We start from the raw sequence: 72,089 nt of genomic DNA on the forward strand, positions 1-72,089 counted from the left end.
ATGATCCTTTCTACATCTCAGTCTCCTACTCAATAGTGTTCAAAAGCCCATCAGAAAGGGTACTTATGAGGATAAATGAGATGACTTAAGCCAAATTTCTGTCACTCTAGATTTTCTTAGTAAGTAGTTACTAGTTTTGAATCTGAATGACAGCATTTTCAAGGTGGTAAAATAAGTCTCTACTCACAGAACAGTTTCTCACTTTAAAAACTAATTGGTTTAAGCATAGATTCAAATTTCAACATTAGCATTGTAAGTCCTATGCCCCAAACAGCTGAGATAATGGGTCTAGATCACTTTTATAATAAATAAATAAACAAAATGTTTATTTTAAAACTGTTTGCTCTAAACAACCAAAAAAAATCATTTGGCCCTGGGAGAAATAAGATTACATGTGTAGGTAACCTCTTGGCTTTGTACATGAATGCTATTATCTATTGCTCAGACTACAGCCTTAGAAAAATATCACATTCATTTGGAGCTATAAAGTTCAGTTTATATTGGAATGAGGTGTCCAGCTTCATTTATGACTCTTATCCAAAAGAAAAAGACCCCAATCCAACTGACCTCTGCCCAAACCTCATCTTCCCTGACTCTTCTCATCTCTGTCCATGGCACCACCAAGAATCCAATTACTCCGGGTAAAAATCAAGAGCTATCCTGATTACTGTCTTTCTCACACTGCCCCCTACTCCACAGAGATTTAATTCATTAGCAAATGGATTGACCATGCTATCTTAAAAAATAATAAAAATTGAGACATGATTTTGCACTTCTTCCACCCTGCTACCTTTGTTCAAACCATAATTATCTCTTGCGTCAAAGACCTCAATAGCCTCTTCATACCCTGCCCATCACCTACCTGCCCTTCTCATTTCCATGCAGATCCAAGGCAATCAGGTCACTCTTCAACCTCACTGTTTCCAAGCACACATCAGAGACTGTTACATATTTATTATTATTATTATTATTACTACTTTTAAGAGCGAGAGAGACAGAATGTGAGTAGGGTAGGGTCAGAGAGAGAGGGAGACACAGAATCCAAAGCAGGCTCCAGGCTCTGAGCTGCCAGCACAGAGCCTGATATGGGGCTTGAACTATGAAATAATGACCTGAGTTGAAGCTGGAGGTTTAACTGACTGAACCACCCAGGTGCCCTATATGTTTAAAATTCAGATTTGTCTTCTTCCTTTAATCATTTTTCTGCAGCTATGCTAGCCTTATTAATATCTTTGAATTTTGCCAGACCTTTCCCCTCTTGAGACATATGCCATCTCTCTTTCTCCCATCTGGAAAGCTGGAAAGCCTTCCCAGATTTTTGCATGGCTTGCTCCTTCACTAAATTCTGGACACCTTCCAGGGTCTTCCTATTATCCTTTGCTCTCACCCTGATTTATTAGTGTCCAAAGCTTCTCTCCCTCTCTGAAACTGTATTGTATGTTTGTTTACCTTGGTCATCTAGTTTCCTAACAGAATAGAAGTTCCATTCAGATGGAGGCTTTGTCCTATCCATTCCCTCATTTAAAAAGTATGCAGAGTGTTTCTAATAAGTATGTATTGATTGAATGACAGACTGAAGTGGGCCTGCATATGCATACAGAAACTATAGAAGGAGCTACACCGTTAATGGAAGTTTCCGGCAGACACTGGATGACAAGATGCTTTGGGCAGACATGAGATCATTGCAAAAGGCATCATCTTTGTTTATGCAGCAATTCTATCATTATGTGCAGCATGTGGCCAAAGACCTATGACGAGAACAAAAGGACAAACAACCATAGGTCAAAAACTATCTGAACACTTGCACACACAGTGTCTCACTTAGTTCTCACCCCAGTGAGACAGTTATTTCTCTCATTTAGATGAGAAAATAGAGACATCGAAATGTACCATCAGTTGACCAATTTCATACAAGAAAGGAGTAGAGGTGGGATTTGAATTACTTTAAGTCTAATGTTCTCCCTCTAGACTTGTTCCTTCTATATTGGTACTCATGTTAGAAAAGTTCAACTGAAGGGAAGATAAGATGGGTGGCTCAGTCTGATAAGTGTTCAACTTTGGCTCAGGTCATGATCTCACAATCCATGAGTTTGAGGCCTATGTTGGACTCTGTGCTAAAAGCTCAGAGCCTGAAGCCTGCTTCAGATTCTGTGTCTCCCTCTCTCTCTGCCTCTCCCCTGCTTGTGATCTCTCTATCTCCCTCTCAAAAATAAATAAACATTAAAAAATTAGAAAAAAGGAAAGATGTAAAGGAGTCTCAGCGTTAGAGGCCTCAACCAAAGCCAGTTCCGACGTAAATCTATTCCTGTTGGCTCAGCAGGTGTCATTTCCTTGAATGAACTGTCACTAACTTTCATGTAGCACATATACATGTTTCTTTCCATTCTTACTGATCATATACTTTCTGCAGTTATTAGGTTGAATGTTATGATACTGCTAATATTCTATCTGTTCTGACCTACCAACATCGCAGTTTAATATGATCGATGTGGGATTTAAGAAACAAAACAGATGCACATAGGGGAAGAGAAGGAAAAGTAAAATAAGATAAAAACAGAGAGGAAGGCAAACCATAAGAGACTGAACAATAGAGAACAAAGTGAGGGTTGCTGGAAGGGGGCAGAGTGAGGGAATGGGCTAAAAATGGGCAACAGGCATTAAAGAGGGCACTTATTGGGAATAGCACTGGGTGTTGTATGTAAGTGATGAATACTGGATTCTATTCCTGAAACCATCACTACAGTATATGTTAACTAATTAAATAAAATCTTGGGGAAAAAATATGATTGAACCTAATAGGTAAAGCATTTCTTGAAGGCAGGAATCACATCTATTGTCTCTCTGCCTCTACTAGGTTCTGACAGGGTAATATGTATGATTGATGATAGTGGATATACAATGGCCCTCATAGAAACAGATGGAGGACAGACACGATGGCCTATATTTTTCAGCACATTGAGTATATTTTATAAATGTTTCTGAGCTCCAATGCCTTTGCAAGACACCACATCAATGGTATTAACCTATTTCTTTTACTTCAGTAGAGAACCTCACCCACTGAAACTTCCAGTGTAGAGAACCTCACCCACTGAAACTTCCAGTGCCCCTCGCCTACCATAGTAGCCAGTTTAAAAAGTTAGAAGCAGGGGTGCCTGGGTGGCTCAGTCAGTTCTAAGCATCTGACTTTGGGGAGGTCATGATCCCATGGTTCATGAATTCGAGCCCCGCATTGGGCTCCGTGCTGAGGGCTTGAAGCCTGGAGCCTATTTCAGATTCTTTCTCTCCCTCTCTCGGTTTGCCTCTCCTCTGCTCACTCACTCTCTCTCTCTCTCTCTCTCTCTCTCAAGAATAAACATTAAAAAATATTTTTTAAAAGTTAAAAGCAAGAACATTTATAAAAAGAAAAAATACTAGTAATAACTCCCCATTATGCAAAGCACTTTATGTATATTATCACAATGAGCCTTTATAACAGTCTTATGAGAAGAAATAACACCCCCATATCAAAGATGAGAAGATTAAAGTATTAAATGTTTGACTGAATTGACCAATGTTACAGGGCTGGGAAGCAGAAGAGTCAGAATTAAAACTCAGGTCTGTCTGACACGGAGCCTGTGTGCTTAACCACTCTGCTCTACCACATGATCTCTGGCAAGAGGCATCAAGCACTTTGCTCCCTGTAAGAATGAGACATTCAGGGTGTCATGGAAACAAGCCTCACACAGTCACTCTGCTATCTGAAATCCATTTTCCCCACTGTGCCTAAAAGCAGAGAACTAATTTTGATTTGTTGAAGAAGCCAAAGAGAACAGGGCCACTGTTGTAAAGAGTGACTTTTCATGAATAAGTAACCTCTCTCAGCTTAACCTCTCACTGAATACAGACAGGTCAAGGGTATCACAGGACACTTTATACTTAACATGGAAGAACTAACAAAGCATCAAAAATCAAGGAAAAATAATGCAACCCCTAATTATTCTAAGCTCTGCTTTTCTTCTTCAAAGCATTTATGTGCAGGTACTCATGCCTCTGCATAAGAACTTTGGTTAAACACAAACAAACGCACATACATACAGAAGGTCTTCTGCACACTGAGGTGTCTTATTGAGCTTGTCTACAGCTTTCTCTGAAGGGCTTACAGAGAGGGTAGTTTTTCTCTCCAGGAGGATTCATTTGTGGTTTGGTCTTTTTACCTCCAAACAAGTGTATGGACTAAGTGACCTCTAAGGTTGTCTCATAAACCCTCAAGATCTGTGCTCAGATGATAAATCAAAACAAGATAGTTCAGAGCTCCACTTGCATTGTTTTTTGCTGGCAGTCGTAACAGTGCACTTCTTTCAGGTTTGGGCAGATGCCAGTGTGAGAATAGCCTTATTTTTAGAACACTGGAATCGGCTGCCCAGGAAAAGGATCTAGACAGAAAGGGAAGAACAGACAATATGAAGGGCAATGTCAAACACTTAGCAACATAAGTGTTCCTAAGTGGTTATGCAAACATAGGAATGATATAACTTCACATTTGGCAGACACTGCCACTAGCTATTTCTCCCACCTCACTGGACTCCTGTAGAGCATTTTTGAAGACAAACATTGAGGAGCACATATTAACTCCTTTATGTCCAAGAAAGTCTATTAGTATTTGCATTATTTTGTGGGGAACAGGCAGTCATACTAAAATATTATGTGTTTCAGTGCTTGCCACTAGTTAGCTCAGTTATCTTCCATTTTTTTTAAAAAAATGGCCTTTGCTTCCAGTCTTTCTTCACCTGCCTCTCAATTTTCACAAGATTCCAGTTGTTGTCAAAAGCGTACATGCACTTTCACTGATATCTCTGGCCAAACCCACACCCTGGTGATGGGAAAGTCCCATCCTGGGTATTCAGGTTGATTTCTATGACTTTTCTGTTTCTGTCAAGATATTGGAAAACATGATACTGATAATACAGTTGGCCATATCCCCAAATAACTCACCATTGCTTTGAGTGCAAACACTTCTTCTGTCCTTTAACCTATTATTACAACACTCACTTTATATATCTTCTCAAATCATATATTTTTTAAAAAATTTTTAAACGTTTTATTTACTTCTGAGAGAGAGAGAGAGAGAGAGAGAGAGAGAGAGACAGACAGGCAGACAGACACGGAATCTGGAACTGGCTCCAGGCTCTGAGCTGGCTGTCAGCACAAGACAGGCAGACAGACACGGAATCTGGAACTGGCTCCAGGCTCTGAGCTGGCTGTCAGCACAGAGCCCGACGTGGGGCTCAAACCCACGAACCGCGAGATCATGACCTGAGCCGAAGTCGGCCACCTAACCGACTGAGCCACCCAGGGGCCCCATCAAATCTTATATATTCTAACATTTGAATACTAATCTCAAGAAGGGCTCAAGATAGGTGAAAAAACAGGAAACCATTCATATCTCATCCACAGAAATAATATCTACTTAAATTATGATATTTTGGCTCAGATTACTATATAGACCTTCACTAATTTATTCAGCATTTGTTCTTTGCACCATACCCTGTGAAAATTGCTAGAGCAGAGGCAAGGAAATGATCTTGGTGAAATAGTAGATAGATAGGGAAAAGAAGCAAAGCAAAGCAAAATAACTCTAAAACCTACAGTAGTTCTACATATGGTAAATATTAAAAGAGAGGTAAGAACAGCATGCTATAAGGGATGAGGAGTGATAAATGCAGACAGAAAACTAATAATTATAGAGGTGTGTGTGACAATGGAAAAGGGCCTAATGATATAATGTAAAGTAAAAATGAATAAATAAAATCGGATTGATACTATGGACCCATATATGGATAGGCGTGAAAAGGCAGTGGAAGTTGATAGGGTAATGTGGCAGATTTCTGGTTGATTTTTCTGTTTTACTTTCTCTTAATTTTTGTAATAAAAAATTTAATGAGGAAGCATTAACTAAGCTAATAGAACCTCGTGTGAAGCATCACTTTCTAAAATAGATTTTGCCTAATTAAGACAAGGCACAAAAACCTGACAGACTTCCTGTAATAGGCACATGAAGGTGATGTCAGTCAGGATCAGTCTCAATGCCACCGAAAAGTCCACATGTGGGAATGATGGGAACTATTTTTTCCTTATATTAACTGGAATGTGTTGTCATTAGATAGGAAGCCAACCACAAAATCAATAATTCTCTGGATAAAAAGCATTAATCACTTGACCATGGATAATGCAAGAGATTTACTGATCTCTTAAATCATAAATAGGCTAAATTTATGGACATGGCTAACATTTATCTAAGTTTCTGGTCAAAGGGCTAATGTTTGAAGTATAGGTGAATTTGGAGTTCTTTTAATATTATACAATATTTTTGGTAAATTTTTTCTTCTTTTTCTTTTTAATTTCACATGTATCCCAGGTTAAGACACAGATTTTCTTTTCTTTTTTGGTAACTAGCATTTGAGACTGGATTGTGGATAATTTAAGTAATATCCTTGGTTTTTCATGAACAATATATCATTATTATCTTTGACTTCTTCCTGTTTATATCCTGTCATTAAAGGTGCATCTCAACCTTTACTCCCTCTATGTAGTTCTTTTTGTCAACAAACTCTAAATGGATGGCTTTTTTCCCTTTCTTCACTCCTGCCTCTTTAAGCATAGGTTAGTAATAAATTATTTCTTAGGGTCTAAATATTTATGTGTACTAGCCTTTACTTCTATACTTAATCGTAAATTCGTTAAAGGAAGGCAACTTGATCTTTTACCACTTACCCTTAGTAAGTAGCATGGGGCCATAAACATATAAAGAACTCAATAGATACTTATGTTTTTAAGGATTGATTTATATTATCATGGCACACACATACAAATCTATTGTTTTCTGCTTTAGTTGACTTGGGTTTCAAAAAACCTCTTGTGTAGGCATACATCAAATTGAATTTTTAATCTCCCAGAGAGGGATGTGATATTCACATACTTCTATTCAGCAAGATTCCTTGCAAAACCATCAGTTACTTCTGACACATAATGGTTCTTGCTGGTTTTCTACCAAATTTAATCAAAGCCCAGGACAACTTTCTGTAACATCTGTAACTGTGTGAACCACACAGTCTGCCCAAGGTCAGGGCTAATTGTCCACATTTACACCCACCTGGCAGATGTGAAACACTCAAGATATGCATGCACTCGTTAATTGAGGGTCAAGCTGTTCTCTGCAGAATTCAGCAAAACTCCAGCTGAAATATAATGGCATTCATTCTGAGGTAAAATTCCCAGGTCCTTAAAATCTTTGAGATGTGATTCCTTCTGTAGCAAGTGAGAGAATTTGAGTCAAGGTAAACTCTAGTCTGGATCTGTTCCTAAAACTGTGTGACCTCAGGCAGCAACACTCTCCTTGCTGCATGTCACATTCCTACCTTAAAACATAAAGTTGTTTTTCTAATGCATCACTAAGTACTGTTTCTGCTCAGACTATGATGCTCTAGTATTTAACTGAATACTTAAAGCTAATTTTTATTGTGCACTTACTATGTGCCAGGCAATATACTTTTATGAGTTTGCACTATAGACCAGGCAGAAATTAAGCTAGCTTGGGTTTAACCACAATGAAGATATCATTGGTAAAATAGGTCTGTTTGTTTTTTGTTTTTGTTTTTTTTTACCTTGTCTAAAACCTACCCATAAAGCCAGCATTTGTTCCCTAAGTTCCAATGGTTCTAAAGCAAGTTGCATACTACTTTAATGCTGTCATTTTCCAGCCACCAAGCAAGTCATTCATTCCCAAGTTGTGTTCAGTGGAGCAGCTGATACCCCTTTCAAAGTGTAGGCTTGTGAGGTATTTATTCTAAATGGATTTCAGGAAATAAATTCACATAAGCTTTTTTTCTGAAGCAGACATTAGTCTTTGATTTAAAAATTAGAATTAAAATACTGTTATTAAAATTAGAATGTGTTAGTTTTTGTTTACAATACACTTTACTTGATACCTACTCTGACAGCTTGGCTCCAAGATGACAAAGGTCTTGACATCTTTTATCCCCATACACATGGTCATTCTGCTCTTGAAAGGGAAGTCTGTTCTTCCCACTGGAATTGGAGCTGGCCAGTGATTATGCTGACCAATAGAATATAAAGAAAATGGTGCTGTGGCTTCTGAGGCTAGGTCATAGGAAGTTTTTCAGACCTGAGCATTACAGAATTCCACATTGGGGAGGCCAGCTGCCATGTCAGAAGCCTAAGTGTTCTGAGACCACCATGCTATGCAAAAGCCCACCCTAGCTGTGTGAAGAAGCTTCCTGTAGCCCTCAGCTGTTCCAGCCATCCCTCCCCAGGCCTCCTTGAGGAAGCCTTCCAATAACTTCTGTCTAAGCCATCATCTGACTGAAGGTGTTTAAGAACCCAAGCAAGTCCTGCCCAGCTGAGGTCTATAATTACCAGTACATGAAAAATAAAAACAAATTATTATTTTAAGCAACTGCATTTTAGGGGTGATTTGTTGTTACACTATATAAGTGGAAAATATGCTAAGCTCAAAAGACTGTCAGAGGTAGAAATTTATTTTTTATATACCTTAAGTACCTCAGACTCTATTAGAGGGTACAAATTAGAGGGCCAGCCCAGAGTTCCCACCTACTTTTTGTGCTGGTTAAAATCTTATAGAGAATAGAGAATTTAGGCATACTCAGGAATGCAGAATCAAGTGGGAAAAAGTCCACAGCGCCAAAACTCAAATACATCTAGAAGAATAAAGACATCTTTGGCCCTGGACCTCACATTATTCAGACATATTGATTGGGTAATTAGAAGAAAGAGGAATAAAAATCTGAAAAGAAAAAGCAAGGCCAGTGAAGGACTTCTTTGTATAGAAGAACACCTAAACCAGTATCTTACCATACCTTGGATAAAGCTCTTAATGGCCCAGACCTAGGCCTAGAGAGCCATCAGAAACAAAAGCATTCGCTCCCTTGGTGGCCACATGTTGACTGAAAATCAAACAAACAAAACAACACGCAAAAAAAACAAGACAGAAGCCAGATGGTGTATGAAGGCCAGTGTCAGAAAGCATAAACCACATCAAGAATAATGGATGAATGCCTGGCTGAGAGGCTTCGGTGGAAAGAGAAAGCAGTTATGCTTTGTGTGCAGGTTGAGTTGCAATTCATGTTTGATTTCCCTGCTTCCGCTTAATTGTGGTGCCTAACTGTGAGAGTGTGAGGGTAAGGTAGACTCTCTATGAAGGATGCCCATGAAACTTCTGTCCTCGAGGCAATATAGTTACGGTGGCTGATTATTCCTTCTAATGTCTCTCTGACAGGGACTGCCAGCTGCCTGTGGCATCTGGGATGCCATGCAGGAAGGCTTCCTTCGAAATGTTAGAGAAGTCAGTGTACATAATGGGTATCTCTAAGTCTAGTAAAATACAGACTGTCCAAAGGAATGTTATGACTCAAGAGACAGAGAGGCAGATGCTGACTTTGAGGACTTGGTAATTCTCAAGTACATGTTACTTAACATAGAATAGAAATTGTACATAAAAAGTTAGAGGGCAGAATAGATTTTAAAAGACAAAATTCTCCTCTCATTCAATATTAGATCCTCTATACATGATGTCAAATAATTGTTGTGGTACTTGAAATGAGCTTTTGAGGGGATTGAATTGTTTTCTAAAACTTCTTTCTCGGATATGCAACAATGATGTGATATTGATTTTGGATACTTACAAGGATAGCTCAATGAAGAGATCAGACATGAGTGAAAGAGAGCTTAACTACCACATGTTTACTGAAGAAGTGCTACAGAGGGGATCATATTAAAATGTGAGAAGTGGGAGCAGCACTCAAATCACGGAATGGCAAAATTCCAAAAAATCAACTTCTAAGTAAATTTTTCTAACTTGCAGTATATTTTTAACTGAAACAACATTAGAAAGGATGGATGGCTTTACTGGGCAGCCTTCAGAAGACAGACATGATAAAGCATGGAGGCAAACAATAATACGAACAGGCCTAACAGAAGAAATAGGAAAAAGGAAGAGAATGAGAAGGAAGATCTGGTATTTTCCTTCTGGCTCATTCATTGTAAGGTTAAAAAATCTGAGTTAATGGGATTTGACTGAATTTTTTAATAAAGATATTGTGGGAAGCCCTCTCTTTAGACAAAGGACACTTAGAGGTTCCATGTTTATCAGGCATCTAGCTTTACTGACTAGAACACAACCTCTGAATTCTCGACACCCTATTCAATCAGACAAGCATTTATTGAGCGCCAGCTGAATGCCCAACAGTGTGCTAAATTTTTAAAGGCCTACTTCTGACATTTTTGGATTTTAGAGATTTAAAGAATTTTAATAAGTGGAGAAACTACCATAAACTTGACAAGTCTTTTTTATTTTGCCAAGAAAGCACACATAAAAGAATATAACTCCTACCTATTCTCATAATTATGCTTCACTGTAGCCTGGTAGAAACATTAGCCAGCCTCTCAGGTGGGAGCCACTGATCGTGCGGTACCTAAAAATTTATATAAAACATATTCCCACCTGCCTAGTCTCCTTCTCCTGACACTTTAACTAATTCTTAGTTGAGCAGTGCTTAAACCTGATAAACCTTTTAAGACAATTGCAAATTAGTTTTATAAACTGTTTTAGATTAGCTGATCAGTACATAGCCTTTCGATTGTTCTTAATTCTGACATTATCTGTTTAGGATCCATAGTCACCATCAACAGATTTTTACACTATTTCAAAAAAGATTCTTAATCTAGTACAGAGATGTTCAAAACTCCTTTAAGAAAGCATAGAATCCTTTCTTCAAATGAAATCTTACTCAGGAAGACCAATATATAAAATAGATCAAAGTGAGCTGTTCTGATTGAAGCAGTCCCTTGCTTACCCGCCCCCAACCCACCACAGTAGGCCCCAAGGCACCTCCACGCAACCCCGAGGGCTCCAGAGAGCAGTCTTGAACAGCTACTGATCTAAAAGCATCATCATAGTCTTATAGAATTGCTAAATCAGAAGATACCTTAGAAATGATTACAAATGATAGACTAGCAGAGCATAAGAACTTTAGAGCTCAACTAGTTTACCTCTCTGAAATCACAGATAAGAAAACTGGGGCCCAGAAAAACTTCAAAGGAATTCCCAGAGTCACATTCATTGCTACTTAGTGGCAGACACCTGACTAAACATTATGGCTCTGTGACTCCAGCCGGATGCTTTTCTTTCCTTGATGCAACTTTCCTGGAAGCCTGCACAGGGAAAACGGCAGGGCCATTTGGAAAAGAATTAATTAAAGCAGAGACCGTATCTAGCAGAGAAGAGGAAAACCAGACAGGAAGAAAAAGAATGGACAAGAGGATTGTATCTATTGCTAATTTCTACTAAATTCACAAGTAGAAATGGAATCATTGTTACAAGAGGCTCACAGTCTAGTGAGTATAATGACAAACGTGGAGGTGTAAAAGGCATGGTAGTAACTCCTGTGATGTTCTAAGAAAACCCAACTCCAAGTGACAGTGAAGTTACCCAAACTCTTGGTAATAAATTGGAAGTTACACAGATAGATGAGGAAAACTTGCTGCCTCATAATCACAGTGGGTTAAAAATTAAAGTTTGGACTAACATGTGACAATCAAATTTCTCAGGCTTGATTGTTTCTCTACAGCAAAACTTTCATACACTTTGGGAGGGAGCTCTTATTGCTTTGCAAGATACAATGCTGCATTAGAGCACGACTAGCCTCCTCAATCAGACTGAATATTACAGTATGACCACTACCAATACAAATTCATGAACACAGATAAAGGAGTCCTGGGAGCATATGTTGTAGCAGCTTTATGTACCAGTACTGTGTCTGTCCATCTCTAACTCACACAGTCTGTGCTTGGTAGATGTAAATTCTGTCTACTTCTTCTTCCATTCCTTTTTCTTTTTCTTTCTTACATCAATTTGTTTAAACTTGTATACATCTATGTGTATCTATGTGTTTATAATTGTGAACTGAACAGAAACTATTTTTCCCTAATTTTTAATAGCAACCTGGATTCCAGTTTCTATTCACATATAAGACAATTACTATAAAACTCATCCATTAGCAAGTGGTTCTAAATTAGAAAACACTACAACTGAGAAAGCGGTCAACTTTCTAATTGTGCTAATTCATTTATTTTTTCTGTTAAAAATCACTATAATAAATGTTAAAGCTTCATAAAGGAAGAAGAACCATCCTCACCTTTGCATTACTTTCCATTTATCCACTTGATTGGTGTTAATGTTCTTATCATTAAAATAGTTGAAATCATGATGTGTTATTTATTTTTGTTTTCCATTTGGGTCACTTTCCTTACCCTAAGCATTTGTCTAGATTTTTACTTAGTCTCTTTGTAACAAAGGAAAACAGAGCCAATGCATATGGACAGATGGAAGTACAGGAAAACTAGTCATCTTGACTGGGACCTAGTCTCTCTCTTTCTCTTGAACACCACTGTGTACAAACAGTAAATGATGCTGGCTTCAAAGTATTTATTTTTTAAATTGTCAATAATTTTTAAAAATGGTTAATTTAAACTCACTGAATAGATAATTTAACTCAAAGATAACATCTTTTTTTTTAAGGACAGTGAAATAACTGAATTAGTTTTCAGCGTGAGAAATACAAACTGTAGGGTATCTGTCTTGGAATATTAGAATCATTAGCTCTTTATTAAATCTAGCTTTCTGATACTGTGCACAGTCTTCATTTACTTAATCCTCTATATGTGAAATTAATTATTTCCCCATGGTGGGCTCTTGAACTCTTTCTTTGTATCTTTCTCTTTTATCTTAAACTTAAATTACCAGGCAAAAAGTGTATAATTTAAATTTAACATACATGTGACTGGATATTACTACTATAATGTTTACAATACATGTGTAAATTTTAACATATGTGTGACTGGACAACTATTAGCTCTTTAAAGACAAGAGTTTTTGTCTGATTTATTTTTATTTGCTTCCCAACTTTCAGTACAGCATTGGACACATAATATGTGCTCAAAAAAGTTCATTAAAATGAATTGATTATAACTTCAACATAATTAGTTACCAGGGAACAGGTCTTCCTGATCAATTTACGCCAGTTCATAACCCAAGTTCTGACACTTATTAGATAAGACATTTAGGGCAATGACCATTTAACTGTGTTAGTGGAATGCACACACTAGAATCTGAATACCTATTACCTTGAGTAATTTTGCCATTTCAGTCATGGATTAAATCAATTAACTGATTTTTGACTCTGGAGGGTTTAGACCACATGGTCTTGTATATTCCTGTCACTTTATTTAAATTCTGTTGAGTTTATGTACATGTATTTACAGTGCGAAGCGCATACATTATAGGATACTGAGGTCAGAAGAGAATTCCAAGTAGATCAGGTGTCCCTGACACATTCTTCCTTGATAACACCCATCCCAGTTTGTAATCACATATATGTGCAGTTATCTGGTTAATGTGTATCTCTCTTGGAGTCTGTGATGATCAGCAGAGTAGAAGCTACGTCTGTTTCTGTACTAGTTTATCCTCAGAGTCTTGGGGATATCCACAGTCTTAGGCCCATAGTGGCTATTCAGAAAAGGCAGCCAACAAATTAATGAAATCCAAAAGAAAGCAAAATTTGAGCAGAGTTTTAGAGACAGGTGAGAGAACTGGTCTAGTAGGATGAGAAAGGGACACCAAATAGGTTAATGATTTGAAGTGGGTTGTGGGTAGAAGTAGAAATATTGGGGAATGTCCCTAAGGAACTATACTTCATGCAGCAGGGACAGCTGTGTCTTGGTAGCAGGTATGTACACAGCAGGAGTTCCAGAAAGAGGTTTGTGTTTTCATCTCACATAATTTATAAAATTATCAACAAATCCAGTAATACTTAATAGTGATTGATATGAAAGACATTTATTTATTTACTAAAAATTGCTTTCAATGTTTATTTTTGAGAGAGAGAGAAAGACACAGAGCACAAGCAGGGGAAGGGCAGAGAAGAGAGGGAGACACAGAATTTGAGGCAAGATCCAGGCTCTGAGCTGTCAACAAAGAGCTTGATGCAGGACTCAAACCCATGAACTGTGAGATCATGACTTGTGGCAAAGTTGGAAGCTTAAATGACTGAGCCACCCAGGAGCCCCTGAAAAGCATTTATTTAGACACCTGCAGTTAGGCTGCCTTTGTTATACAAGAAGAGGAATTTTCCATTATGCACTTAAGTAGGCAGGGATTTTGAAAGTGGAAGGCTACTGTGGTTTCCTTAACCTGGAAAAAGGAAAGATTTAACCACTTTTTTCCAATAGCATGTGACTCTCATGTAACTGGGTTTTTACTTTAAAAATGGTATGATTAGCTGAGAGTATGATTAGCTGAGATCATACCAATTCAGTGGTCCTCCTTTATAATCATGTCAGAACTTTTCTGTTTTTCTGGAATGTTCTATGCCCACCATGGACATTTTTGAAATTTAGAACATGAGCAGCCATTTTATTTTATTTTTAAAAATGTTTTATTTATTTCTGTGTGTGTGTGTGAGAGAGAGAGAGAGAGAGCGAGCGAGCGAGTGCATGATCAGGGCAGGGTCAAAGAGACAGGGAGACAAAGAATCTGAAACAGGCTCCAGGCTCTGAGCTGTCAGCACAAAGCCTGATGCGGGGCTCGAACCCACAAACCGTGAGATCATGACCTGAGCCTAAGTCAGACACTTAACCGACTGAGCCACCCAGGTGCCCCAATAGCAGCTATTTTAATCTTAGGTGATTTGGCTACCATGCCTCTTATCTTGATCTGGTGTGGGCATAAGTTTATCTGTGCTTCCCAGATCCTCTGAGAGGATGTGAGAACAAATGAGATTAGATTCCAAAATTTTTCTCAGGTCTTCTTTTTTCCCCTCTTTCTTTCTTTCTCTATTTTATTTTCTTGCTAGATCTATTTCCCTACCCCTCTCTTCCCCATAGTATATAAACTATGATAGATCTAATTCTCTACATATCCTAAGACCTTCAGAGTTCAATGTCTCAAACTGGCATATTTATTTTATATGTGGAAAGTTCAATCTTTACTTTTTCCCCCAAGTTTTATTCAAAGATTGTGGTGGCTCCCAAGTGTCTTGCTGGGCTGTAGGCCCGTCTACTTTGAGTGTGTTATGTTTGGGTGATTTCTAAGATTCCTTTTTCAGCCGCTGAGCAAAGTAAAAATGGCAGTGAGTTTGGATATATTTTTTCATATATAATCTTTTATTTTGATTGTAGCTTTGACAGGAACGCATTTTGCAAATCCTCACCTCTCTAGGGCAGCCAATTCAGAGCAGAGGCAAAAAAAAAGCTTCATGAGAAAGCATCCAAAAATGCATAGATGGTCTTATCATTTTGAGATAGTCAACTTGGGCCAGTATCCCTTCTTTGTCTGGTTTCTATTAAGGCTATTAAGAATGGATTTAGCGGACTGCACTTCCTGTCTATCTTCCTGGAGATGTAAACCCCCATGGCATCACAGTCATATGAATAGGCCTGTATGTACTGATAAGCAATTATCACTGGGGTAGAAGAAGAATGATAAGGTCTAGTCCTATCACAGGGCAAAGACATTAAGATTTATTTCCAGTGTTATCAGGAGAGCTTTGCTACCCATGCAAAGCTCCTTCTGGGAGGAAGAAAAGGAAGAGAAAAGCATAAGAGGAGATTATATTTCTTGCAAACATTTATCAATCAAAACAAGTAACTCTGAATGCAAAACTGAAACACAATCACAAAGTCAATTTTAAATGGGGGGAAAAGCCACAGAAAACATGGGTCTTCTGAGGATTAAAAGGAAGAAATCCTTACCGAAGATTAAAACACACACATACACACACATACATAAAACCTTACCAGAGATCAAAATAGAGAAAGGCTATGAGAGGGAGGAATCATCAAGAGATTGCTTTTACAAATGATTTGGGATTGAAATAATTTATACAGCTCATATTCTGCCATTGAGAGCAAGATGAAAAATTTATGGAACTGTATAAAATGGCTTGCATTAGATCAGAACTATAAAAAATAGAACACAAGCTCAACTCCAGAGACTCAGCAAGACTTTCTTTTATTAGGAAATCCAAGTTGTCCATGGGATGCAATTTTAATCAGAACCTTGATGATAATGCATATTAATTCCAACAAACCCTTCTAACAGAGTATCTTTAGCCCCAATAGGTCTACAATGAATTCTTAAGGAAAGATGAAAACACTATTAGGGAACACTTCCTACTGTGTGTTCTTTCTTAAGGGCATCCTGTCTGAAATGAAAATTTCAAGGAACCAGCCAGTTCAGGAGCTAACTAGTAGATCAAGGAATACTAAAATGGTTTATCACAATCAACTCCATGGTTCCATGTCTTAGCAACGCCTTCCACTAACAGTGAACAGCAATGCCTGATGAATATTTATGACTGAACAAACTGAGGGAGCAGCTAATCCACATATAATGAGCTAGTATTACTCATTTCATTCACTCATTCATTCACACAACAATTTTTTATGGAACACCTAATATGTGTTAGGCACCAGACTAAATGCTGGAGATGATGAAGTCAACAGACAAGACATCTGTCCTTTTGTGACTCATACAAACTTGTATTTCACTAGACTGTTAGTTTGTATTTAAATCCTTTTTAAAAACCAAAACTACTTTTTCCAACAAAATCACTTATCAAGCATAGAATAACAGGCTTTTACACATAGAAAAGGTTTTAGATAGGGTAAAAGCTCAGAGGCATGTCATCTAAAACAATTCCTTAATTTAAGAAATGAAAAACCTAGAATAATTTGTCCAGTGCCTTACATTCTGTATCAAAAGGAAGTCTAAAACCCAGCAAATGGTGATATGCACAATAATAGCTAAAACCCGAGAGAATGCTTTATAGGAGAATTGAAAACAATTGCATTGGTAGAAGAGGTAGGCAAGGAGAGGCAAAAAGAGCTATGCGTGACAATAGCAAAGAAATTGTCCTTGTCAAATAGAGCCTTCAGATTCCTACTCCAAAAATGAGCAGTAAACCTGACTATGAAAATGTCCTTTTAATTATTTTCTTTCCAAAAGGATAACCCCACTTGTTTTTACTTCTGGAGTACTGAAATTACTCTATTGAGACTTAAAATGAAATGCCTTTGGTGGAACCTCTTTCGGTCACTAGATGCCCTTATGAACAGAAAAAAATTTTTGGAAAAAATAGAAAGGAAATAATTTTTTATTGCTGTTATAATTAACTTCCAACAGATTAATTCATACTATTAAGAGTCTGTATAACTGAAATAGCCATTCCTAACAGTTGGAGAGCAATGTACAGTTTCCTAAGGATTATCACATTGTATGTGCATAACAACTCTTTGATTATTAGATGAACAACTACACCAATTTCTAATCAATTAATGAGAATACTTAAGTGACCTGGTCAAAACCAAAAGAAATCAAGATTATAGACCAGGTTTTCTGGCTTCCAGTTTGGTCTTCTTTCTATTGTAACATGATGCCACTCATGAACAGCCTAATGTCCAAAAGGTTTTGCAGGTGAAATCATTCTCTACTTATGATAACATTCCTGTAGCATTTTCCACAGAGCTTAGTGTAGATTCTCCATGCATGTTTACTGAATGAGCATTTTTGTTGAAATCAGGGGCTTTTATTATATGTCCTAACATTGCTCCCAGATTATAACATCTGTCAGAATTACTCCAATCCACTCTCAAGAAAGGTGGGCAGGCTTTCTGTGACAAGTAATAAAGTAGGGGGAAAATCAAAGATTCTTTCATTGATGTGAAAACTAATGGAAAACAATAAAGTTTCACTTAATTCCCTTAAGATTTTTCTCAGTATTCTAGTATTTATCCATCCAGCGGCCATAACATGTCTGCTCTTACAAAATATACATTTATCTATCAGTCTTATATATAAAATTATACAATAAATAATGTATATAATATATAATGTGACCTATGCAAATATAATTAGGAAGGCACAGCTATACTCCTCCCAAATCACAATGAACACATCAAAGTTAAGTATAATTCTACTCTTGCTATATCAATGCAACATTATACTGGCATTTTTTACCCAGGGCAATTAAGCAAGAAAAAGAAATAAAAGACATACAGATTATAAAGAAAGAAGTAAAACTATCTTTTTTTGTTGTCAATATGATTTTGCATATAGGGAATTCAAAGGAATTTGTTCATAAACAATTAGAATAAATGACTCCATCAGTGATTCAGGATATGCTATCAACATAAATATTTAAACATATGTTGCATTTTTATGTATTAGCAATGAACAACCTGGAAATGAAATTTTCAGTTAAATTCCATTTATAGTAACATCAAGAATAAAATAGTTAGGACTTTATTTATTTATATTTTAAGTGTATTGAGAGAGAGAGAGAGAGAGAGAGACAGAGAGAGGCCTGAAGAGAGAGAGTGCATGAGCAGGGAATGGGGAGAGGGAAGGAGTTCAGAGAGAGAGAGTGACAGAGAGACAGAGAGAGACAGAGAATCCCAAGCAGGCTCCAAGCTGTCAGCACAGAGCCTGATGTGGGGCTTGATCCCATGAACTGTGAGATCATGATCTGAGCCGAAATCAAGAATCGGATGTTTAACCAACTGAGCCACTCAGGTGCCCCAGGACTATATTTAACAAAACAAATGCAAAGACACAAAGCATTGATTAAAAAATCTTAAAAGACCTAAATAAATGGAAAGACACCCTACATTCATGGATTGGAAGATTTAATATTGTTAAGATGGCAATACTCTCCAAAGTAATTTACAGGGTCAGTGTAATCCTTATCAAAAACTCAATTACCTGTTTTGGAGAAATGTAAAAGCTGATCTTAAAATTTATATACAATTATAAAGGACACAAGTAGCCAAAACAATTTTAAAAAAGAAAAATAAAGTCAGAAGACTTCCACTTCTTGATTTTAAAACTTACTACTAACAATGTAACAACTACACTTATCATGGTGAGCACTTCATAAAAGATCGTCATTTCACTATGTTGTATACCTAAACTAATACAACAGTGTAAGTCAACTATACTTCAATAAAAAAAAATTTATAAAGTAACAGCAGTTAAAATACTGTGGCAATAACATAAGGATAGATATATAGACCAATGGAATAGAATGGAGAATCCCAAAGTTAATCCTTACATTTACAGTTACCAATTTTTGATAAGGTGCCAAGAAAATTCAAAGGAGAAACAATCATTTTTCCCATAAATAATCCTGGGGTAACTGGATAGCCATACGCAAAAGAGTGTGGTAGGACCCCTACTTCCCAGTATAGTCAGAATGGATCATAGGCCTCAGTATAAGTGGGAAAACCATAAAATCTGAGAAAAAAAATGTATGTGCAAACTTTTATGACTGAGCATTAGGTAAAGCCTTATTAGATACAACACTAAAAGCAGAAGTGAAAAAAAAAAGATGAATTGGATCTCATCAAGATGACTTTCATGCTACAAATAATACCATGAAGAAAGTACATAGGTAACCTTCAGAGGGGGAGAAAATATTTGTAAGTCATACATATCAAGTAAAGGGGCTTTAATCTAGACTATATAAAGAATGCTTCTAACCCAATAATAAAAAGATAAATTATTAAATTAAAAATGGGCAAAGGATTTGAACAGATGCTTCTTCAAAGAAGATATAAGTATGACCACTAAGTATATAAAAGGATGTTCAACATCATTAAGCCTCGAGAAAGGCAAATCAAAATCACAATGAAATGTTACTCACCCAGTAGGATAACTGTAACAAGAAAAGACAAAAAAATAAGAGTGTTAGCAGTTATGTGTAGACGTGGGAACACGCATACATTCATTGTTGGTGGGAATAAAAAACAGTGTAGTCTCTATGGGAAACAGTTTGGCAGTTCCTCAAAAAGTTGCTATGGTAACAATGATTTATAATATGACCCAGCAATTCCATTCCTGGGTATATACCCAGGAGAAATGACAATATATATTCACAAAATACCCCTGTATGTGAACATTCATAGTATCATTATTCATAATAGTAAAAAGTGGAAACTACTCAAATGTCCATCAACTGATGAATGAAAAAATAAAATGTGATATATATGTACAAAGAATTATTTTTTGGCAATAAAAAGAGATGAAATCATGATACATGTTACAATATGGGTAAACTTCATAAACATTATGACAAGCAAAAGAAATCAGTCACCGAAGACCACATATTGCATGTTTCCATTCTTATCTAATGTTCAAAGTGGAGGAAAGTAAATTTGTATTTTTCAGGGACCGAGGCATGGTGGTGGACGTTGTGGATAGAAAGATCACTGCCAAAAGGTACAGGGTTTTTCTTGGTGGAAGGGACAGGTAATAGAAATGTTTTAAAATCGATTGTGAAGATGACTGTACATCTCTCTGAATATTCTAAAAATGGAATTATACACTTACAAATATGTAGAGTCAACAAATTTTGGCCATAAAACCATTCTAATTGAGGAAGAGTTAAATATAACTAATTTATAGGGAGGTACTTTGAGTTGTGAGAACACTGACTCAGCAAGATTCTGCCCTAACATAGTTTGCAATCTGGTCACTGAGTTTCATTTTCCTCACCAATATTATTCCAGGTGATTAGTTTTCAAGCATTATAAAGGTTTTTTTTTTTTAATTTGTTTATTTTTTTGAGATAAAGAGACAGAGTGCAAGCGGGGGAGGGGAAGAGAGAGAGAGAGAAAGAGAGAGAGAGAGACAGACAGACAGACAGAATCTAAAGCAGGCTCCAGGCTTGAACTCACAAACTACAAGATCATGACCTGAGCTGAAGTTCGATGCTTAATCAACTGAGCTACCCAGGCACTCCTAAAGGTGTTTGTTTGTTTGTTTTTAATTAACTCTTACATGAAAACTCAGTGTATAAAGCAGAAAAGAGTCCAGGTTCCCTGGTTCATAGGGGAGTTGTGTTTCTCTGTCCTGCTCATGCAGGTTTACTTCTCAGGTGGCTCCTACAGCATCCTCAGGCAGTCAGAAACACTGTGGGCTCCATGGTGTTCCATACAACACTGTTCAAAAAGCAATCTAAACATGCTCAAGGATGCCTTCCAACCTTAACATTATAGTGTTCACTGCATACTGCCTACCACCATGGGTGTGACCCATGCTTCCAGGAAGAGCTGGGTGAAGATCAAGGACATTAAATCAGTCAGCTGGTCTGGGGAGAGGGACTGTGAGTAAGGAGGGATGCAAGAGAATAAAGAATAACATCAAAAGCATGGGACCAGGTCAAACTGATTTTCAAATCAGTACTGAGAAACAAAGGCTAGATTTTTTGTGACATTAAAAAAAAATAAATAGCTGCTGGTACCAGACTTCTCCTGATGGAAAGAAATATATTTATTTAGGAAAATTCCTTTAAAGGCCCTTTGGGAGTAGAAGATGAGTCTCTCAAGTTCTGGGTATTTGGAGCAAAGGAACCAAACCAAATACTGTGCAAATTGTTCCATATTGGAGAATAGCAGGAATTTGGGAGTTCAGGGGTACAGGGAAAATAAGAATCCCTAAATTGTGAACATGAATGGATAGGTGAAAAGGTTTTTAAGGACAGGAAGAAATAGGCATTTCTGTGATGTTAACTCCTCTCTACCTTCCCCTGCCCCTCGGCCCCCACCTTGACTTAAGTTTGCTGCACACATAAATGTCTGGTGATTCAACAGTAGAAAGTGAGGCAGATGCGCAAGGTTATAAAGATCTTTGTTCCATTCTTTTGTATTAAAAGTGATGGAATTTGATTTCCTGTATATGTGGGTTAGAAGCTTCATCACTCTAGAGATTGTTGAGGTCTGTGCATTGGGATTCTTCAAGTAGAGATTAAATACTCTAGTTGTAGTCACAAACTGTGAGGAAGCCTCAGGCTAAGCATTTGTGATAGTGTTTCCAGCAAGAGAAGTGGCCTGATGAAGATGCATTTTATGGAAAAGAGAAGACAGACAGAACTTGAACCTGGATCCCAGGAACAACTCTTATGTGCTAACACCTGCCCTGCATGTTCAGGGAAATGTGTGTCGCACCTGGGAACCCCATGTTTCTTTAAGATAGTCACACTGTCACTCTTACAATGAGAGGATTATGAAATATAATTCTTCTAGATCCCAGTAAAACTCGATTATTTTCTTTTACCCCAGCAACCCTACCCCACTTTTTTCCTACATGAGTTGAGAACTTCACTAAAGGGAATTAGACTCCTCATCACGGTGCAAAATAAAGCACATTTCCCTCACTGTCTTTGGGGTACAGGTGTGGGTAGGAGTGAAAGGGAAGGGTAATTTTAAGATGAATGTGTGAGTTCACATGTATGTGAGTTCATTAATAGGGAGTGTGTGAAGGGGGGTAGGAGTTACTCTCATGTTGACTTTATGCCCTTCCTACTTCTGAAAGGATGGAGAATTTGTAAAATGCTGGCTTACCTTGATTTCTAGGTGTGACCAAAAGGGTTATAGATTTCTCATAATTTGCCCTTCAAGGGTAAAAATAATGGAGGATTTGTTAGTGAAAGTCAAGGTCTTCTAGTTTTTACCCTCTGTCCTGCCTTTACCAAGGTCCATTTAAGGGCAGTGAATGGAAAGTAATGCTGATCATATAATCTGACATGCTTACTCATTCTGATCTCATGCTCATGAAAGAATCCCTCTAGGGCAATAGCCAGTTTGTCTCTTGATGACCCCTTTAGAAAGCCTGTCTAAGCCACTTTACTCTATAGGTTATATTCAATTGAGAGAGGGAAACTAAAAGACTCCATAAAAATTTGCTTTTTACACCTGTTCCTGCTTCTATTCTTGATAAGATCTGTACCTCCACCTTTTCCATGCCTCAGGATGCAAATAGTGTATATCCTCCTTGTAAGGGACAAGGAATTAATTATTTCTTTAGACTAGACAGCATCTAAGGAAGGACCAGCCAAGAATGACCGAAGCTATCATATACATATTCCAGACCACCAGCGCTAGATATCTCCATGCTAAACTCCCTGGCTCAAAGCAATATCACCTGAGCCTTCATCTTTGTTCTAATCCGTTCCTGGATGCCTGAGAGGACATGTACACCAGACCACAATCCTCAGGAAAGATGCCCAGATCCCAAGTAAGGACAAGACTCTGTCTTTTCATGAGTCTCCCAGGCACTCTGTCTGTACCTGCACTCTCTCTCTATAGTTTCAATAAACTCTGCTTGACCAGTCTAGAGTTTATATTAACTAGGGTGCACAGCTTCCCAAAATGATCTTTTTCTCGTAGCTGTCACTTACTTGGACAACATTCAGTAATACCCCAGGGAGACTACTTTCTTTTCTTGCCATTAACAGTACTCCCATTCAAAAACTGTCAATCTAAAATTACTATTAAAAGAAACACCATTTCTTTAAGGTTCTATTGCTTTTCTGTGACTCTCAGTCTTTGGAAAGCATTAGAATCACCTACAAGGCTTGTTAAAACAGTTTGCTGGGCTCCACCCTGATTCTGATTGTGTAGGTATACAGTGGGGCTCGCCTGAGAAATTAGCTTTTCTAAAAAGTTCTCTGGTAGGCTTGGCTGCTGGTTCAGGGTTAGCAAGTTGATAACCATTGTTTTAGAAGCTTTAAAGCTATAAAATGTTGCAATTCTATTTTAGCATAGGATATCTTGGGTGTTCTTTGTGGGCACGGGATTGCTAATCACAATCATGTTTTTAAAAGGGTGGTTATAGACTAGACACTTGATATATAGTTTTTCCTATTTCTGCTTTCTATTTATTTTTTTATTTTATTTTTTATTTAAAAAATTTTTAACATTTATTTATTGTTGAGAAACAGAAACAGAGACAGAGCATAAGCATGGGAAATGCAGAGAGTGAGGGAGACACAGAATCCAAAGTAGGCTCCAGGCTCTGAGCCCAATGCGAGGCTCGAACCCACGAGCATTGAGATCGTGACCTGAGCCGAAGTGGGATGCTTCCCTGACTAAGCCACCCAGACACCCCGATTTCTTATTTTTTTAATTAATATTTATTCTTGAGAGAGGAGACAGAATACAAGTGGGGGATGGCAGAGAGAGAGGGAGACATAGAATCAAAGGCTCCAGCCTCTGAGCTGTCAGCACAGAGCCTGACACAGGGCTCAAACCCACTAACTGCGACATCATGACCTCAGCCGAAGTTGGACGTTTAATTGACTGAGCTACCCAGGCACCCTTCTGCTTTCTATTTCTGATCTTCCTCCTCCTTTGTGTTTGTTGTTGTTGTTCTTGCTTTATGGCTGTTTGGTTTTGTTCTCTTTCTTTCTGCCCTAAGCCTGAGTCAGGAGAATGGCTTCCCACATTCTGATGATTGGAATTTATAATAGGAGTAGTGTGAGAAAGAAGCACCAAGGTAAAGGTAATATGCTCATCTGCTATACTTAAGGAAAGCTCTGTTGTTAAACTGGTACAGTCAATCCTTCTGCCTAATCAGTTAGGAATCCATCCATCCATCCATCCATCCATCAATCATCCTGATATCTGACTTGATCCTATTTTTATAGAAGCTTATTTATTTATTTTTGAAAGAGAGAGCAGGAGCAGGGGAGGAGCAGAGAGAGAGAGAGAGAGAGAATCCCAAGCAGTGTCATTTTGTCAGCATAGACCCTGATGTGGGGCTCTATCTCTCAAACCATGAGATCATGACCTGAGCTGAAATCAAGAACAGGGCACTCAAACAACTGAGCCACCTAGGTACCCCTTGACTTGACAAGTATTTATAAATATTTATAAAAGTATTTATAAATATTAAATACATCTGTCCAGAGGTGGAAAAGATGGGTACAAGTTTAAGAGGCTGACTTAATTAACTCTACCATTAGTTTCCTAATGTCTACAATGACTTTCCATTTTGAAGGCTTTGCCTTGCTTTATGGAAGGGTTCTAGCTTGATAATAGGAAGTAAAGTGTTGCCACAAAGTTTAATAAACTTGAGATTCTTCCTTTCTGTACACAGATTTTTACTTGGAATCAAGTAAATCAATTTTAAGGTCATTTATTGCCATAATTCTCTTAGCAAGGCTAATTGGTTGATGACAGGGTTTTAACTAATCTTCTGAGTGTTAGATATAAGGATATTTTTAGCTAAAGAAAGGGGCATTCATTGCCCTTATTTTCTTTCCAGTTATTTCTTTGATTCCTAGAAAGTACCAAAACTATTACATCGCTAAGGTGAAGAGGTACATGATCTGATATTCTGCTCTGGTGTTTCTGCAGTGACGTTCTTCATGCCTTGGTCTTGCGAGCCCACATATCAATAGTCATTTCTAGCATGTACAGCCTTCCCTGAAGGATGTGGTTACCACCCAGAAATTATAGCAAGTTAATTTAAAGGTTTTATTAAATTACTCTTAGAAACACATGAACACAGTTGGTGTTCTTGAGCATTTGGAAAATTAAATTATTCTTTAGAATTAGCCAACTGAGCTAAAAGAAAATAAAGAGCATCCACCAAGGGGGGGGAAATGAGAAAAATTCCAATGACTAATGGTTTTTAATTATAATTACATAATAGTCACTTGGTAGAAGTGCTACTTAGGATTTTGATAATTCCTGCCACTGATCCATTAGGCTGCTTCATACATGTGCAGGCACCTAGACTAGAGCAAAGAAGAAGATCAGAATATTATCTAACTGCACTCAAGTGCCTTGAATTAGATCAATTTGATGGCACTTTCATCCATCCTATTAGCAAGTGCTGAGAGTATGAGAAATGATAAGCAGCTTCCAACTGATATAGTAGTTAATGGTTTTATGCTGGGGCAGAAAAAAATAGAATGTAGCAAAGGTAGTATTTAGGTTATGGTAAGATTTTATTTTTAAGTCTCTGATGATCATGAATACTGTTACAAACATTCATATGCTAGTTTTTATGTGGCCACAGTTTTCATTTCTCTAGAATAAATTCCCAGAAATTGGATTGCTGTGTCATATGGTAATTGTATGTGTAGAGGGTCTGACTATGAAGGATCCCATGAGACAATTCTGTCTGTGATTGTGGTTATAAATCTAAGTGTTTGTTCTATGTGTTAGTACACAGAGAACGATATGCGGAATTGGAGTTCAAAATTTTAATGGACATTAAGATTTTTAGTTATAAAAATGCATAGGAGAAACACCTAACAGGACCATCCTGTATTGAAAATTTCAAACTAACATGGATGTTTTAGAGCCAAGTCCATTAACAGCAAATCACTAATGAACGAATTTTGAGGTTTGATGTTTAACTAAGAAGAGGAGACCACTATTCTTTCTTCTATGTCTAAACTTCTAAGTGTTTAAGGCCATCTGGCAAATTTTAACAATAAATGTTTGGCAATTTTCAAAACCCTCATTATATTAGGAAAACAGGTCTTAGAATCAAAGATCATTTCCATGAAGGGGCAGAGTTACCAGAGTAATCCTGCTTTGATGAACATACTAAGTCAGAATATACATTTTGGTAAAGAGCGATAATCACAAAGCTGGAGGTGCTTCTGTCCTTTTTCAATGCTCAGGAGGAGCACCAATTAGATCATCATTCCAACTTCTCTTAGGGCTCAGATGAGATGAGATGTAAAGAAATCTTGAGCTCTCAGTTATTCATTCATTGATATGTTCATTTTACAAGTATATTTTGGATACGACTACATACCATGTACTGTGCTAAATGTTTAGGATTCAGTGATGAGCAAACTGGACTCTGACTTTACAAAAGAAGAGGGCAAATAATCATACAAACATTTAATAGAGACTGTGTAAATTTAAAAAGACCTCTGAAAAGATACCTTAGGGGTACTTTAGGGAAATGTATCATTTCTGAAGTTCAAAGAAAGAGTCCCTGGGGAAGCGGAACTTGATCTTAATTTTGTGACCAACTACCTGCATTTCCAGATTCTGTTTGCTTCTGCCTTTGCATTCTGGCTAATAACTATGAATGGTTATCTAGGTTATTTGCTTTAGGTCCAAACAGGACCTAAAATTACATTAACCTTGGTAGTAGATGCCATGGCAGGGGCTTAGGCAGCACTCCGAACAGAGGCCTCACGTTATCCCCAAGGTTTCTGATCAAATTTCCACTGACGAAATCATTTACACCTGATCATCTGAGGCACCGCATTAAGGCGCAAGCCCTCTCAGCCCCTAATTTACTTCAATGATCTTTGATGATGAAGGATTTAATTCTTAGGTGTGTTACTGGAACGTGAAGGTAAAATGATCTCTGTCTGACAAACAGGACATTTCCAATCAGAGGCAAAAGCCATTATATTGAAAAATAGCCATTTTCAACTTAAGGGAACTAGAATTCTTTTTTCCATTATTTAACAATGGATTAGCAAACATACACTAAAAACTCACTATGATTAGGGAGCACTGGGTAAAGTACTTTGAGAGGAAACAAAAGAAAAACAGAACCTTGATCTGGTCCTTCATGTTACTCTGGTTGGAGAAATACCAATTAAATGAACTAAACACAATAACAAGGAATATTATAAGTGAGAAATAACTGGACATACTTAATCTATGAATGCAAAACAAATACCAAATAAAACATACATAAAAATCTAACAGGGTTTATCTCAAAGTGGTAGATTTATGGCAGACTCCTAATTCATTCTTTTTTAAAAAATTTTTTTATCTTATTTATTTTATCTTGTGCAGATTAGCCATCTAAAGCTGGAAAGCAGAGCTTTTGGAGAATAAAATATTTTAATGCCTGCAGTTCAACTTATCTTTATAGATGATACCTAATTCCTATACAGAATTTCCCTCCAAACACTTTTTTCTCTAAGAATACAAAAACAATAAAAGTTGTATTAAAAATTATATTACTATGGACTTTGTTTCNCATCAAAGGATTTATTTTATTTTTAAATAAATATTTTAAATAATATAAATATTTTCCTTTTGATTTTTTCCCTTCAGTTTCTACTTCTCTGATTACATTATCAATTTCTGCAGTTTTCTACATTGTCCACTAGAGCCTTTAAGATATTTATTTTAAATTCTCTAATTCCAAAATCTGTATCATGTCAATCTGATTTGGATGCTTACTTTGTTTCTTCAGATTTTGTTTGTTTGTTTTTTGAGTTTCAACAGGCTTTGTATGTTTTGTTGAGAGATGGACATGATTTATCAGCTAACAGGAGCTGAGGTAAATAAGCATTTACCTAGGAGTTTGATTTTTCTCTGGCTAGGAGTTGTATTGTTTTTAATGTTTGCTGGATCTGCAGGTACCAGAGGCTTAAAATTCCTCAAGTAACTTTGCTTTTGCCTTCTCCTAAAATAGTCTATGCCCTGCAGTTCTTTTAGCTGTGATCCACTACAATTATACCAGAATACTTAGTGTGGTGATGAGGTGTGAGGAGGAGAAATGTTTTACAATCTTATGAACAAATCTCAGCCTTTTAGTGGACCTACGCTTCCTGGCTTTGACCTTCACATGTATTTCTTAACCACCCTAACCCTCAGGTCAACAGGAAAGCGAGAGGGTGCCAGAGTCAGAGAAATGTCCTTTCCCCTGGAGGGATAAAGCTCTGGTAGGTTGTTTTGTTTTGTTTTCCTGAGTTGACATTTGCTATGGTAAATGCTCTGGGCACAGTTCACAATAGTTACTCTTTCTCTTCATTGTGAGAACCTGGTAAGTTTTCTGGAGGTAAAATCCACAAAATATGGAGGTCCTCTTAAGACTGTGGCCTCTAAGAATTTCTCACTCTTCAGCTAGCTCCCACTTTGCCTCTAACAATTTACCATAATTACCAGTTAAGTTTTCCTACCAGCTTCTGTCTCCAGAAGCTTCAGTCCAGGTAAGCAAATCTCAGCTATGACTGAATGGACTGAATGTTTGCATCCTTATAGAAAGGACAACAGAAAGAGGAAGACATTAGAGTGTGTTCTCTCCACCATGTGAGGATAAGCAAGAAGGCGGCCATCTGTAAGCCAGAAAGTGGGTCCTCACAGACACCAAATCTGCAGCACCTTGATCTTAGACTTTCCAGCCTCCAGAAGTGTGAGAAATAAACGTCTTGTAAGCCACTCAGTCTATGGGATTTTGTTATAGCAGTCTGAACTACGATTTCTCTCTAGGTTTCAGGGGAAGTTTGTCTTGCCTCCTCAATTCTCTGCTAGGTCCAAGAAAAGTCATTGATTTTCATTCTGTTTAGCTCTTTCTAGTTGTAAGAACAGGAGTGGCCACTTCCAAGTTCTCTAAATATCAGAACTAGAACCAGAAGTGGCCTCTTCTTTTTTTATAATTAGCCATATCTGGTGATACCTTTCAGCAAAACTACACAATTTTAAACATATAAGTATTTTCAGGGTCTATTCTTTAAGTTGTGAAGGCTGTGCTCTACTCAGGGGTGCCTAGCCTGGGAGGCAAGAAGAGACGGCATTTAACTCCTACAAAAGTGCCCCGAAGGCTGACTGGTGACCCTCCTTTGCAGGCTGGGGCAAGGGAGATCCAAGCCTGAATTCTTCCACCACAGCCATTCTACGAAGCTATCAGTGGCCCTTCCCAGCCCAGTTTGTGGACTATATTCTGACCCCTCACTCATTCCCAACCTCACTCTCTCTGGGAAGATCAGAGTTTTCCTTGGTAATTCCTTCACCTCTATTTTGTTTCTTGCTGCCTCTTGCCTGCCTGGAGCCCGGCTAACAATAAACATTTGTATGCAACAAGTGCATCCCCATGTTCCACCATAGACACTCTCCTTTTTTTCTGGGGAGCAAAGGGGTGAATGTGAACTTGAGTTCAGCAGAGCAGGCTTGGACAAGGCAGCCAACTTCCACAATATGGAGCCAAAGGCTGCCTCTACAGGGGCAATTTGACCAGCATTTTCCCAGCCCTGACAAGGAAAGCAGGCCCTTACTGGAGGGGAGGGGCTGGTGGCTATCGAATCTGGTAATGATTCTGGCACTGCACCAGCAGCAGGCAGCCCTCATTTGTTTTGCTGCCTAGCATTCGGGCAAGATCATTGTTTATTATGGCTCCAAGGCAGTCATCATTTCACATAATGTGAAGATTTTTTTCACTCAATTTACTTTCATGCTTTGGGCTGATGAGAATAATAATCACATGTTGATTACTGGTACCTTGACAGATGATGCTCAGAAAAATGCAGGTCACTGCTCATTCTAACCCTGCTTTCCCCTCAAACACTGAAGGTTGTGATTTGGAATCTCACTCAGTTGCTACTTTTCATGTCCCCAAGTTTCTGATGTCAAGAAGACCAAGACAAAATATTTCTTTCATGGGCCCCCAATTCCTGTAGTCTGTGCTATGGGATAATTTATGCTGATTTGTTTTAAAGAGACAGGCATACATAATTCATGTCCTGTGCATTGCGGCTTTTGGCCATTGAAAATACTATCTCTCTTTTGGCAGTGCTTGCAGGAACTAGCTACAATAAACATTTCATACCTCAGTGGACACTCTTTTCTCAGCTAATAGGAGCTCGACTTTAAATGTAGAGACTCCATCATGAGAGGAGTGTATTTAATGGTGAATTCAGGTGAGTATTTTTTTTTCTTCCAAAGCATAAAATGAGCGTATTATCAGTATCAATACTTGGTTTTTCTCCAAAGGAGTCAAGGTGTGAACGGGCTTGAAAGGGAAATTAAATTGAAAGTCTTGGTGGTTTCATGGTTGGAGGCCAGTTTATAACTGAAACTTACTAACTGCTTTTGAACTAACCAGGAGAATTGTAGGGTCAAAAAGTGTGCAGATGTGAAGGGAGGCATTGGGGCCGGGCTTCCCACTTGGAAGGCAGAGGGCCAAACTGGAGACTTCCGCGGCTAACAGGGAGTCCTGCTAATGATGGCTGAATTTATACCTGTGTAGACTACAATGGTATTAAGTATAATCTACACAAATAGAGCCAAAGTGTTCTTTAAAAATGCAAATCTCATCAAGCTGGTCCTCTCCAGAAACCCCTTCAGTGGCTTTTCCATTTCAAATGGGATGAAGGCTAAGGAGCTTGCATGATCAGGGCTTTGCTTATGCTTCATACTCACCATGTCTGCTGCCCTCTTCTTTACTGTGCTCTAGCAAAGAAGGCTACTTTTCACTTGTCCACAACTGTGTACTTTCACCTGAGAAACTTGTCTTACCACAAAATTCATCCGAAGTGCCACTTCTTCATGGAATTTTTCCTGTTTTATCTTTTTTGGCAAGTTTAAGTCCTCCTGATAGATGTGCTCATGTACTTTTTTGCTTCTGTAATTTTTTGGTTATTTGTAATATTTGATTTTTCTGTCACTGCACTAAATGGTAGTAAGCTCCTTAAGGGCACCTGGGCTCAATTCACAGATACATCATTTTAGGGCATAATAATAAGCCTTCTTATAAGTAGTTGCTATCAGAGTGAATCAATTCGAACAGTGGTTCTCAAGCATTTTGAGCAGCTGGTTAAGGGACGCACTGCCGAGTTTCAAACATTCTGATTCATGGGGGAGGCATTCCAAAATATGTAATGAGTTCTCAGACGGTGCTGGACCTATGCTTTGAGAACCACACAGTATTGGGAAGCCTTTCTACAACGGCACTCTTACTTACCATAGGGACCCCAAGTTGGAAGATTTGCACTGGGCTCCATCTCTGCAACTAACCAGCTGGAAGTCCTTAAGCAATCCTTTCTATTTTCTTCCCAGTCAGTTAATAAATCCTTTTTTGTTTCTTCCTTTGTGGTATTCCCTATACCTCCCTGGTCTTCCCTTTCTGTGATATTTCTGGGTGGGGACATTATAACCTTACACCTCAACTACTGTAACCACATCCTAATCATTTTCTTGGTCCCACACTGTCTCCCCCTGGAATCCCTCTTTTACTTTATTGTCAGTTTTTTTTTTTTTTANGACTAAGCCACCCAGGCGCCCCCTTTATTGTCAGTTTTAAAGGCCTTGAAGGCCAGTGTGGCCATGCTCTACCTTTATCTAACATCTTTTTGGTGACATCAGCATTCAAGGCTTCTTACAACCTGGACTTCCTGCTATGAGTGTCGCTTCCCTGGCTCTAATTGAGCATGAGACTCCTCGTAGCCTACTAAACTTACCTATTTACCCATCTTTCCTGACAACCTGTCACCTGCAAAGGGGCAAGCACCATTCCAGTCTTGACTAACATAACCTTAACCTATAGGTGTTGAAACATAAAACATTACTTATATTTTTAAGTAGGCTTCACATCCAAATGGGGCTTGAGTCACATCCCTACCAACTGAGCCAGCCAGGTGCCACAGAACATTACTTAACAGAAAAGTCACTGAGTAATAGTGAGTCTTCTCTTCTGCACAGTAGTAATAATCTTAGTAGGCACTTAACTGGGGTTAATCTATGCCAGATTTTTCTCATTATGTTACACATATCAATTTACTTAATCCTTATAAGTTCCCTCATCTTACAGATAAGCAAACAGACAGAGAAATTAAGTGACACTTTTGAGGTCTTCCTCGAGGATTCAAACCCAGGAATTTGGCTGTAGGAGTTCATGATCTTACTTACCATGCTATACTGACTGAGAAATAGAACTCAAATCATGCCTAAAATTATCTAGAGTACCAAGAATTTGTTCCAGTTTATTGAACATCACAAAAATCACATGAAAAACAAATTTTTGAGTACCTATTATGTGCTGGGACCTAAGACACATATTGGGGAATTAAGCATGGGTAGGATAGAGCAGTCTAACGAGGCAGTCTAGTACTATCGATGGAATCCTTGGTTTACTGTGTCTTGTTTCTCACCTTTAAATGGAGAAAATAAATTCTATTTCACAAAGTTTCTACCAGGATTAAATGTGTAGGCTGTATGTAAAGCACTTATCACAATAACAGACACACTATGCCTCTTTAGTAATTGAGAGCTATCATCATATCCCTGTTCTTGAGCAGTTTTCTATATATTTAGGAGACAGGAAGTGGTAGTGGTCCTCTTGAATTAAAAATTCAGTTACTGTAAATAGTAGCCTCAACATATCCAAGAAAGAACACCAATTACATCCAGGGTAGCCCCCAAAAGCATAATGCATATGCGTGTGTGTATAGACACACATACTCAACACATATTTGTAATAATCTAAAATTTACCTCTTTTGAGCCTGTGGGATCAGTTTAATTTTGGTGCAGCAGGCCCCAAGGCAACCATAAAACACTGCAGACAAGCAATTATTAGATACTTACTTGGAAGGCTCACAGAAGCTTTCAGAAATAGGACTGGCAGGCATAGATGAGAGTAAGTATATAAAAAGCCTTCTGTGTAAAGAAACTTCAGCATTGTGTCTTTCTCTCTATGAAGAAATCTGTTTAAGTCTTACTTTGTTAGGTGATTTTTAGATGTCCGAAAAACAAGACCCCTTTAAAAGTAAAGACAATTTGCCATCTCAAACAGTGGTTTTCAAATTTTATTGCATATTATTATCACTAGAGACTATCAGACAAATGCAAGGTTAGACCCACTAACTCATCATTTCTTGAGGGGTGGAATCCAGGAATCTGAATTTTAACAAGTGTCCCAACTGTTCTGCTTTTCATCTGCAGCCAACACACTGAAAATCGCTAAGGTGTAAGTTAAAAACAGGCAAGGTACTACTCCCCCAAGCTGCTCAGAAGACAGAAAGAAAATGCAAGGCTTGTTGATCTGTTTGGCAGGAGAAATGGCTAAGCCACTTCGAAATTGAGAGGCAGGTGGGGAAGTTTAGCACTCAGATTATCAGCAGCCAGAGCAGGTAGGATCGAAACCACACTGACAGTGCAAAGAACACTCAAAAATAAGATACAGTGGATGTTGTCAGGAGATATGCAAAGTGTCCTAAAATAGGCAATAATAAAAGACACCTTTAAAAGCATATATTGAGATATTAAAAGTTTATGGGGGTGCCTGGGTGGCTTAGTTGGTTAAGTGTCCAACTTTGGCTTAGGTCATGATCTCATGGTTCATGAGTTTGAGCCCCGCACGGGGCTCTGTGCTGACAGCTCAGAGCCTGGAGCCTACTTTGGAGTCTGTGTCTCCCTCTGTCTCTGCCCCTCCTCTCTCTTCCTCTCTCTCCATGTCTCCCTCCCTTTCTCCCTCCCTTTTATTTTAAAAGTTTATAATGCTTAGTATATATGTATTAGATTGCTTTTATATTTTTATTTCTTTTAAAACTTCTCTGTGTGGTTATTTTCCTACTTAAAAATAGAAATGCATTTTTCCTGTTGTCTAAATAAACCTTTTCTTTTCACTCATATACATATGCATATGCTGATATAGGTTTCACATCAATTTCATCCCTGGCTAACAGGAACTGTTAACTGTTTTAGAGAGTAAGGATAAATTTCATGAAATGCTGTGAAGATTAAATGCGACAATGTGTAGAGAGCTGTTAGAATAGTTCTTGGCAACTAGTCATTGTCTGGCAAATTATATTTATTATTATAAATTATTAATGTGCAATTACATGACTTCAAAAGCATTTCCTTTTGGTTCGATCAAGGTCGTCAGTCAGAGAGCAAAGCTTTAAAGGTGAAATCATTCCAAGTCCCTAAGTAAGTAGCCAGGCTCCTACTGAAGGAGGGCACAGATCTCGAGTGATGAATGTGGAATCCCAGATGTCAGAGTGGAAGATGCAAGGCTCCAAAGATCAGAAGACTCAGCCTGATTTCTAAGGGGAAGCTATTCTGACCTGGAAAATCCTCCTGATACTTTAGGCCATACTTGGCTGTCACTGAAACTTCAGGGAAAGCCAAAGTTTGGGGAAGGAGCAGTAGTAGCAGGTGTGCACTTAGGCCTGAATAACTTGTGCTCAGCACAGAGGCCTGAGAAAACACCTTCCTTGAGTGAAGCCATTTCTGAGATTCTGAGGTAGAAAAGTATAAAACCAAGTGCATATTTACTTTTACATTTTAAAAAAGTTTTATTTATTTTGAGAGAGAGAGCACAAGCAGGGGATGGGCAGGGAGAGAGGGACAAAGGGAATCAGAACACAGAGCCTGACGTGGGGCTTGAACTCACAAACCATGAGATCAAGACCTGAGGTGAAGTTGGATGCTTAACCAAATGAGCCACCCAAGTATTCCACTTTTTAATCTTAATCTCCTTTTATCAAAAATGTTGAATTTTATTGAATTGATATACTTGCTATTTACCCATGGGGTAATAAGAACAGTACCCTAAACTAATAGACCCACTGGTATTTAATGAAATTAGAAAAAAAATCTTATAAAACTCTTGAGAAATATAAAAAGTTTACTATTGCACCCAAGATGAGACACAGAGGCCCAGAGACACTTGCCTCATTTTTGAGCTAAATATCTGGCAATCACAAATACATAAAATGGTTTGGAAATGTCAAACAAAGGAAGCCCTGATTAGCCAATGTGCTTTAAGTAACAGCAAACATTAAGTGCTATGCAGGGTCCTCTTACCACTGACCTTGCAGTAATGCACCATCATTGAAGTTTGAGGGAGTGACTCAGTCACATATTCTTCTCTGAATTAGTGAATATTATTAGAGGCAAAATTCTAATATATTGTGGCCCTATCATACATTATAAACAGCAGACCAGAATGTACTTTGAGAAGGCGGTACTGGCAAGAGCAGAAAATGAGAGGCACCGGTCTGTTTATGACAGAAGAAATAGAAATCTGTAAAAGGTAGACATGGATCCCAAATGACACTGTGGAGTCCTTTGGTTACTATTTCTGAAACATTATAAAGTCATATTGTCTTTTAAAAAAGGAAACAAATTGAAACAACGGGACATAGCATTATTTTGTTTGCAAACTACACATGCTTCTGTCACACCTTCAAAGACTCTGATATGTACATCTTGGCATGAAGGTAAGGTCTTAGGAGGAGGTAAGAAAATACCCCTTAATTCAAAGTGTAGTTAATTACATAGGCTTTTAGTAAGTGCCTATGTGCTAGGCCCTCTTCTAGGGCTGGGATGAGAGCAGCGAAGCAGAGACACAAATCCCTGGCCTCATTTTGCTTACATTCTGGTGTGTGTGTGAGATCCAAACAATGAAGATGCACCTACAGTCTGTCAGTGCTAAGTGCCATGGAAAGAAAACTGGTAAAGAGGAAAGACACCATCAGGTAGGGAGACGATAATTTTAAACAGGAAGCCAAGGAGGGCCTCATGGCAAAATGACATTTGAATAAAGACTTGAAGGGAGTGAGGCAGCAGGTGTGGTGATACCTGGAGGAAGAGCATTCCCAACAAATGGAACAGCAGATGCAAAGGCCTCAAGATGGAAGCATGCGTGGCATGTTTGAGCAACAACAAGGAGGTAGACAGAATAAAAGGGTGAATGCGGGTGGGGGCACTGGGGTGGAGAAACAGGTAAGTAACATGAGCCAACTTGTGGAGGTCTCTGTAGACCACAGGACCTGTGTCAGATGCAAAATCACTGCAGGGTTTGACATGTCTTACAATTAAAATTTTTTTAATGTTTATTTCTTTTTGAGAAACACACCATGAGTGCGGGGGGGGCAGAGAGAGAGAGAGAGAGAGGGAGACACAGAATCTGAAGCAGGCTCTGATCTGTCAGCACAGAACCTGATGCAGAGCTCGAACCCACAAAGTGCAAGATCATGATCTAAGACGAAGTTTGACGCTTAGCCAACTGAGCTACCCAGGCGCCCTATGTCTTACAATGTTGAAGGGCAACAAAAGCTTCCAAGAAGGCAAGGGCAGAAACAGAGGGCTTTAGAAAACTGCGGGATCAATCTTGCTGAAAGATGTGGCTTGCTCCAGCACGTGAGGGGAAGTTAAGAAGCCATCAGATTCTGGGCATCTATTGAGGGAGACCTGATATGCAGTGTGAGAAAAAGAACTCAAGATTGATGCCCAGGCTTTTGGGCTGAACAACCAAAGGATAAAGAAGTCAGTCAACAGTGTGTGCAAATGTACTTGGCCCATTGAAAAATATTTGGATTCAGAATGGATATCGCAAAACTATGTTTGGTGTTTAAAAGACGATGGATGCAGAGAGTTGGAAAATTCTCACATGATCCTGTCAGTCTCCAAAGATGCTGACAGGAGTAATTGCTGCCCCTTAGAATCAGGTTCTTCCTTTTCCTTTAAAAGAAACCCAGTACTTCCACTTCTCATTGAATTACAATATGAATCATGGAAATAAAATTTCAATTTCTTAATATGTGCTAATACTAACATTTATATGGCAGCTAACACAGTACAGATCAATCCAGAGTCATGTTATTCAGAGGACAGTAGATAGCATTGGTCATTCTTGAATATCTTCTACCCCAGTGCTGCCCATGTGGTTTAAACACTTAAGAATGGAAAACTTACGACCTCCCGAGAACACACCACAGAATTAAACTTCTGTTGGCCTTTTCTAAACAGGAATCCTATCTTACCTGCTTCTGGATTGCCAGTGCTTAACAGTACCTGGCATATAGTATGCACTCAATATGTTTCTTTAATTTTAGTTTGGGGCTAGTAAGGCCAGATACCTATCTAATCCAATGAAAGATCAGAATTAAAATAGTTTGTTTTCCTAAGATAGACATGTTGTTCTATATATTCAGGAATGGTGACTTAAAGTTGTACCTGATATAGGTCCTTAGGGAGCAGGCTTTAATGAAGAGATAAGAATGACTTATAATTAGTGTATCAATCATTTGCATGTGAATGGATGCTTGAAAGCAATTTATTCTCTTAAGTAGCTTAAATATTCCATGCTAAGTGTGTTTACCCTATTAATTTGCTAGGCAAACATCATCTTCTGAGTCAGAACAAGGCTAAACTTCAGCCCACCCTCCTGTCCTCATCAGCAGAAATTCTGAATCCTATGTTTGACTTGTACACCTTTGACCAACTGCTGTTCTTGCCAGGGCCACAATGCACTGAGTGGGAGTCCGAGGTTCCAAGGGAGCAGGAGGGTAGAGGGGGGAGCGGGGAGATATTTTCCTGAGATTACTTCCCTCCTTTTCTAGTTCTGCGGTTTCATTCTATAATAATTGATGGAGACTTAATAATGTTAGGTCACATTCTCTCTGTATCCAAATTCCTTTTTGGCTCTGAATAGATTAAAATTCAGGAAGTAGTAACTCTTTCCTGGAGACAGCTTGTACAGAGGATACGATTTCTCCATTACATTCAAAATATCAGTGGTGGGTTTTGTTAAGTTTTGGAGACTCTCATTAGGCAAACTGGAACCACCCCACCATGTATTTATTTTGTTTGGCTTTGAATAAATTGAGCAGTCTATGCCTCTATCCACTTCAATAGAAGTAGATAGATTTTGACAGATTGTTTTCCCTGGAACTTGGGGTCGGCCATGGTCTTGTGCTGCGACCTTACTTAACCTCTCGAAAACTCAGTTTCCTCATCTATAAAATGGGGACAATGAGCTGTCACACAGTGGTGCTGGAGTGGGATTGCCTGAGATAATTACGACCCACTCTGTAAGTTGTCGACCATGATTACTGTTTGCTCAGGGCTGGTTGGACACATCCAGGAGACGTTGCTAGCTCCTTTTCAGCTCTGTACTGTAGTGCAGTAAACTGTCCAGAACACACTCTTCTATCAAAGGAAAACAAATCATTGTAGGGAGATGTTAGTGATTCTATTCTTAAACTGTGGGGCAAAATGACACTTCATCATAATCCTCAGGATCCTCCTTAAAACACCTGCAATCTGGTATGTTGTTGTGGTAGCCAACTGTGAACAAGGCAGGCAATCCCTATTAAAAGTTGTTTGGAGATTAGAACTCAGAGAACAGCTGGGTACCTTTGTTATCAGCAGGCTGCTGACTCAAAATGATGGGCGAAGAAAAAAAAATCCTCACTGGGATGAAGAGAGGAGAGAAAAACCGCAGAGCTGGGGGGCAAAAAAACCAGCTTTGGCCTTTGAAAACAGATTGCTCTGCTGTCCTGTTATGAGGTAGGTGTATGGGCACTCACAATTCCACACAGGGCCTAATCCAATTCGTAAAAAAAATAACAACAAAAAAACACAACATGATAAAAACCCAGGGCCAGGTGCAGGCTATTTTCTCTTGGTACTTCATTTGAGGAGGCATTTGTTGCTCTATTTATATCATGAAAGTGCACACACTGCCCTCTCTCTCACTGCCCCTGCTCCCCTCAGCCTCCAGAACTGCAGAAAAATGCTGACCATAGAAAGGATCCCCCCCGGAGGAAACAGAGGGAGATGCTGCCCTTGTCAACAATTTAATATGATTCACATAACTAACTGCTCACTCCTCAGAATTCCAGGCAGGCAACTGTTTGTGGATTTAGTTGCAGAGAGTCAGGTAAGAGGAATATATTCCATCTCTCGAGTACTTCAGGCACTCCCACTCAAGCCTTCATGTAGCTTACCGAGATGGCCAGAATGGATTTTCTTAGCCCCTTTTCCAGATGAAAACACTGAGATCCAGAGTGGTCAAACAACCTGCCAAGGTCACAGAACTAGGTCACCAGAACTAAATGACAGACCTGGAATCATGGCACGAGGACTCATGACCACTGTTGAACATACATGGACATAGGCAGATCCCGTGGCATTCAAAGTACTTGGCTTAGCAGTGCCAGTGACATTGAGCAAACAGTGGACAGCCAGTGGGATACAATGTGAAGATGAGGGTTTCTACCCAGCTTTGCCTTCTCTTTCTCAAGCGAAAGAGATCTCAACGTGAAAATTTTAGAAGACCAGAGTTTTTAGCTTCATCCTTTCTCTGGTTATTTATCCAAATGAAATGCCTTCAGCTCTCAACTGAAATCAGCAATATGCCAAAAAACTAGAATACACAGCACAAGCAGAAGCCAGTACTACTGCAACGAAGAATTCAAAGTCTGTACCATTCTCAATTTGCTTCCACAATCTCATTAGTTATTTAGATTGTGTCAATGGTCTATGTGAGGATAGAGGTGACTTCTGTTCCCTTTGCCCACATCCGCTGGGCCCAGTGGCATGTGTTACACTAAATAGGTACTGAATTATTTTGCCAAATGCTCACTGAATTAGTAGCGTGTCTTCAGAACAATATTAATTACATTAAGAAATAGTTGAAAGGATGCCAGTGATGATGGAGAGTTGGGTTTGGGGAAAGACTCAGTGCCCTCTGAAATGGGAGACTGTTGGAGATACTGTGGAAGTTCTGGTGGGATGGGGTGGGAAGTTATCAAAGGTTCTTGCCCCTCTGCACAGGCTTACTGCTCTGCCATACTAAAAGACAGCTTTAATAGGTGGTAGGGAGAGGGATAGCAGAAGGGGTGGAAGTGGCTATGTTACAGTTTTTTTAATGTTAATTTATTTATTTTGAGAGATAATGTGCATACATGCACATGTGTGAGTAGGGGAGGAGCAGAGAGAGGAGGAGAGAGAGGATCCCAAGCAGGCTCCACACTGTCAGCACAGAACCCGACGTGAGGCTCGATCTCAGGAACTGTGAGATCAATAACCTAAACTGAAATCAAGAGTTGGGTGCTCAACCAACTGTTCCCTGGTTAAATACATCAAAATTTCAATTAGATAACTTCATCATGAACTGATTTTCTTTCTCCTCTCTTTTGCATATTTTCAGGATGGGATTTACATTCATGTTGGCAAAATCCCAATAATTACCTTAATTTTTTTGAGCTATTTCCATTATGCCTAGGATTAATACTGTTCATAATGAGCTCATGTCATCTATGAAATATTAATAAGCATGAAGAAATAACCAGGATCATCTAGAAAATTTATTAAAAAGAGTGAAGATTTTGCTGAGTTCAGTTAGTTAGAGCTTGGCATGTATACAGCCCAGGTCATGTGTTTAGTCTCCTTGAAGGGCATTTATTTGGCAGATAAGGATTTCACCCCTGCCCCCAGTCCATCCCTATCCCCTGGGCCCTTGTGAGTTCTATTCTTGTAATCACAACTTCAAATATCACTTTCTTGAAGAAGAAGAAGAAGGGGCAGTTTATTTTTATGAACTTTGGCAGGTCCTCCTTACAAGAGATGCCTTTGCAAAGCTTCACTTTCTCTGGAGGTCTTCAGCCCTCCCTGTAGCCTAGCAGTCTCCTCCTAAGTGAACCAGCTTCATCTCCCCTTCTGCTCTACCTTAAACCTGGGAGGTGTTGTTTCCTGGGGCCAGGGCTTGCTAGGGCGTTCAGCTGCCTGCACACCAGCTGCTGCTCTGCTCCCCAGTGCACATCTTGTAACAACACAGCTCCTTTGCCAGTTGTTGAATAGGGAGAGGGGCAGCTGTGAAGGGCAGAAGAAAGCTGATTATTCATTTTCTTTCCTTTGGAAATTCTGCTTTGGGATCCTGGTCCTACTTAGAATGTTTCCCCAGAAGCCCATTCCATTTAGCGCTTTTGCTGGGGAGCATTTTTTGTTCATTTTCCAAAATGTATCTATTCCAAGCAGTTAGTTAGTTGGGAGTTTTATATATATATATATATCCTAGTTAGGAAAGCTCAGCCTGGTTTTCTTTGTGTCCCAGAAGCCTAGAATTTTAGCAACACACAGAGAACTCAAGTATCCTTATGTGTGATGCTTGCATGATAGGGATTCACAACTCAGTCTATAAAACAATGATAATATGTCTAGCCTGCAGAGCAAGTTGAAAATTCATCCTGTTCTGGTTTGGAGAACAAGGGTTTATTCCCAAAACGAGTTCTCAGGGATGACAACCAGTGACCTATCATTTTTCTCCTATGCATTCAAAAACACTATTTAAGCTAATAATTGCTGTCTTGTCTTCAGAGACCCTTTGTTTCCTTATACTTGTGTGGCTCTAGTCTTTAGAAGCTGAATCAAGCTGCCTCTTCAGGTGGGTCAGTTAGGAAATGCTAAGAAGTATTAGTTGTGAATTTTTGAATGCACAGGAGTCTGGGGCTAGCTATGAGCACTGGGCAGATTACATCTATCGCTGGAGCTCCTTTCCATTCCACAGCTGTTGCAAACCACAGAACATCGATGCAACTCATTAACTAATGTGCCTGCTTTGATATTCAAATACTTCCTAAAGAAGCAAAAATTATTTATTAGCTTGCAGCACCTGCACTCTAGAAAATTCAGCCCTCAGGGTCTTTTGGTACAATGGTCTGAAGTTGCTTTTATTTTCCTAGTTCTTGTCAGCACAGTACTGCTCAGTTGATACGTGTTCTTCCTCTGTTTTATGATTTATGCTTCAGGGGGATTTGTATAGGCAAAATGGATAAAGCCATAAATTTCCTTACAGGACATATTTTAAATGACATTACTTTGAATTTGGAACCTGTGTTCTCACTGTGGATATCAATGTCTTTCTCAAAACAACTCAATAAATAATTTCAAGGGCAAAGTCTTATTTGTGAAGGCCCTTCACAGTTAATAGGACTAACTTCAGACCATTATAATAGTGTTTCTGTATGCTACAATGTAAAATAGAATCCAGTATTAGTAACCAGGAACTAGAATAGTGGAATATGTTAAATTCATAATGTGATAATTAGCCACATATGCTATTATCCACCACATAGTCTCATAATTAATAAATCTTATACATGTTTGTCTTCAGTTGAAACATACAAGTATCTTGTTGATTCTTTTCCCTTAATAATTACATGCATTTCAGGGGCAACATTATTATTAAAATATGAAGACTGTCTTTGGGCATTAAAATGGAAGTTAAATCAATCTTTCAAACATACAGGGCTAACATCACAGTAGGGATATGTATACTGAAAAATATATTGTTACTCATTAGTGAGAAAGGTCTATGACTGTAAAAGCTTATTAGCTTTCATAGATCCTCTTGCTTTCAATCTTTCATTATTCAAACAAGGAAGAAATGGAAAGAGCAGAATAACACATGCATTATAATACTCATACTCATCAGGTTATTGATCTGATGTAGTCATTCAATTCTCATCCTTCAGTTTTGAAAATTAATTCTAGTTGGAACAGTGCCAAAGAAGGATGTAGTTCATTTATTTAGTAACGTGCTTTGAGACTTAGGAAATCTTCCTGCAGAATGTCAGAAAAGGGTTAAATTTAAATGAGCCCTACAGGGGATTCTGTGTTGGTGAGGCAGCAACTATAGAAGAAGCCAGAGCATCACATATTAAGCAGGATTATTTTGTTTTGCAGGCAAAAAGTGAAGTTTTGGAAAAAGAAAATCTAGATCATGCAGAAGTTATGTGCTGTTCTGAGGCAATCTTCTTACCAGCAATTACTGGATTAGTTATTTCTTTGTACCAAAAGCAAAAGGACACAGGGGTACTCCAGATCATGGGTAAGGAGAGGGGCCATCAAGACAGGGTGGAGGCATCTGACATCCAGGGTAGGGCAAGCTTTAGCTGAAGAGCCAGATACTGTATTGGGGCTCCTGGTTAGCTAAACCATGGTTGTCAGGAAAACAAGAAAGACTGTCGTTGACAATCTAGCTTTAGTACACCTATGGCTGAGGGTATTTCTCTGTCTAGAGGGCACAGTTTGTAATCGATGAAGGCAATAATCTCTTGGCAAAAAATGGCTTTCATTTGAGAAGTGTCCAAAGAAAAAGTGCTGCTTTGGGCAAGTTGCAAAGAGTGACAATCAAAGGAAAAATATGTTAGCCCAAAGATTGATACAGACTAAATAAAACAAGATGCCTCCTGAGTACTTATTTAGATTGACGAAAAGGTTCTCTCTCAGCAGGATACTGGGATATCATGAACAGAAAAATGCAAATAGGTGTGTGTCAGATTAAAGATGAGTAGGGGAAAAGGCTCTTTAGCAACTTAGTTAAAAAAAATTCAGAGGAAGTGTTGAGAGTCAAGACTATTTCTAGAAACAGGAAATGATGGTTAGCTTAGTCTAGATAAGAGGTTCTAAACAAAACTTGGGTCTGGAAAATAGTAAACTATCAGTCTCTCCAAATGAGGAACTAGTGTTTAAATAAGAAAGGTGTCATGCTGGTTGCAATTTGTTATATCAGGGCTTCTGCACACATCTTGGTTTTTTTTGTTTTTTTTTTTTAAGGTTTTTATTTATTTATTTATTTCTAGGAGAGAGAGAGAGAGAGAGACAGCATGAGCAGGGGAGGGTCAGAGAGAGAGGGAGTCACACACTGAAACAGGCTCCAGGCTCTGAGCTGGCAGTCAGCACAGAGCCCGACGCGGGGCTCGAACCCACGAACCGCGAGATCATGACCTAAGTGAAAGTCGGACGCTTAACCGACTAAGCCACCCAGGCGCCCCTGCACACATCTTGCTGTATCTGTGTGTAATTCATCCACACTCCTGCTTTGCTTATTCTGGATGAGTTCTTGCTTCCAAAATTCCAAACTTTAGCACTCCATTCAAGTGGTGCTAATGTAGGAAAACATGAGTCTTGGTGGAATGAAATAAGTGGTCATAACCCATGTCTGCTCAGGGTATGGAGGCAACTCTGAGTAGGACCCATGGTTACACAAACACTAGTTTTGCAACCAACAGCAGCCCCCTCTGACTTCAGTCTACCTTCTTAGCAAGGCCCACAAGGTCTTTTCATGTCTCCTGTCCACTGCTCTAGCACCATCTATTGCCATTCATTGACTCAAACTATGTGCTCCAGTCAGACTAAATTGCTTGCTGTTTCATAAATTTGAGCACTATTTACTTTGACTGGAATTGATTTCTTCTGCGTGTTTGCTTGGTAGGTGGCTATTCACCCTTCAACAGCTCAGATAATCTTTTATCTCATTCAGGAAGTATTCCCAAGCTCTTGGATAGTTTTATTTACTTCTTTCTTTGCACTGGCCTTGTACCTTATAGGCTTTTTATTCCTTACACTTCTCCACTGCATTTCAGTTTTTTTGTTAGATGCTTATTTTCTGTTGTCTATGAACACTTTTGGGGGCAGTGGCTGTGTCTTATTCATTTTTGTGCCATGACTGCTGGCCTACTTCCAGAACTTCCATGATAGGGGTCCAGTGATAGTGAATCATCACTGAATGAGTGAATAGATAAAATCAGAATTCAGGAACTCAAATAGGGATCACTATATATGGTCGCCTTCAATTCTACCTACTTTTGATGCAGTATTTACAGGTTGGCTTCTTAAACTACCTCCTCTTACAAGGAAGTTATATTAGGTGCCAGCTACTCTTGAGTTTTTTATAAGAAATAACTCATTTATAATGTCACCACAGCCCTGTGAGGTTAGCATTAGGAATATTCTATTAGGTAAGGAAATTGAGTCAAAGCAAGATCAAGTGACTTTTCCAAGATTACACAGATATCAGTACCTGGACTATCACTGAAACAGGAGAATGAATTGTAGAGCTGAGCTCTTAACCACCAGGCTACAGGACCTTAACAATGAATGAATTTATGAGTATAGGACTCTTCTTAGCTACTTCTGAAAAATGAGCTTGCAATTTCATTTTCTGGGATGATAAGAGCATTTTACCCTAAGCAACCCTACATTTATAATGAATTTAATTTGAGACCATGCCAGGATAGACATTTATCATGGTTCATTTAAGTAACTATTCATTAAGTGGTTGGGGAAAAGAAAACCACTATGAGACCAGAAGAGGCCTCTAATAAGAAAAAGAAAAGGATGTGGGAAACCAAGAATCTGAGGTATTGGGAACATGTATTACAGAAATTTATGTAGATGTGCACATGCTCATCTTCATAAATTTTAAAAACATTGCTTATAAAACTATTATACATGTAGTTTTCCACAGCCATGTGGAGATCACAGAAAAACACTCCAACAACATATTTTAAAAAAACACAGGGTTTTTACCTGTCGTTTTCAAACATTCATGAAATACATTCACAAACCATAGCAATATATTAAAATATATTAAAATTCCTATTTGTTTTGACAACACCATGGTTGCTTACTTCCTAGGATACTTTTCTAAATATTTTCTGAGTGAACCGTCTGAATTTCCTTCTCCTGGGCCACAATTCTTTTTGATTCCCTACTACAAAATGCCAAAGAGCAAGCTTGTCATGGAAAGATCATCCTGAGAAAACAGGGCAGGAAAAGAAGTTTAGGGCAAAGCCATATCTCTTTTAGTAGGAAAGGAGAAGGGGGCCTCTATATATTCACAGTTTTTCCTGCAACTCACAGAATTGAAAAACAAATACAAATTGCCTGGGGGGCTCCATTACCTGAATGTTCAAGAAGTATACTTTTCTATAAATGCTTCTCAATGAACTAAGGTTGTGTCCTTATTTTAAAAAATTAGGCTAACAAAGGTAAATATCAATAGATTTGACTATATAATGTAAAAAGTTTTTAAAGTTTCACATAAAGAATTTAACTGCAAAGAGAAGTAGATTTTCACATAGGCAAAATGCAAGAAAACACATTACTGTCTATACATTCTAACTTATACAGGAAGCACAATTCATGGTTGGGAAGAGGAGAAGAAATATAAGGAAGCTTAAGAAGAAATGCCAGCTGGGCCACCTTGAAGCATAGGAGGTGTGCATGTATGAGTGAGTGTGTGTGTGTGTGTGTGTGTGTGTGTGTGTGTGTGCGCGCGCGCGCACAAAACAAGTAGGATCTCTTATGATTCCACTGAGTACATATAAGACTTTAGGACCTTCAGTGTAAATAGGCTTTATATCTGGGCAGACCTGCTATTCACCCCAGAAGAGAAAGGGAGAAAAAATATTTGTGACGTTATGACATATACTTTCTGAGTGAGGGCTAACTCAAACATGGCAAATCTCAAATCCCTGAGGTCATTTGACCTGACAGAACTATTTAGTCTCTTAATAGTCTCCTAGTTAAAATTTTGTTCCTTAATAGACAAAAATACCAATGCCCCACTAATTTGATGTTGGGGCTCCTGAGAAGGTCAATTTCTGTTATATTTCCTCTAGGGAAGTTTCCCTCTCTGACCTACTGCTCCATGGGTCACACATGGGCTGAATTTGCTCCTCGTCACATATTTGCCACACTCCCCGAAAATGGAAAGTCTGTTAAAACACATGCCAAGCTTGAGCCCATGTGTTAATCATCAGGAGATAAGCTAAGCTATTTTATTTTGGTCCTAGGAAAATTTTCAAAACCATTTTGCTACATTTGCTCCATCCAGAGTATAAATCAAATGTTGAATGATTAGAACTGCCTTCCTTATACACTATACTTTGCCTTATTATTTTTCTGACGGTAGCAAAACAGATTGCTTCATTAAATTGAGTTGTGGTCTCTTGGATTCCCCCAAAAGGATTTATGCAATTGAAGCAAAGGCAAATTACCAATAGTTCATCTTCAACAATATGGCTTGGTATTTGGGAAGTCTTCACTACCAAACATGAACCCAGATTTCAAAACCTGCTAAATTGGCAGTTTCCTAGCAATGTTGCAGCATGCCTGTCTTCCCAACTTTAAGTGCTTGTTCAGAGTGCTTAAAGTCTTTTTTATGCTTTATGCTTAAAGCATAAGACAGATCACTCCATTGTTAAAATGCTTTTCTTTCTATTTTAAATGAGAAAATTCTTGATAGGTTCATGAAAATTCCTCTATTATGACACATTGGTTTATAATCCAACTTTTTATAATGATTCTACTGTTCCAACATTGATTTAGTGCTGCCTACCTCAAATAATGCTGCTGTTGTCTATCACCCCTTGAATGCCTACCGTTCAAGAAGTACTTTGCCCACATTGTCTCCAAACCTTAAACACATTCCAAAGAAGTTTTTTATTAATCCTAATTTACTGACAAAGCACCTGAGGCTCAGAGAATTTAGCCACCATCTCTCACAATACACAAACTAATTAGAAGAACCAGAACTTTGAACCCGGGGAAGTCTGGTTCCAAAATTAATGCACTTTTTTTTCCTGCTACAAAATACATGCTATTTTCCTGATGTACTCTCTGCTACTTATCAGGCACTGAACTGGGTGCTAGAGCAATAATTCTGCCCTTGAGAAGTTATCAGTCTGGAAGGAGGACACTCACTTGCTGACAGCATCTATGATAGGAAGGCTTCATCAAGTGGAGTTTCATTCATGTCTGCTGCAAACATTTTCTCCATGGAACCCAGGGTCTAAATACAGTGAGATACCAGAAAGCTACCACTGTGGAAAGCTGAAAAATGTCCTTTCAAAAGATATCTAAGACCTGCTTTGTCTAAATCTAACACGTATCTCTTCATATAATACTTAGCTGTTTTCCCAGAATTTGGAAGTAGAAGAGACTCACAATAAAGGAGCCAAACTCTAGACTTAGGTCCTGATCAACCACCCTCTATGAGTTCATAACAGCTGGTGGAGAATAGTATGATGGACACTTACACTGCTGTCTTTATATTCAAACTGTGTGGAATAACTGAACTGCCTGAAACCACTTCTTATGTGTGTGCTTTATGTATAGAACTACTCTGAATTGCCCTTCCTCGAGTAAAAATTGTAATACCAATTGTGTAGGGTGTAAGGTGTGCTGGGCGTCTTTGTGCACAGATGTGAGGTGTACGCATGAGAAAGAGTATGCAAGATAGCATGACAAATATTGGCTAAAATGGGAGGTTATTTTAAGAAGGGGATTTTTAAAATCCAATCCAACTGAGCATTCTGATTTTTTAAAATCTCAGTTCTGATTTACCAAGGCTTACAGTCTATCAACAACAAAAAAAGAGAATTACAGAAGAAAAGGATAATCTGGGCTTGATCTTATCAAGTCACTTCATATTTGACAGCAACGATTTGGGCTTTTGACCATTTCTCATTCTTAAGGGATAGGGGTAATGACAGCACTAGGTACTTCCTACTGAAAGGGGCATAGATAAGGATTTGAGGACTGACACTTCCATGAACCCAGTTGCAGACATTCATAGTACTAGGTTGAGCCTCCATCCTTCATAGAGCCATTATTTTAGAACCCTTGTGTATAGTCTTACCAGGGTGGTATTGGCCCAGAAGGACCCAATAGCTACCATTTTGTTGCTAAATATTTGTTACATTTATTGTCTGTAAAACATCTGTTTTGTCACTATTGCCTTGGATTGCTGATGTTCTATCCCACTGCATCAGTAAACATCTTCTTGTCAGGGGAATAGCTATTTTTGAAAGACTGAGAATAGAAAATTCACTCCATTAATACCTGTTAATCCACCATAATCATCACCTACAACTTGCTCCCTTTTGCTCTACTCTGCAAAAATCAATGTGTTCCAAGTTGAACTGTCAACACCAACAATAGGGTTCTGGGAGGAAAAATATTAAAAAGTCACTTTTATACTCTGAGAGTTTGATGATGAGATAGGTCTTGGACTGTCATGTGAATATTTTTAATGACATACTCTGGTTTCTTTACATTTTGCATAGATGCTATAGCAAAGAAGGTGACCTAACCAAAGGTCATCATTTTTCATCCTGAATCCTGGTATTATCTTGTACAGGATATGGAAGGGAACTATAAAATTTAAAGGATTTTTTCCCTACACATTAAATTTCATTGTGTGCCTTACGGAAAAATTCAAACATTTAATCTATTTTTCAGGGTTTTGTATTCATCTCAGAATCCCACTAGAATCTCAAGATATTAATGTGCTTGTTTCATTCCTATTCTGTAAGGAACAATACCTTATGTTCTTTACTCTTCTTCCCCTTCTCCTCCTTGTATATTGTGCTTGACCCCTTTACTCCTTCTTCCCTTTAACAAATATTAATAATTATATAAATGACAATTCAAAATAGCGTTGAGAAAAAGTAATTAATGTTGGATCTAGAATTGTCAGATGCCTGGTTCAGTAGTATGGGGGAGGGGTGAGGAGCAGAAATAGTGTAAACATTTCCACAGAAAACAAGCACACTTTGGTCTAGTGTAAGGTAATTTTAGTACATTTCATGGATCAAATACAAACTGTGCCCAGAAGCATCCATGCTCAAATAGGGGCACCCTGCCTGATCTAGCCCCTCGTGTTAATGAGACACTCTGTGGGACATGGTTGGCTTCACCAACCAGACAAGTAGAAGATGTCAGTGTGTACCTCTTAGGCATTTGAAGCTGGCACTTTTCAAATTTCCTTGCTGCCTGGCAAGGGGAACACTTCCTCAGACACATGATAAAACTGTAGTAAGAGTGGGATAATGAGGCTCTGGCAACTCCTATTTCAGAGAACCATCCTACTTACCAACTGTGTTGATCATGTATCCTCACTTAAGAGTATTGACTTCTTTTTATACTCCTTATGGAGGAAGAATTTTCATTTGAGAAGGCTCACCCAAAAGGAATCTGTTGAGTGATACACAGTATGTAAAAGAAATGTGGTTGAGGGTGAGGAGTCGGAGAATTGAAGCTGGGAACCAAAAATCATGGAAATGCATATCTGCGTAATAATTTAAAAAAAGAACACTTCCTTCTTCAAAGCTTAGAAAGCATCAGGAATGCTATTCTGGATATTGTTATTTTTAAATTTTTAAAAATTTTATTTATTTCTGAGAGAGAGAGAGTGCAAGCAAGAGAGCGAGAGAGTGAGCATGACCAGGGGAGGGTCAGAAAGAGAGGGAGTCACAGAATCTGAAATGGGCTCCAGGCTCTGAGCTAGCTGTCAGCACAGAGGCCAATGCGGGCCTCGAACCCACGAACCATGAGATCATGACCTGAGCCGAAGTTGGATGTTTAACTGACTGAGCCACCCAGGTGCCCCACTATTGCTATATTTTTAATAACATTTCATTATGAAAAGTTTCAAACATATACAAAAGCATGAGATAATGAATTCCCATGTACCCATCACTAAACTTCAGTAATGATTAAATTATGGCCAATTTTGTTTCATCTACCTTCCCCATCTTCACCCAATCTTCCACCCTTGTATTAGATTGAAACAATCCTGAACTGATTTCATTTTTAATAATTTCATATACATCTCTAAAAACTGTTTAAAAGTCCATGAAAACTATAAACTAAAAAATTCGCTATTATCATCAAATATCCATTTAGTCAATGATCAAATTTCCCAATTGATTCATTTTTTAAAAAATTTTATTTTTTTACATTGTGTTTGGATCAAGTCTCAACTGAGGTCATTAAATTGCAATTGGTAGATGATATATCTTTTACTTATCTTTTAATCTACAAGTTTTCAATCACAGGATTTCAAGTAATCTTTGAATTCTAAACTCTTGTTCCTTGTACTAGAGGTTGTAAATATGCCATTAAAACAACCTGAGCCAACATAAATGTCCAAATATGGAGAAGCAGTTAAATAAACAGTGGTGTGTGCTTTTGGTTAGACACTGTGGAGAGTGTAGTTGAAAGAATACCCTCTCTGAGGAACCTAGGGAAAGCTATTTTTGAGCCTTATTTTATCATTTGTAAAATGAGAATAAAGGAATACATTAAACTCAAAGACTAAATAAATTGATATACATACATCTTCTATCACAGTGATCAGTGTTTAACATCAGGACATGCTGGGTGTTTTTGATACAAATTTAACATGTTTAATATTCAGACATTTTAAATGGACATACTGTATTTCCCTCTCAATTAAAAATGCTAGGTTGTAGCTGAGCAACGAGGTTACTGCCCCAGGGAAAAAGAAATGGGCACTGCCTCAGATATCATTGGTCAGCTTTAATTCTCAAAACAGACTTTCCTAAGAAACTATCTGAAAGCCACATTTGTGAAGTAACAGCAGGAATTTCCAAATTTCAAAGTTGCCCTTTTTTCATATCAAGAGTTTGGCAGTATAAAGTTTACACCACGACATATAGCAATTAAAGAGAATTTCAAAAGCAGCAAGAAAAAAGAAGACAGCTACATACAAGGGAAACCCTATAAAGCTATAAGTGGATTTTATAGCAAAAAGTTTGCAGGCCTTCAGGGAGTGCCATGATGTATTCAAAGTGCTGAAAGGGAAAAAAAATCTTCAGCCAAGAATATTCCATCCAGCAAGGCTAGATCATTCAGAATAGAGGAAGAGATAAAGAGTTTCTCTGACAAACAACGTTAAGGAATTCATGTCCACTAAACCAACCCTACAAGAAATGTTAAAGGAAACTCTCTGAGAGGAAAGGAAAAACCATAAGTAAGAATAAGAAAAGTAGGAAGCATAAATGCAGTAAAAATAAGTTTATCTATAAAAATCAGCCAAGGGACTCACAAAATAAAAGGATGTAAAGTATGATACCATATACCTAAAACATGGGAAGATGAGGAGTAAAGAATGGGTTCAACCTTAAACCACCATCAACTTAATATAGATTGCAATATGCAGAGGAAGCTATTTACAAACCTAATGGTAACCACAAATCAGAAGCCAGCAATAGATATATAAAAATAAAAAGAACAGAATCCAAGTATATTACTAGAGAAAGACAAGTTATGGTGAGAGAAGAAAGCAAGACAAGAAAGTAGTAGAGATAAACTACAAAAACAACCATAAAACAAGTAAAGAAAAATGGCAATAAATACTTATCAATAATTACTTTGAATGTAAATGGACTAAACATTGCAATCAAAAGATGTAGGGTGACTGAATAAATAAACAAATAATAAGACCCATCTATACGCTGCCTACAAGAGACTCATTTCAGATCTAAAGACACCTGCAGATTGAAAGTGAAGGGATGGAAAAATATTTATCATTCAAATGGCTGTGGAAAGAAAGCTGGGATAGCAGTAGTTTTATTTGAAAAAAAAAAAAAACTTTAACACTGTAACAAGAGTTAAAGAAAGGCACTATATAATCATTAAGTGAAGATTCCAACAAGAAGATATTTTTGCACCCAAATACATAAAGCAGTAAATAATGAACATAAAAGAAATAATTAATAGTAATATGATAATTGTAGGGTGCTTTTAATACCCCACTTATATCAATGGAGAGATCATCCACAAAAAAATAATAAACAAGGAAACAATGACTACAAATGACATATTGGACCAGATGGATTTAACAGATACATTCAAAATATTCAACCCTACAACAGAATATACATTCTTTTGAAGTATACATGGGATATTTTCCAGCATGGATCACTTACTAGGATACAAAACAATTCTCGACAAATTCAAAAAGACTGAAGTCATACTATGGGATGGAAAAATACTATGTATCTTTTCTTACCACAAAACTATGAAACTAGAAGTCAACCACAAGAAAAATTCTGGAAAGACCACAAATATATGGAGGTTAAGTAACATGCTACTCAACAATGAAGAGGTCAAGCAGGAATCAAAGAAGAAATCAATAAATACATGGAAACAAATGGAAATGAAAACACAATAGTTCAAAATCTTTGGGATGCCATAAAAGCAGTTCTAAGAGGGAAGGATATAGCAATACAGGCCTACCTCAAGAATTAAGAAATATATCAAATAAACAACCTAACCTTACACTTAAAAGAGCTAGAAAAAGAACAAACAAAACCTAAAAGTATCAAAAGGCAGGAAATAATAAAGATTAGAGCAGAAATACATTATATAGGACCTTCCCTCCAAATAGGACAGATCAATGAAATTAGAAAATTGTTCTTTGAAAAAAAAATCAACAAAATTGACACACCCTTAGCCTGACTCAACAAAAAAAGAGAGGGGATCCAAGCAAAATCAGAAATATAGGAGAAATAATAACCAGCACTACAAAAATACAAAGGATTGTAAAAGAATATTATGAAAAATTGTATGCCAACATATTGAACACTCTAGATAAAATGGATAAATTCCTAAAAACATGTAATCTCCCAAAACTGGATCAAGGAGAAAGAGAAAAATTTAACAGACTGAATCAGCGATAAAATTGAATCAGTAAAAAAATAAACACACACACACACACACACACACAAAAACTTCCAACAAACAAAAGTCCAAGACTAGATGGCTCGCAAGCGAATTCTTCCAGTTACAGAAGAGTTAATACCTACTCCTCTCAAACTATTAAAAAAAAAAAAAAGATAAGAGGCGCCTGGGTGGCTCAGTCGGTTGAGCAACTGGTTTCTGCTCAGGTCATGATCCCATGGTTCGTGAGTTCGAGCCCCACGTCAGGCTCTGTGCTGATAGCTAGCTCAGAGCCTGGAGCCTGTCTTCAGATTCTGTGACTCCCTCTCTCTTTGACTCTCCCCTGCTCACTCTATCTCTCTCTCTCTCTCTCTCTCTCAAAAATAAATAAAACATTAAAAAAAAAAAGATGAGGAAGGAAAACTTCCAGATTCATTCTATAAGTTGACAACGTCACCCTGATAACAAAACCAGATAGACAGCACTAACAAAGAGAAGTACAGGCTCATATATCTGATAAGAATATATGCAAAAATCCTCAACAAAATACTCACAAACAGAATCCAACAATACATTAAAGAAATCATGATTACAATGATCAAGTAGGAATTATTCCTGGATACAAGATTGGTTTAATATTCACAAATCAGTCAATGTGGTACATCACATCAATATGATCATTTCAATAAATCCAAGGAAAAAAATTTGACAAAGTACCACATGCATTCATGATTAAAAACCCTGAACAAAGTAGGTTTAACAGACACATACCTCTATATAATAAAGGCCATATGTCAAAAAACTAAAGCTAACATTATACTAAATGCTGAGAAACAAGAGTTCTTCCTTAAGGTCAATAGCAAGACAAGGATGTCTACTCTTACCACTTTTATTCACTATAGTACTTACAGTCTTGGCCACACCAACCTGACAAGAAATGAAAAGCATCTTATTTGGTAAAGAAGAGGTAAAACTTTCACTATTTGCAGATGACTTGATACTATATACAGAAAACCTGAAAGACTCCACCAAAAACCACTATAGCTGAAAAATGAATTCAGTAAAGTCACAAGATACAAAATCCATCTACAGAAATCTGTTGCATTTCTATACACTAATAATGAAGCAGAAGAGAAATTTAGAAAACAATCCCATTTACCATTGTACCAAAAATAATAAAATACCTAGGAATAAGCTTAACCAAGGGAGTAAAAGACCTGTATTCTGAAAACTATAAAACACTGATGAAAGAAATTGAAGGAGACACAAACAAATGAAAGACATTCCCTTATGGATTATAAAAACAAATATTGTCAAAACGTCTATACTACCCAAAGTAATTTACATATTTAATGCAATCTCTATCAAAATACCAACAGTATTTTTCACAGAACTAGAACAAACAACCTTAAAACTGTATGGAACCATAAGGACCCTGAAGAGCTATAGCAATTTCTTGAAAAAGAAAAATAAACTTGGAGGTATACCAATTCCAGACTTCAAGTTTTACTACAAAGCGATAGTAATCAAAATAGTATGGTACATGTATAAAAGCAGATACATGGATCAATGGAACAGAATAGCAAGCCCAAAAACAAATCCACAATTATAAGGTCAATTAATATTCACCAAAAGAGGCAAGAATATGTACTGGGGAAAAGACAGTCTCTTCAACAAACTAGACAGCTGCATGCAAAGGAATGAAACTGGACCACTTTCTTGCACCATGCATGAAAGTAAACTCAAAAAGGATTAAGGACCTAAATGCATGACCAGAAACCATAAACATCAAAAAAGAAGAAAGAATAGGCAGTAATATCTCTGACATCAGCCATAGCAAGATTTTTTTTTTCTACATATGTCTCTTGAGGCAAGGGAAACAAAAACAAAAATAAACTATTAGGACTACATTAAAATAAAATGTTTCTGCACAGCAAAGGAAAGAACCAACAAAACTAAAAGATAATCTACAGGATTGGGAAAAAATATTTGCAAATTACGTATCTGATAAAGAGTTAGTACCCAAAATAAAAAACTTCTATAATTCAGAACCAAAAAGGAAATAAACCAATTTAAAAATGGGCAGAAGACAGAACAGACATTTCTTCAAATAAGACACAGATGGCCAACAGACACACGAAAAGATGCTCAACTTCACTCATTATCAAGGAAATGCAAATCAAAAGCAATGAGATATCACTTCACACCTATCAGAATGGCTAAAATCAAAACTCAAGAAATAACAAGCGTTGGTGAGGATGTGGAGAAAAAGAAACGCTTGTGCACTGCTGGTGGGAATGCAAATTGATGCAGTCACTGCTGAAGACAATATGGAGGTTCCTCAAAAAATTAAAAATAGGACAAGCCTACAATCCAGTAATCTCACTACAAGGTATTTACTCAAATACAAAAACACTAATTCAAAAGGATATATGTGCTCTTATGTTTATTGCAGCACTATTTACAATAGCCAACTTATGGAAGCAGTCCAAGTGTCTAATCATAGATTAGTGGTTAAAGAAGATGTGGTATACACACCAGAATATTATTCAGACATCAAAAAATAACAAACCCCAAACCAGACTCTTACCTATATGAAACAGATAGTTACCTATATGTTAACAGATAGTTAACAGAGGGGAGAGGGATGGGGTGATGGGTAAAACAGGTAAGAGGATTAAGAGTACACTTATTTTGATAATACTGGGAGAAAAAAAGAGTTTAACCTCATAAAAATGTTTTTAGATTTGTTTGGTTTCATTTTTTTATGTACACAGAAAACACAGCATCAACAATATGGTAGTTCTAATCTGGCAAGAGGAGAGAACCATTTTATGTATGCTGACACAGGGCAGAATACAAAAAAGAAGAGAGAATTAGGGGAGGTAGGTGAGAAGCTTATGTGTCTTGATTTCTATGAAACAGATGTTTTAAGGTGTGGAGAGACTTTTCCAAATGTTTAAGACAAAGCTGAAGTCACAGGGTTGTTACCTATTCTCCATTTGGAAGAATCTCACCTTCACCTCAAGATGATCTCCAAAGTAATGTAGGAGAGATGGTGTAAAACTGGTTGATAAAGAAGGCTCAATAGAGGAGTATAAAAACAGTTCCCCTGACTCCCTCCAAATCCTGCATGTGTATTCCAATCTGGGGCCCCTAGTGTCTCAGTAAGCTCTGGAAAGCGGATATGAGGGATCTGAGAAGATCACTGAGGTGGCAAAAGTAGGCATTGGAAGAAAAGAAAAACCTGAGAACTCTTTTCCCCATTAACATGCTCTCATATAAGCCATTAACTATCCACTGCTACCTGACCTCCCTCAACCCCCAAAATAAATCCACCCAGATGCCACCTTGTAAAGAAGCAGAAGGAGGGATGGAAATCAGAAATATGTTTATATTTAACCCAACCCTGAGGAAGTGGGTTGAACTTTATTGACTCTTTCACAGACACAGACTGTTTAGCTGGAAAAAACTAAGACATCAATTGTCAAGTTTAAGTGTTCTAACTACTTACCAGGTTGATGAGAAAGATTAAATCAGCTCTAGCAATTTAAAAAGCTGTGTTCTTGGCAAACCATGAAAGACTCTTGAATACTGAGAACAAACTGAGGGCTGATGGTGGGGGGGAGTGGGGGAAGGGGGTGATGGGCATGGAGGAGGGCACTTGATGGGATGAGCACTGGGTGATATATGGAATCCAACTTGACAGTAAACTATAAAAGAAAAAAATATAAAAATAAAACGCTGTATTCTCTTGGCACATGAGGTTGTATCATTTAATTTGATTCCTTAATACACAATGATAAGGGGGAAAATGAATTAAAAATTTTATGCCAAGTTAGATTATATAGCCATGTAAAACAAAGCTTTAGAAAGTGGAAGAAAAGATCAAGAACACTCACTATAAAATGTAAATAACAGTTGTCTTTAGTTTGGGGATCCAAGGGTTCTATGCTTCTCTGTTTTATTCAATAATAATTTCATTTTATATGCTGCTGATGCATAGGAGCACATGTACCCTAATGTTCATAGCAGCACNTAATAATAATAATTTCATTTTATTTGGAAAACGTATTTATTTTTATTTATTTATTTCAAATAGTTTATTGCCAAGTTGGTTTCCATATAACGTATTTTTAAACCTGGGGAATTCACCACATGGAATGCATTACATTTAATAAGCAATGATTGAGCACTGATGTTTCACAAGCACTGCACTAAGCACCATGGTAGATACAAAGATAGATGAGACATTGTCCCAATGCCAAAGGAATTCACAGCATGGTGGGAGAAACAGATGGGTAAGTGGCAAGGGGAATTCAATATCTACTGTGTAATTAAAGTTTGCCATCTACTTCAATCCACCTCCAGAGGACTTAGTTTGATAATGAAAAAGAAAGAGGACAGGAGGATGATTCCTCAGTGTTTTCCTCTTATATACATCTGTGCTTTGAAAAAAATAGGTATACAATGAGGATGCTCCATGCTTTCACTAATGGACAAAGCTTGGTGTTTATGTATGGGAGATCTCCATGCATTTATTGGGCTATCTGATGTTCAGCTGAACCACTTTCTTAGGGATGACATCATGAAGCCATTGACTGGATGAACCACTTTATAATGAGGACTCTTTGTTATTTCAAAAATTAACTTCTTTTGGATAGAGTACACAATTCATCTATTCACAAACATAGACGTTTACTTTTGCATAACAAATAATTAGAAAAGTCACACTTTAGAGTTGCAAAGGACATTAGAGGTCATCTAGGTTAGTAGTTCTCAAACTTGAGCATGCATCAGTATCACCTGGGAGGCTTGTTAAAACATGGATTATGGGGTGCCTGGATGACTCAGTTGACTGGACATCCAGCTCTTGATTTCAGCTCGGGTCATTATCTTGCAGTTTGTGAGTTGAAACCCCATATTGGGCTCCATGCTGACACTGAAGAGTCTGGTTAGGATTCTCTCTCTCTCTCTGCCCCTTGCTGCACTCTCTCTCTCTCTCAAAAATAAATAATCAACTTAAAAAACAAACAAACATAGATTGCTACCTGATACAGTTCTGGGGTGGGCTCCACTCGTTTGCAGGTCTAACAACTGTGGTTTCTGGCTGATGTTAGTGGTCCTCAACCTGCACTTCAGAAATCATTCATCTACTCTCTCTCTTTCCCTCTCTCTCTCTCCCTCCCTTTCTCTCATAAATGAATGAATGAATGAATGAATGAAGCACCTGGAATCTCAGTCAGTTAAGTGTCTAACTCTTGATTTTGGCTTAGGCCATGATCTCACAGTCAGTCATGAGACTGAGCCCTACTTAAGATTCTCTCTTTCCCTCTCTCTATCCCTCTCCCACTCACTGTCTTTCATATAAATAAAATAAAATAAAATAAAATAAAATAAAATAGAAATTGCTAATCGAGATCAACTTCCTTTGTAATTTAGCAATCCTTTTCCTATAACCTTTGGTCTCTCTCTTTTGTAAAATACAAAAATATACCTATACCCACAAAATAAGCCTTGATATGAACACAAAAATACATAGTGAAATATCAATAATAAAGAAACACAGGGGAGACCGTCCTTGATGAAGCCTGGAAATGATAAAATTTACCTTTAGTAAATTAGTCTCCTATTAAAGTAGCTAATAAATTAGAAGCATTGTTCCTATTCCTAGTGAAAGTCTAGGAAATCTGTTATTTTCATTTATTTAGAGTGACCATTTAATTTGATATACCACTTTTGGAAAGCAATATTGAAGAATAAGAAAGATGAATATAATCTTATCCAGTAATTTTAGTCTTTAGAATTTCTTCTAATGACATAATTCAACAGAAACAAAAATATATTCACAGAACAGCTATGATTCCAAAAGACTAAAAAAAGCATAAATCTCTAAGATTTGAGGAATAGATTCAATAAAATCAACTCACTGATATATTATGCAGTAATTAAAATAATTATGAATATATGAAAATGTTTAAAATACCATAATCAATGAAAATAATGACATACATGTACTTTTCTTTTTGCATTTTATATCTTTATAGGATGTATGCTATTCTGACTGTAAAAGGGTAAATGCATGTGTACATTAAATACAAAATGCGGAAGTGCTAATAGAGGAGGATCATGTTTTTATTAAATTATTTAACATTTACTAAATTATTTAAACACTATTATTTGAAAGTTTTATACTCTGTTACCATTATAAATTAAAAATAATTTTGAATTCTAGTTCTGTCATGTACTTAGTTATCTCTTAACTGAAAATTTGTGTATGAAAATATAATAAATGTATATAGTTTTTATCTATATCAGCAATGTACAACATGGCAGCATTAAGAGCTCTGTGGCATTATCATTATCCATGCACTCACCTAGCACATGTTTTTTTTTTTTTAAGTAATTAATTTATTTTGAGAGAGAGGAAGAGGGTGAGAGCACATAAGCAGGGGAGGGGAAAAGAGAGAGAGAAAGAATCTCAAGTAGGCTCCATGCTGTCAGTGTGGAACCTGACATAGGACTCGATCCCACGAACTGGGAGAGCATGAGCTGGGCCCAAACCAAGGGTTGGATGCTCAACTGACTGAGCTACCCAGGCACTACTTAATGCTAATACTCCCTACTCTGGGACAATAGTTAAAGGAATATCATTATGATAATTAAGGAAGTTTGAGTATGGATCATAAGTAATGTTATCCTATCACTGTCAAATGCCTAATGTGTTATAATGCTATCATGGTTACATAGAAGAGAATTGTAGGTACTCACACACACATGCTGAAGTAGTTAAATAGTTGAAGCAACATGACATTGTCATTTATTTACCAATATTTATGCTATTTAAAATGTTTATGTATTTCATATTTATATCTATGAATATATATTGAGACAGCACTTGTGTACAAGTGGGAAAATGTTCAAATTTGGTGATTTTAGATGAAGCATATTGTATTTTCACTGTTACCCTCTTCATTCAGGTAAAATCACCAAATTTGAACATTTGTATGCTATTCTATCAGAAACATGTCTATAAGAAATAGAAGAAAGGATGAAACACAGTTCTGTTTTTAGCTAACCCCTTTCTCCAAGATATTCTCCATGCTTTTATTTACCTATATATAATGCTGTGTAACAACCATCATTTCAGGAGGACTTCTAGCTGTAACAGCTAGGTGAGACACGGTTGATGGTATCAGTAAAGCAGACATCATCCTAACTCTGGCATCCTCGGTCAGTATAAATTTTGTTTACTCCAATGGAAAGACCAAGCCCAAAAGAAAGGATATACTCAGACATTATTGGAATAAATTCATAATAAATATGACATATTCTCAGTCTCCTGCAGAAAAGTTAATCTATTCTCAAAGTGTCTCTCTATAGCATTCTGCATTCTTACATCTTTCCTAGCTCTCATTAATTCTGGGACTACTCCTAGCAACTTCCAATTATTGAATAGCTATCTGCAACAAGTCTTTTGGCTAATATTTTGCATAGATGATACTCACTTATCCAAAATGTATTTATTAAATGAATTTACATACAAGGCACTGTTCTAGGCATTGGTGATAAAGCAGGGAGCAACAGATATAAATATCTACCTCTTAGATCTGATTATATCCTGATGATCTCACTCAAACCTCATTTGTGATCTCCTTTAATCTTCACAATAAACCCAAAAGGGAGTTTCAGTAAAATTTCAGACCTTGCCTAGTGTAACAGTTGTATTCCAATCACACCCTGTCAAATTCCAAGGGACCAGTTTTCTTCTATGGCAGCCTCCTTATTTCCAATAAAACAGCATCACTGGAATTTGAGGAATTTGCAAGGTGATGTGGTTAAACAGAATTCTAATGAAGAATAAGGGTGTGCCTGTCATAGAACCATGCCACCCCCTGGGTCCCCCAAAACGATACACAGTTGAAGAATATTCAAAAGTCTGGGATGCAAAGTTTGCACAGTGAAATGTTGAAATTTTTGTATTTAACAATAAAACTGAGTATAGAATATTCAAAGTCACAATTGCCCTGGGCACTGTAGGCATTGCCTCCAATTCCATGTGTCCTGTCTCTCATTATACAGTTTGGGTTGTCTCTTGCACTGTGCTCTCATCACTTTGATATGCTAAGGAGCTTTGAATCAGCAGTGGGTGAATTGGGCCCAGCCAGTGTTCCAAATTTAAATTTTAATTCATTAAAGAAGCACGCAGTTCTCTGCAGTGAATTGAACAACAAAATTATGAATTCTGAAAAAGACAGACCAAATATATTCCTATGGCAACTTGATCTTTGACAAAATAGGAAATTGCTGCAAGTTTGAGAGCTGCTTAATAATGAATACAACAATAATCCTCAAGAATAGAAATTTAAAATACTAATACCAGCAATTAGAAGTAATGACTAGTTTATTAGGCTATCATTTGAACAACATTATTTCTGCTTCAACACAAAGCACACCGCTCACACCTCATGCATAGGAGGCAGTATCTACTGTGGGGAATTTCAGGGCTTCCACAAAATCAGAGACCATAGTTCTGGGATTTTGGTTGTTACTACTGAGCACACCATTTCAAAGAGATGGGCCAGGACTGGCTCTAGCACCATCTGCCAGAGAGGGCACAATGCAGCCAGGAGGTCCTTCATCACAAGCACTCGACACCTAATTTTATAGCATGAATATTTTATGTGAATTTGTGGCACAGGTCCTCAAGGATGGGACTGAGAAATCCTAGCTCTCACAGCAAGAAAGAACCTCTGCTATCCACTTCCAAGTTTTCTGACAGAAAGGGTCTCACAATGACAGATGATGAATTAAAGCCCCAAGGAGGTCAAAGGTAAGTGGGAGAGATGGGACATCTATTAGTTCTTAAATGCAATAAATTTGGTGTGAAACAGGAAAATGCCAATTATTAGGAAATTTTATGTGAAAGTTATTTGGGCTTGTAGGAACTAGATAATTCATACTGTAGTTCATTTATTGTATATATGCATAAATGAAAATCTGCATTCAAATAAATGTAATTCAACAGGTATTTATCAAGCATATACTATATGTGTGGCACTATGTAGAAAATGGGGATAAAACGGTGACTAATACAGGTATATTTCTTGTTCTCATGAAACTTCTAGTCTAGAGAGGAATAGAGAGCAATTAATAGGCAAGATCATGTGATAAGGCCTAGAGAGGGGAATTTGAAGGTGTAATAGGAATCATAGGAAGACTCACTACCCTTTTTGTGGGGTCAAGAAAGATTTAGCAGAGCAAAGTATACCTATACTGAGTCTTGAAGAATGGGGAAGAATTAGATGCCAGTGAGGTGGAGAGAGTGGTTCAGGCAGCAGTAACAAGAGAGGAAAGGGCTAGAGAAAGAATATGGAACTCCGGGAAGCTGCTGGCAGTTTAGTATGGCTGTATCTCAGGGTGTAAGGAGAGAGTCAAAAGAAACAGCAATGTTAAGGAGAAACAAGATGGTAAATGACTGCAGAGAAAAAATTTCATGAACATATATTTTCTAAACTTTTAATTAAGTTTAATTTCATGAATGACATTTATCTATATTTTTATAAAATACAGATTTTAGAAAGACTATAAAATTACATGATTTATAATTTTATAAAAATTAATAGTTTGGAAACTGAATTTGCTAAAACTTTTTTTCATGTTTATTTTTGATAGAGTGCAAGTGGGGGAAGGGCAGAGTAAAAGAAGGACAGAGGATCTGAAGCAAGTCCTGTGTTAGCATCAGCAAGCCCGATGTGGGGCTCTAACTCACCAGACGTGAGATCACGACCTGAGCTAAAGGTGGATGCTCAACTGACTGAGCCACCCAGGCTCCCCTGAATCTGCTAAAATTTTTAAAGAAGTATTATTCCAAACTTTAAAGAGTCTAACATTTCATCTGATGATGCTAGGTTCTGAGTCTTTTTCTGGAATACTGCAGTTTGTTGCAGGTTCAGGTAGTGTTTAGTGTTTACAATCAAGGCATTATGGCCAGTGTCAGGGGTTCCAAACTAAGCCTGGTGGTTCTCAACTTTTGCTGTGAATTAGGATCACCCAGAGAATTTTAAAATAAAGTTACGTCCAGACTTCACCCAGGATTCTGATATTATAGGTCTATATTGGTTACTGGTATTTTTTTAAAAAGCAGGGATATAAATGCTGAAGACAGGGAATAATCTAAGTTACTTTTGCTTCTGAAAGCTGATTTTGTCTTCCCAGCTAGACCGTAAGTTGCTTGCAAACGGGATCATGACTCCTGCTTTATTATTAACAGTAATAATATTATTAGTATTATCATTATTATCAGTAATAATATACAATAATAATATTATCAGTGATAATAACAGCGGTAATAACAGTAGCAGCAGTATTTTCAATAGCTGGCGTCAGGACAGATATTCAATAAAATACGAACTATTAGTTAACAATAGCCATGAGCGGGGGAAGGAAGACCAAATACTATATAGTCAATGCTTAATATCAGTTACCAGTTGTTGAGAGTCCATTATATACACTTCTGTATCTCTAGTACTTTGTATAGTATATGTCACAATGTAAGTGTTTAATATAATAATTACATGCTGAATGAATGACTTAATCCTTATTGTAGAGAAGAAAATGAAGCTCAATGTTCTTTATCTGGGGTCACATAATTATGTGATACAAGATAAAGCTAATTACACTAAAAAAGCAAACTATTTCCAATATGCCATGCTCACGAGATTTGTCCAATGACCTTCACAGATGTCTTGCCTTTTAGGGCTGGGGGAGATGTCTGATCTATTTGCAACTTTGGTGAAAATTATATCCCTCTCCACTAGCCAATGCTACTACTCAAAAATGTAAACTCATTAACAGACACTTTTACATAGGGCGACCTTAGCCCACCTTGTGTCACTGAACCAGCACACTCTGCAGAGGAGAAACAAGTGGTAGGCCAGCTGGTAGAAACACAATCCGTAGAGTAGAACTGATAATATTATAGAGCTACACAGAAGTGTGATGTGGGGGTGGGGCTCTGATGGGAGAAGGGAGGAGTCTGTATTAGAACTCAAGGTGTCCATGCTCAGAGATACACTGGTGACCTTTGCCTTTCATGTACTTACCAGGCTGGTAAGAGAAATGCCAACCACAAGAAAAGAATGACAGACAAATTCATGGAGGATCTAGGATCTTCTCTCACCTTCCTTTCCTTTCTCTCAGTTGAGCTAGAAGAGCTGTGGTTGCATTTTAGTCTTTCTTTGTGACTTTGCATTTTTGTTGGTTTGGCTATTTTTAGCATTTTTCTTTAGAGACACCAGAAGGTGTCAGAGGTCATTAGTAGTTAATCAGGAGACAGACATTTGGTAAGACCTGCTTTGATCTCCTTGTGCTACTGCCATACCCACATGCATATACACAAGTCTATACCTTAACTGAGTAGCAATATGTCATGAATTTTAGAGAATTAATATATGCTATACTTATTGGATGAAGTATGAAATTCTACAGTCAATATTTATCAAACTTTTAGAAACAGAAAACTTAAAATTTTTATTATTGCTTCTTTTTACTCCCACCTCTAAAGTAAAGAAGGATTAGCACTGATATGAGTTTGTCTTTCTCTTGGTGAACAGTGTCTCTCCTAATAAATAGAAAATTATAGTAAATAGATTTACAAGTAAAAACCAAAACATTATATTGATATTATCCATGGAATCAAATCATAAATAGAGATGATAATATTATAAATTGTAATTTCCAAGGATTTAAAATTGTAAGTGTTATGTTTCTATATTATATCTAACCCTTTGGTTTTTACAGTTATTTTATAAATATAGCCTTTCAACTATCTGAACACTACTTTCACACATTACGCAGTCTTTTCCACTTGCCTAATGTTACAATATTATATAAATGAGAGATTCCTTTCTTTATTTTCCTAAAATGTCAACAACTTTCACAAAGGCTTTATCAAAACTTAATTTGCTTTCTGATTAAAACAAATCCTCCCTCCCCCTTCCTGAAATAAATCTTAACAATTAAATATGTAGCCTTCCTAGAGGGAAGGTAGATTCTAATTAAGAATTTCTAGAAACCATAGTATGCTCTACTTAAAGAATGCATTCCAAAGCAAAATCTTGAAAACTCTTTTCTTGTTTTCTTTATGATTTATCCTCTTGTATGAATTGGCTTTATTTCTTACATTCTTGCAGATTTAATTCCTTATGAATGAAAAGATGGTCTCAAATTCTCTTCCTTTTCCCTGTAGTCACATGGTCTTTTCCTCTGTTTTTAAGTGGCTTGGTAGTATCCTGATAGAGAAGGGATAGGTGGTGGAGAAGGGCTGCTCAGAGGAACAAGTCCCAGATGTGACTCTGAAAGGACAAGCTATTGTACGCCTTTCCCATTGCTGTCACACTCAATACTGCATCTCTGTTGGGTTTATAGGCATTTATGGCAAGTCTATTTGCATAAAGCTTAAGGACTTAGGAAAGAAAAGGATGAAGGCCCACTGTACTAAAGGGTGAAGTACTTTTGTGGCTTCCACACTGAATTCGACTCTTCACTAGAACGTGAAGGACTTCAATGCATTTTCTCGTAATTTTTCATTACTATCATGGACTCGCATAAAAAAAGTAGGCTTGCTTTTAAGTTAGGTTTTCATGGAAGGAAAAATTGAATTCTTCTTTGTTAACCATCTGCTATGTTACTTTAAAAATTTATCTTTTTTTAAGAGATATATTCTTAAAATTCTATATCTTTTAAAATTGTAAATAGCTTTCGTTAGTCCTATTTGAAGCCTCTGGTCATAATTTGAGTAAGTCCTGCTTCGTCTATGTGGTCACAGCTTGTATTGGTTTCAGAGTAGGATATGGCAAAATGTGAGGAGTATACGTGTTCATCCTAAGCACTCTTTCCATGGGAAAATTACCCTTCCCACATCCTTTAATAAATATGCAGAGTTCATGTGGTTCATCTGATCTTGCTCCCATCCAGTGATGCCTCAGTGATTTGCATATAACCTAGACCTGACTGAAAAAAATCTGTTCCTGGCAAAGTGATCAGCCTAAGACAATCTGCCAATGTCAGGATTTATCAAGGAAAAAGTACTTTGGGATCTGCTCCTCAGAATGATCTTGAAGTTGACGGCAGCCATTCTGTTGGTGTAGGAGAAGAACCAGGGCCCATGGCTTAAGCTTTTTTGAGATGTATTTTTGTCACTTGCAACTCCAAAGATTTATACAGAGAGAAGTTGATATGCTGGCATTTCTTTTGCAGTGAAGTGTCATAGTATCTTTGGCATGGTCACACTCAGTCCATTATTTTTTTTTATAGAATGACAGAAATGGATATGACCTTACACTAAAATGCTACATCGTTTTTACAAAAATACTATGTTATAGTAGATTTTAAGAGACTATCTTAATTTAGGTTAATCTCAGAAGCACTTTCCATAGAGAACCCAATATAAAATGACTGCAGAGCACCATGAAATGCAATTAAAACCCACATGTTGATATGTTATTCTAGTTTTGAAGTTTTAAGTGCTACACTTACAAATGGGGTAACTGATAATCTACTACCAAAAAAGTGTACTTTAAATCAACTTGTTCTCGTTGTCTGTCCTGATAAGGTATTGGTTACACTAATTTTTTCCAAAGTATTTATTCCAAAGGAAATATATTCCAAAGGAAATATATTCTATGCCTAACTCATTTCAGAATCACCAAGCTAAGCAAGGTTAAACTTTCCTTAATTGTTAATTGTAGGATTTATCAAAAATCTGTTTATGTTAATGTGTACTGTCCATCTACAAGGAGATGACAGTATTCAACCTTTCTTAATATTATTTAACCATGGAATCATTTGCCACTAAGTACTGTCAGGAACTAGTATTCTACAAGATACAGTTTGGGAAATTCCAATCCATATTTTTATTTCTATTTTAAAAAATTTTTAATGCTTTATTTATTTCTGAGAGACAGAGAGAGAGACAGCGTGGGCAGGGGAGGGTCAGAGAGAGGGGGGGAGATACAGAACGTGAAGCAGGCTCCAGACTCTGAGCTAGCTGTCAGCACAGAGCCTGACGCGGGGCTTGAACCCATGAACTATGAGATCATGACCTGAGCCGAAGTTGGACCCTTAACCCACTGAGCCACCCAGGCACCCCATCCAGTCCATATTTTAAAAATGAGCCTTGTACACGGTGCTTACTAGTTAACGATGCATAATTAAGAGAACTATCCAAGTGAAAAAGTGATCTCTTATCTTTATGTAATTTATAAAGCAGCAAGGTAGAGAATCAAGAATGCATGGATGTGAATACCCACATCTTGCACTTACAAACTGCTTGTTAAGACTTGTCAATTGTTTGTTTTGTGAAGAATGAATAGGATCTTCTCTCTTCTCAGGCTACTTCTCTCCTACTTCTACCTGAAGTTAATTCCTTATTCTTCAAGAGAAATCTCAATCATCACCAACCTTTCCTAATGCTCTCTTTGTTCCTGTGCACTGTTACATCATAGCACATACCACACTGCACCAGGACTTTTTATTAATTGACTGCCCCCATTATGCTTTGAGCTACCTTAAAGCCAAAAACATGACTTGATCATTTTTATATCTCTGGAGATAAGCATAATGCCTGTCATTTAGTAAGTTCTCAATAAACAGCTGTGGCAATTCAAAAATTTTTCCTCTTAGCTGCTTATTGCTAATGAAGAACTCCAGTTGCTAGTTGATAGTAAAAGCCTTAATAGGTCAAAATAGTTGTTGCTATCATTACTAAAACCTATTCCAGTAGACTCCAACATTGGTTGCTCTCACTAATGGTAGAGGTGAAGGTGTGCATTGCGATCACAGCCATGCCAAAAGTAAAAAGAATTTATATTCATATATTTTTTCTAATTAAGAAAAAGTTTATGGCTATATAAAATACTCATTGTTGTCCATACACAGTCTATATTGCAAAAGGTACTCACGGAAGTTTAAGGCAACAGAGGAAGTGCTACCACACATAAGTATAAAAGTGATGACCTAATTCAATCCTCGTTTTTCAACATACTGTAGTTGCTTAAGTAAGTTCATAGTTTCTATTCCTGGGCTTAAACTACATGTCACAAAATAGATAAATGGCTTTTAAAAATACTCTGCCAGCAAACCACAATTTGAAGATACAGCAAAAATGCAAATTATACAAACACAAATGAACTATAGGAAAACTGCAAAATAGACTTTCCTGTAATTTCTAATATAACCTTTCAGCCAATTTACAAGATAAACACAGCAAGTCTAATTAGGAAAAAAAATTCCAAATTTATCAAGGAATTTTAAAATATGGACTTAAGTCTACTTTGTAAAATATAATTGATTAGCTGATGAGATAAAGGCATTGCAACTCCTAAGACATTAAAAAATACACCTTATTTCATTCAATGTAATCTACTGTTAAACATTTATATTTTTCCTAAGCATGTAATATATATATATACACACATATAATAATTATATATATATACTATATATTATTAGTATAGGATATGTGTCATTATTAGTTTTATATATGTTTTATTTCTTAAGCACTGGGAGTAAGTGTGATGGCTTGGGGGTATAAAAGGTATTCTGTATCACTGCCAGAAAGTCTTAAGACCAATGCTTTGTTTGAACTTCCCAGAGGGACAGACTTGATAAGAGTTCAGATATTTAAACAGACACAGATGAAAAAAGGACCCAATGCTGGAAGAGAGAAGTCAGATATCAGATTCAGATGGGAAGCTGATACAGCTTGCCAGATTTCCGTGGAATGCAGTTCTCAGTAGTATTATTCTGTATTGCTACAGGATTGATAACTACCTGCTGCTCTCTTTCTCTTTTTCCATTCAAAGACTTCACTCCTCAAGGAATCATTATATTCCATTTCAGGGCCATATGTTCATCAATATCCCAGTTCCAGCACCATGCGTCCTAATACATATCATAACATGTATGTGTACTTATATACATATATGCATTATATATATGATTTTTAAATGTATTTTTTGAGTAAAAGCATTGACATATAATTTGCCTATAATACAACTCACCTATTTAAAATGTACAATTCAATGGTTTTTAGTGTGTTCATAGAGTTGTGCAACCATCACCATACTTTCCTCAATACCCAAAAAAGTCTTGTACTCATTAGCAGTCACTCCCATCTCACCTTCCCCCATTCACAACCCTAGCAACCACTGATCTGCTTTGTCTCCTGTTCTGGACATTTCACATACCTAATGTATTTCCAGTTTTACTTTACTCCTAATGCTACAATGTGATTTCTACCCACAACATAATGACATAACTTTGCTCTGACATTTTTCTTGCTCTGATAGAGGGGTATCACAGAGCCAAAGCACAAAGCTTCCATATCAGGTTAGTTTCTGGAACAATTCAGAAATTGCTGAATACAGCTAGGAACAATTCCTAGTTTTTTGTTTGTATATACAGAAATGGGAGGAATGTAATGAAATATCATCCATCACTATAGATTCTTTTGTTTTTAAGCCTTACACATTACACAAGATTGTTAATGCTTAATATCTCTGGAACATTTTTCTGGAATATATTTATTTTTTAATCCTGTCAGTCTTTCATTTACATAGTATTAACTTGGTCATGTAATATATGGCAGTTGCTCTGTGTGATTTTTACCATAATCCTATGGTAGATAGTAGGTCAGTATAATTATCTACATTTCAAAGACAAGGAAATTGAGACTAGAAGTGAATGGCTCCAATCATGTAACTAATACACAGAAAGAAAAAGAACTAAATTTAGGTCTTCACACTCTAACATGTGCACTTCCCAGCACATTACATTTTCTACAAGCAAACCACCACAGTCCTTCTGACATAATGACTGTATGCAAGAGCTAACTCCATAAACACCTTTAGGAAAAGACAATTTTCCTAAGTTACCTATGATTATAGTTCAGACATTTCTATATGCAACAGAAGGGTTTCGTTATAATTGTTATTGTGGGTCTGAGTATAAAGCCTCAGGTAAATAAAAAAAATCCCTTTTCTGATTTGCCATTTTCTCCAATAGTCCCAAATGCAGAAGGGCTTAGATATTTGAGCTCTAGAATTCACCATTTCCCCATCCACACCTCAGTACACAATACTCTCTCCTGGTTATTAAATCCCAGTGGGCTTGTTGCTAAATAAAAAAAAAAGAAGAATAACATGAGACAAAAAGTAATGTGTGATCATTTTACACAAAGATTCTTGAGCTAGGAATTCAGTAGGGGGGAAAAAACACAAGAGAACTGGCAGATTACAAGGTCAGCCTCCATTGGCCACAGCAGCGGCAGAACAACATCAGAGCAATGTCTAATCACCTTACCAATCATTGTGGTCTCTTGCTGGGTCTAGTACAGTATCTCAGGGTAGACTGCTGCTCTCTTAGCTTTTAAGTGCCTTCAGCTTGAAGACACCGACATTTCCAAGAGGTATACATATTTAACCTGGGGCTGGAATCATCTTCTGCAGTCAACAGGGCTGCCTGTTTGCAGGCTGGATTTCCAGAATCCAGTGGCACAAGTCCTCTGAGCCGAAACAGGGCTAAGCCAGGCAGGCCTGTAGTGATGGATCAGCTGGGCTTGTCTTGGTACATAACCTAATAAACTCCAACTGTGGAAGGTATCACTGGTGCTGGGAAACTCGATTGTTCATAGTAACAGGACTTTTTCCAAGGCGGTTGGTTAGAAATTCAAGTGGTCCTGTCTGCTAGTAATATCCGGGGCACTACCTCATCTATTTAATTAACCCCCAGAGAGCTAGCTAAGGAACTGCTCTGATTACAAAATAATGGGTCCATCAGGCACAATTAGTACCCAAGTGAAACATGGTAGTTTGCATGAAAATGATTGAAGTAAACAATTCCAGGCCCAGAAAGGGGCTGTCTTCCTAATTAACCCTTAGAGGGCTAATCTGTTTGCCAGAACAAAACCTAATCTCAAGCCTTTGCCAATTGGCATGTTAGGGAAATGGGTTTTGCATCAGATCTTGCTAGGCATGGCACTGGCAAGTGGAAATGACTAATCCCTGAAGACTTACACCATGGAACATGTGGAAGACACACAGGGTTTCATGAATTTGTCAAACAGTGATTTGCTAAGGCATTAATGGATATATTATGAAGAATGAATCCTAGAAAGCGTCTTAGAAAAATCCGAATTCTTGGAAGCATTGCATTCGTACTCTTGCTCTTTGAGAGCAAGACTTGTTTTCTTCTGATAGCTCCACACAATCTAGCATAATGCCTGCATGAAGGACATGAACAGCTTCAATTGTGGGTGTGGTTTGCTTCAAGGTGATACTGGGAAAGAGAAAACCATTGGTTTTTCTGGACTCTAAATCAAGTAAACCAATCACTGTCTCAAGATCAATTTTAATAACCACA

Source organism: Crocuta crocuta, unplaced genomic scaffold (genome assembly GCF_008692635.1).
Source record: "Crocuta crocuta isolate KB4526 unplaced genomic scaffold, BGI_CrCroc_1.0 scaffold529, whole genome shotgun sequence".
Lineage (NCBI taxonomy): Eukaryota > Metazoa > Chordata > Mammalia > Carnivora > Hyaenidae > Crocuta > Crocuta crocuta.